Source organism: Anthonomus grandis, chromosome 24 (assembly GCF_022605725.1).
Source record: "Anthonomus grandis grandis chromosome 24, icAntGran1.3, whole genome shotgun sequence".
Classification (NCBI taxonomy): domain Eukaryota; kingdom Metazoa; phylum Arthropoda; class Insecta; order Coleoptera; family Curculionidae; genus Anthonomus; species Anthonomus grandis.
The window spans coordinates 1690607-1762695 of record NC_065569.1 but is presented as its reverse complement, the minus strand read 5'-3'; the positions used below and the strand labels follow the sequence as shown (position 1 = coordinate 1762695).

General features: G+C 34.0%; 1 protein-coding gene across 1 annotated transcript; it reads left to right on the top strand.

Moving 5' to 3' along the window:
- Nucleotides 1–33872: 33872 nt before the first annotated feature.
- LOC126749348 (uncharacterized) lies at nt 33873–70064 on the top strand (the record flags this gene model as incomplete). Its single annotated transcript, XM_050459019.1, is given in 5 exon segments — nt 33873–34182; nt 34185–34336; nt 35089–35407; nt 49979–50368; nt 69880–70064. Coding segments are annotated over 5 exon segments (1356 nt in total), but the record flags the coding sequence as incomplete, so codon positions are not given.
- Between the last annotated feature and the right edge of the window lie 2025 nt (nt 70065–72089).

The window sequence follows — 72089 nt, the reverse complement described above, 5'->3', positions numbered from 1 at the left end:
TAAGTGCAACGGGCTTTTTATTTAAAAACTTGACCCTCTTGAACACAAAATGAAGGAAACATAATGTTTGTTGGAATTATAACTTGTATTAAACTTTTTTGGTAATTTTGTAAAAATCGCTTTTTATATATATTTTTGTATTAATTTTTGTCTCAAAAACATATTTTGGTAAGTAATTATTTGTTTATAAAATTTAACTTTTAAGAAATTTCAATATGCCTCCACCCTTAAGTATATCACTTATCACTTGACCACTACATAAATGACACTGTGTTGTATGTTCAAAAAAAATAATAAAAACATAGTTGGCAGCATTATCCCATATCTTAAAAAAATATCCAACACGGCCGCGTAACCGGAGATTCCATCATCGTTGAAAACCTGACTCAAAGAAGCCAAAAGCCAGGTCCACGCAGCTAAAATAAATCGTTCCTAGATTTGACGCTTTGCGGCAGCACCACACGGTGCACGAAACTGAACGGCAATCCGATAGTCGACCGGGTACACTTTTTAACACAGGATTGCGTATCTTCCCAAATATTCAATCAACGGTAGAAGCGTAGAATTCTAGCAGATAGTTTATGACTAAACAATCAGTGCCGGGGGTGTATTGTGTTAAAATATTATTAAATAAATGGGGTTTAAAATACTGTTAAATAAATTTAAACTTTTCTTTGCTTTATTTATGCGTATGTGGATATAAGTGTTAGCTTTACATACATATATTACTTTAGATACTCAAAATAACGTTTACGATACGTGTTAAAGAAATACATTTTTTTTTTATACTCATTATGATACGAACATTATTTGATATTCATTAATGTAATCATCATTTAAGATTATGTCCTTTGAAATACTTTTGTTTAAAAATCAGTTGAAATCTTAAAATATAAAAAAAAATATTTAAAACAAAAATTAATTTTTAAAATATGTTTTAAAACATCTATTTCTTTTCTTTCTTCAGCTATTAAAGATATTAAAAATAAAACTCCACATAAGGGTATATAAATTTTACTGCTCATAAAAACACTACATAATATTATTACGGTATATAATACATATTCGTATTATTAAATTAGTCACTATCTGACAAAATGTCCACATTGCTGATAATTGATTCGTTGGAACTCGTTTCCAAATCTTCATCTGATGAGCCAGTGTTTACCGTAAATTGTAGGGAATCTAAAGTTTCATCAAAAAGATTATGATCTTTTATATATTTGTCTTCAATTTTGTCGACATGGTCACAAATGCTTCTCCAATCATCGACATATACTTCTGCAAATTTTTGCCTCGTCAAAGCTTCTACATCTGCTAACTTAAAAGTTGTGTTCCTGCTTGCTACCCAGTTTTTAACAGTGGCCCAGATTTTTTCAATGGGGTTCAATTCTGGGTGGTATGGAGGCAAACGCAAAGTTGAGTGTCCGTGACTTTCCATTAGTTCGTCGAGTTTGCACTTTATCGGATAAAATCTTTTATTTTGAAGAACTATTTCATAAAGTTCCGTTTTTGTCATTTTCTCGTCATGTTCTAAATTATGCTCCTTAAGCCAATCAATTATGAGTTGTTTCTTACTTCCTGAGGTAACATTCTTTTTTACTTGTACATTATGGTATGATGCATTGTCCAAAACTAAGACCGAATTTGGTGGCAAATTCGGAAGTAATTGGGTTTCCACCCATTTCATGAAATTTTCATGATTCATGTCGTCATGGTAATCGCCACTTTTAGAACCTGAAATGTTATAAGTAAGAAATTAATAAGCACAGAATATATATTTTTTATATCTTACCTGAGCGGAATATAAGTAGACCGTCTTTAACAAAACCATTTTTTCCTCCAGCATGAACGATGATTAATCGCTGTCCTTTTGAAATGGGTTTTCGTATACCGCTTAGGCTTTCGTCAAACCAACCTTTGTCAGAAGTATGACTACTGTGTATATAGGTTTCGTCAGTATACACTATATTTCTACCTTGATTTTTAAATTCGGTAATTTGTTGTAAGTATTTTATTCTCTTCAAACGTATGTCATATGATTCCATCAAGGCCTTTCTACAGGTCTTACAGGTAACATGCTTATGCATCCTACAGGTGTACATTTATAAATAAATAAAATTAAAAAAGGGTTTGTAACAGGTAGTCAGGAAATTGTAATAGCTATATTATGGGTAGCGCAATTTAGAATTTGAACTTAATTTAAATATTTTTTTAATTTTCTATGTTTTAAGTTTATATGAATGAAAATATCATATGCATATCTTTTCAGTGTTCTTTTTAGTATTTTTTCAATGAACGCTAAGACTAGATAAAAATTGTAATATTACAAACGAATGCAAAATATAAATATGGTTGAACCATACATACCTAAATCCAATGCTCTTTAGTAGTTTTGCTAAGGATGGTATACTCATAGGCTCATGAATAACAGATCGGTCAATGATCTTTTGTAGGATTACTGCTAATAAAAAATAGGATTAAAATTAAAAAAGCACAATAAAGGTAAATACGTACACTTGAGAGTAGGCCTTCTTTTTTCCACTATATAAAAATCATTAACTATGCTCCTAATTTCTTTAAGTTGCGTCGAAGTAATGTCAAGTATACGTGATTTCCTGGGCCTCTTTTTTCTTGGACTGCTGAATGAACAAGAGGGGTTATTTTTTATATTGGCCGACTCCTTCAATATTTTTTGGTAGGTAACTTTCGATATTTTTGTAGCAGCCAACGTACGTTCTCTGGAAATAATATAGGATGTATAAATTATATGAATATTAATATTGTGATTTTTAAACGTAATCGGAAAATCTCTAAGACGTAACATAAAATTTATTTATATACATTTGTATGTATACAGTGCTTTTCTTTGAAGTCCCCCCCCATTTATTTTTTGAACGGGTCAAAAAAAATTTTTGAAACTTGGCATAAGTAAATTAGTCTATAGATACTATTTTTCACTGTAAGCTAGGTAGTTATAAATTCCAAGATGGCGGTTGGGCGACATCTTGAGAAAAAATTTTAAATAGAAAGGGGGGTCGTGTGGTACCTCATTTTAAAGGTCTCAATGAGTACTTTATAACCCTGAAATATTAGACCCATATCTTAACCCGTTTCAAAATGGCGGCCTAATAAAAAAGTATTTTTTTTTATTTTAACGTTTTACATTTTTATGATTTTTGAATAGGTAAAAATCAGTGTACGAAAATAAATGCGTCACTATTTTATTTTGACATAAAAACGACAGTTCTAAATGTCAAAATAACACATAAGCGCCATCTTGAATAAATGCATTAAATAGAAATTTTGTGTTACCTCATTTAAAAGGTTTTATTGAGTACTTTTAATATTTATTACATGGACTCGGTGGACTCCATTTTGACCTGTCTAAAAGTAACAGCCAAAAAAATACACTGTTGCGAATATCACTGTTGAAAATCAAAGAAAAGAAAATATATTTTCGCTGATATTATGCAGTTTCTCCTACCAGAATTAAAGGATCGAAGGTAATATTATTTATTAACCATGGCTTGAATGTGTGTTTTTAAGATTGAGTTGGTCGTATTTTTATATTACAGCACCAACACTAACATTCCAAAAACATAGACACACATGATATGAATGATTCGGAAAATATTAGTAAAGAGGATGAGGCGAGTGGGGAGGTTGTAAATGTCACACCTGTCATTCAGCAGAAAATTACTACCTATACCCCAAAATCACGTCCTAAACAAACTTTTGAACAGCAACTCATAGGATTGTTGGAGCGTTATCAAGCACCAAGTACTCCACAAGAAGAAGATGAAGATTTGGCTTTTTTTTTAAATCTCTTTTACCAGCTGTTAGAAAATTTACTGACTATCAGAAAACTGAATTCCGTTTAGAAGTTCTTAACTCCATGCGAAAAATTCAATCAATAACTTTACCTGTACCCCAAAATATTCACTCATATCCCCCAACCATTGCAACACTCCCAAATATCACCCAATCCTTCAATTGCTTCTTGGGTTTCCCAATCGTTGAATCTACCACGCTACAAAAATCAAGTACCAATTCAGCCACTACAGCCCTCACCTGCTACATCCGTGTCAGCTTTATCTCCTACTGAATCACAGATGTCTCAATATAGTGACCTCCTAGATATATAACAACCTTCATGCACTTTTTTAATTACTTTTTTTTGAAATAATAAAAAATAAATGTTTCTTACCATAAAGTTATTGTGAGTCTTTCTTCTACACTAATAGGTTTACAGAACTTTGTTTTTGGTTTTTGCAATAATTGAAAAATTTTTCTGGGTACTTCCTCAGTTCTCCATATAGACAATGAAATTGCCCTAAAGTTAATCGCATCATATTTAATGGATGAACCGAGTACCTTCGCGGTTTTCTTCTTTTTTTTAATGGGTATGCAATACACATTAACTCGGCAGCAGTCAGCTTGTACGCCATTCTGAAACTGTTCTGAAACGCCATTCTGCATCCACGCCGCGCGACTTTGCCGCAAGTATGTCGCAGGCCTTATTTTCGTGTTTTTTTTACTATGGCTGTTTATACCCCTTCCGAAAGAGTTCAAATAATTAAATGGTTTTATGGAGGCAATTCGGCAGTACAATGTAGAGATTTGTGTTCAGTGACATTTGAGAACAGACCGATTCCTTGTGCAAAAACGGTTTTAAATGTGATTACAAATTTTAAGACATCTTTTTTTCAAGATTGTAAAAAATGCCACACAAAACGTTAAGAACCACCTGTTGAAGTGGTCCAGGATAAAGAACGGTGGGAAGAAATGGTTTGCAGTACCCTAGAACTTGATTCGACACGGTCCACTAGAAGTGTTGGAGAGGAACTGGGAATGAGCAATAAAACTGTTGCTCATATCTGGAAAAAATATGGGTACAAATGTTTCAAGTATTCAAAAACTCCTGAAATATTTCCTGAAGACCAGTGGCGAAGAATGGAATTTTGTGAAACCATGATGGAAAAGGCAAATGACAACGAATATTTTTTTAAAAATATTTTGTTTTCTGATGAATCTTTTCCATTACATGGCAAACACAATCCTTCCATTTTTCGTTATTGGTCTCAGGAAAACGAGCACAGAAGTTTTCAGTTTCGTACCCAGTATCCTCAGAAATTGAATGTTTGGGCAGGTATTTTGGGCGACAATGTTATAGGGCCATTTTTTATTGATGGCACTTTAAACGCCCAAAAGTACCTTGAGTTGCTGCAAAACAATTGAGTTGCTGCAAAACAAAGTTCTTCCTGCCATTCAAATCCTACCTGATGTAGACCTGGGATCGGTTTATTTTCAGCAAGATGGCTGTCCTGCTCATAATGCGGCTAGAGTAAAAGAATTTTTAAAAATACTTTTCCTAACCGCCTTATTAGTGGGACTGGCGATATTAAATGGCCACCTAGATCTCCAGATTTGTCTCCAAATGACTTTTATCTGTGGGGTTACCTTAAGCAGACCATTTACAAGCATGAATTTAGTAGGCCAACAAATTTAGAGGAGTTGCGAAATAAAATTGTCGAAGGTGCCAATTCCATTTTACCTGAAACTCTTTTGGAGGTGCGAAATAGCTTTTACGATAGGTTAAGTTCTTGTTTAGCGAAAGAAGGCGGTTTATTTGAGCCTTGAGTTGATATTTTATTTTTTTATTAGAATAACGCCTTAATTTTCATTATGCAAAACACAGCATATTAAGCATTTTAAGATTACAATTCTACGCGGGTTTTACACATTGTCATGTCTACACATTGTCACGTCGTTTGTCGCCAGACGCAGCCCCCACGAAAGTCAGATGTTTACTAATCCCGTCCTCGGGCCGGCCGGGGCGGTGCTCTATCGCAGGCACTCGTACACGCGCGACGTTGCAAAATTTCGCCTGTGTAAAACTGCAAAACTGTGTTTCTTCGGATAGTTTACCATGTCGCTTATTTCTAGTTTTTTTTTCTGTACCACCTTGTACTTCTAAATTATTCCACTTTTCTAGCCATATTAAAAAATTTTTGAGGAATGTTATTTGCTCATCATTGTCAGTATAAACTGGGGATTGAAAGGGATCTCTTAAATTATGACCTTTGAACTTAGACTTGACGTTTACAATTTTCCACCACACCAAAATTGTTTCTAAAAATAGGATGGTACCTTTAGCTGACGATGCACTAATAGTTTTTAGCGCTGCGATATTTTTTTCATCAAAAACTTTAAATCTATCATGGAGAGGAAAAATAAATGTTTGGTTGTCATCAATTTGATTAATCTAATTATTTTCTATAGATTTGAAAATATGAACTGTATCAAAGAGCAAACAAATTTTGCATTTACTGTTAAAAGGGTTGTCAATCATCACATTCATTTTTCCTCCACATAATCAATCAAACATTTTTCGGTTAACGCGATTATTATCCGATGATATAACAATAACAATGTAACCTATATTTGTTAATATTTGTAAAACAAGTTCCTTTGAATGATCTACTTTTAAATTTTTTACAGGATATAAGATTACATCTTTATTTTTTGAGGTCATAGACGATAGCATAAAAGTTTGAATGGTTGTAGCAACTTCCATTTGATTGTTATTAGTTTCAGTAAATCCTTTAATATTACCACCTTTATAAGAAACAGAAGGTTTTATATAAATTTTGTTTAACATAACGTTAAAAAATTTTTCTCTTTTGCTCATATATTTTAACTTTTCTGCGAGATATTTTTTGTGACTTTCATCAATTCCTGTATTATTAGTACCTAGCTTTATTTTAAGGTTATTTAAATATTTGTGATGTGGTAAAGTTAAACAATTTCTGCTACGTATTTTTTTATACGCTCCAGGAAATGAAAAATATATTGAGGATGACCAAATCAAAGTGTCAGGAGTATACCGCTTTTGTTTTGAAAATATTAAAATAAGTCGATCCTTTAAAAATGATATTTTGTTAATAATAGCCTCCGAATTATCAACACTGGAAAAGCATAAATATTAATTTTAAGAATACAAATTTTACTAATACTCTCAACCATAGTAAAGTTTTTAATGTTTATTAATTTAAAGCTAAATTTGTTTTTAAACATATCAAAGTTGACAATTATGTCTTCCGCAATTTTTTTTCTGCTTTGTCAGTTTCACGTTTAAGACATTCTTTCTTTCGTTCTTCCGGATCTTTTCTATTTTGCGTAATCGAGAGTTTAAATATTGCGGCTGATTTAGAAATATAGTTGGAAAAGCGTTATTTGATTGTTGATTTTATTCGAGCTCTAGGAACCGTTAAAATTGTCCGTCTGGCCTAGTCATAGAGTCCGTCCGAATTAAAAATTTATCCTCGAAGTGTTTAATGCATACCACAGAAGAATCTTTTACCTCGAACTGGTCCCGATGTATTGCACGTACCCACTGTTTTCTTTTTTGTACATCTTTGGGAAACTGAAAAACGTTTATTCGTTCGGAATTGCCGTAGTTGCTACTACATAATGGTACACAGCAGCTAGATGACATTTTTAATTGCTAAAATTAAAATTACCGTTAAATATTACTGTTGAATCGTATTGCTGCATATTTACCAAACTAAACTTCCCCTAAAATTTCAAATTTGCAGGATGTTTATTGCTTATGCTTCGGCTTCCGTGGGCGTCATTAATAAGCCTAGAGCTGCTTTTTTACATTTTTTATTTAACTCATAAATTAACAAATTAAACATAGCGTTTACAACAACACAAAATTTATCGAGAGCGAGGAGAGCAGTGAGCCATGGATGGCGGTATCGAGACGAACGAACGAACTGTCAGAAGTTCTGCTTGCGCGAAGGCTGAAAAACGTACACGTTTTGTCCATATTGTCTATCTCTTTTTAACACATGGAGAGGCGCCGATGACTCTAACTAAGAGATCGCGCTAGTCGTCCTTTGTAGTAAATGAAAACACGGGTGCCTCAAACATGCCGCCCCCGTTGAAAGGAAAGTCTTTCAAAGGTCATCTCTATCGTCTTCAGAACGAAGAAGACAAACTTTAACGATGGAGCGTTTGACGATCCCGTTGGAAGTTTTCACAGTCACCACTCTGATCTTGCCATCGCTTCCTGGATGCACCTGTTTGATTCGTCCAAGGGCCCATCGATTGGGAGGAAGGTTAGACTCTCGAAGCAGTACCATACTACCAACTTGTAGATCAGGGTTCTTGTCAAACTGCCACTTGGTTCTCTGCTGCATGTGCTGCAAATAGTCATGAGACCAACGCTTCCATAACTGCGCTAATCGCTGCACATATTGATAACGCTTAACGTAGTTTATTTTATTGCTCTGTAGATCTCGTTCGGGAACTGCAGTAAGAGGTTGGCCAATTATTAAGTGAGCGGGTGTTAATACATCGAGGTCATTTGGGTCGGAACTTAAAGGTATTAATGGACGGGAATTTAACGCCGCCTCCACCTGAGTTATGAGTGTGTAAAATTCCTCGCATGTTAATGGGTTTGTACTTATTACGCGTTTAAGATGATGCTTAACGGATTTGACAGCGGCTTCCCAAAGTCCACCGAAATGGGGGGAGCGCGCTGGTATAAAATGCCAGTTGAATGGCTTCGAAACTACTACGCGAGCTGGGGGCAAGTCGCCCATTTGTCGATAATGAAACGGCGGGTTTGACTTAAAACATGTCAAAGTCAAAGTCAAAAGTCAAAAATAGCTTTATTGTTACATAACATCATCTGTTGTTAACAAAGCATTATATAAAATCTTAAAGATAGTTGACAACATAATCTTTTACAAAAATATAAAAATTTTAACAATTCTTACATACATAGAATATAGAACACACCCAAAGAAAGGGTAGTAAGAATTCACATTACGCTGCGCAAAATTCTTCACTGTCAAAAGATTGTATTTAAAAACTCGTCTACAGAATAAAATGCTTTAGCAAGCAAGAGTTTCTTTATATTTTTCCTAAAACGTTTTTCACAATTTATTAGCCTTATATAAAGGGGTAGGTGGTTAAAAAGCCTTCTGCCCCCATACACAAAAGAGGACTTAATCTGCTCACTTTTTGGGATAGGTAGAGGTAAAGAGAAGGTTGTTCGGAGATTGTAACCCGAGGAGGGGGGGCCAAGTTGATGGCGATATTTTTTGTGGATAAGACAAACAGTCTCTAAAATAAAAAAGCATGGCAATGTCAGGACAGAGTGTTTTAAAAACAATGGCCTACAGGGGCTACGAAAGGGAGCTGCACACATATAGCGTATGGCTCTTTTTTGCAAAATAAATAGAGAACTGAACAAATACTGAGAGCACACACCCCAAAACACAATACCGTATCTCAGATAAGACTCTATAAGAGCATGGTAGGCAATTTTGGCCACATCACGTCCCAGAGAATGTGTTATTACTCTAATAGCATAACAGTTGGATGATAACTTCCCTAATAAAGAGGAGATATGATTTTCAAATTTTAATTGCTTATCAATCGTCAGGCCCAAAAATTTGCATGTTTCAGAAGGACTTATTGTTTCATTTTGCAAAGTGACAGTTCCAAGGTTACATTTAAAAGTTAAAATATTAGTTTTAGAAATATTAAAAGTTAATCTATTAGATTCACACCATGACTTTACAAGAATTAAATCTTCATCAACAATATTCCTTAATCTCATGGTGTCAGTGTCATGCCAAAGTAATGTTGTATCATCCGCAAAGATAGTAAATTTGCCCCTAATTGGAATTTGAGAGATATCATTAACATATAGCAGGAACAATATTGGTCCAAGAACAGAACCCTGGGGTACACCAGCGTCCATATTCAGACGGGATGACATATCATTGTCAAAGAATACCCTTTGTGTTCTTCCAGATAGGTAAGAACGAAACCAGTCGAGAGCAACTCCTCTGAATCCATAGGTTTCTAGCTTCTGTAGCAGTATTCTGTGACTTACACAGTCAAACGCCTTAGATAAGTCACAGAACACCGCCGCCGCACTCTCCCCAGCGTTCAACCTCATGTACAGACTCTCCAAAAAATTGAAAATAGCATCAGATGTACCCAGTTTCGTCCGGAATCCAAATTGCTGATGGTTAAGAACATTATGCCGTTTCAGAAATTCCATCATCCTAGTTTTTACCAATCTTTCTACAAGCTTGCCAAGCGTGGGAAGCAGGGCTATGGTTAGTTAAGCATCTTTTTATGCAAAAAGCAACCAATAACTTTCCCCGTATAGGCCAATAGTTCTGTCTTGGTTGTGACAAAGTACCTTGGATTCCCGCATGTAAGCTACGTTTATGCTCATGATCGATGATGAGTTTGGTAAATGTATGATTATGGGGAAGAAGTATTGGATGTTTTTGATCATATTGAAGTTGGGAATGTTTAAGTCTACCACCGACGCGAATAAGTCATTTGAATCCAAGAAGGGAGATAACGATTTTAAATTACTTTAATTGTTTACTTCTTTGTTTCGCATTAGCTGAGAAAAATCTTCGGTAAAAGAAACTTGTTGCACTAGTCTAATCAGAGAAGTTTTGGCATAATGGAATTCTATATTAGTAATGAAGTCGTATCTTCTACGAACGTTTCTACAATTATGAACAAATCTGAAGCAAAGAACTACTACTCGAATAAGTTTGTTTAGGTTAGAAAATCTGTCGAATAAATTAAAATGTTTAGTGGTAATGTTAAAAATTAATTGAGTTGTAGATTTGTATTCGGGTAATTCGTCAGGTAAATTAGAAATGGTAGATTTTCCTTTGGGTCACTTTTCATTTGCTTCTCTTAAAAATGAGGGTCCGTGCCAATATAAACTAAATTCCGGCAATAATTGAATACTTATTCCTCGCGACAATATATCTGCAGGATTTTCACCGGATGGTATATGAATCCAGGTAAAGTCCAGTTCAGAGATCTATTAGAATCTTTGATGTGTCGCAGATGCCGCACTAACTAGTCCGTGCGCCTATGTCATATTTATTGTTGCATGATATATATGTTTAAATGGCAAAATTTTATATTGTCTATCTATGAAATCATTTTAAATATACGTAAAACCCCATGTTTTATACTATTTTTTATTTTTCTTTCGAAAATGTCAATTTTTAGAAAGAAAATAATATAACAAGAAAATAATATCAAAAAATTGACCGCGGACTAAAATCCAAGCATCTTACAAAATATTTTAAACACTTCCAGCACTCACAGACTTGTCACCTCTTTTTAGCCAGTCTATTAAACAAAGATAAAACACCTGCGTTCTGACAATTCCTACTTTAGGCTGTGCAAGTGATTGTGTATCTCTCTCTATCCCACTGAATTTAAGAATTACGGGGCCGTACCCAAATAAATTTTTGGACCGTTTTTGTATTATTTTCGTCGTGTTTTTAAAGAGATCTTTACGGATGGGTCTATCGCCTTTAAAATACTTGTTGGATGGGTCTATCACCTTTAATAGTTGGGAGGGGGGCCATGTGAGGCTATTATTTGATGTGTTTTGCCGGTTATGCTTTTTACACGTTTATGAAAGTAAAGAATTTAGAATTTGGCCTGTATTCCTGTAAATTTTTTGCAGTTTTTACTCTGAGGAACAGTGTTTTTTTATTTGTGTTTGTGGATTTGTTTTGGTATTATACCTAAAGACCTTAAAATGTTTCGACCCTGGAAAAATAGGCAGGAAAATTTGGCAAATGAAGAGGAAAGTGTTTGTGCGGGCTTATGGAGACCGTGGGTGTACAAGAAAGACAATAACATTTGTGATAAAAACAATAAGAGTGATCTGGGCAGTGATTTAGACTTACATAGTTTTGATAGTTCATTTTCTAGTATCGAGGAAGCAAAAAGAAGCAAGGGAAGTAGAAGCTACAGAGGAAATCAAGCAGTTTTAAAAGAACAAATTTATCTAAATATCTATAACAATCTAAGGAATGATACTCAGTTCACAAATGATTGTAGTGCTTTGCAAAAAATAGCGTTTTTAACAGGGGTTCCCTATAGTACAATATGCCTGTAAAAAAAAAGGATTAAAGACAGAATAAAAAGGAAAGATGCAGGACAATCAAAGGGACTTGACATGGATATTGGCCAAATTGCTAAGGAAAGGTGTGTATTCTAAATACAAAAACAATGAGGTTTTGACCATAGATACACCTTATCGGCAAGGGACAAACATTTCTCACTCTCAACCTTGCGGAGATACCTGATAAAACTTGGATTTAAGCTTAAGATGGTTAACAAAAGAGCTGCTGTAATGGAATTGTCAGGTGGTGTATAGAATATTTGAGGAAAATTTAAAAAATTTGGGAGGAAGAAAGATCCATATATTATTTAGCCGAAACATGATATGATACATTTATGATTGATGTATGATTTCCATTCTCTGGGAAAAAAGTCCCTTTTTTGCCATAGTAAGAAAACCATATTTTTATTAATAAAACAAGTTTAAAATTTTGTTTTTTACAGCTTACTGCCCCTGTTGTCCTTCAGTGATACAATGAAGACTGCTTCTTCCACCATTCTCTGGGAAAAACCCTTTTTTGCTATGGTAAGAAAAACACTGTTTTTAATAAGAAAACAAATCTAAAATTTTGTTTTTTACAGCTTACTACCCTGTTGTCCTTCAGCAACACAATGAAGACTGCTTCTTCCTCCATTCTCTGGAAAAAAGTCCCTTTTTTGCCATAGTAAGAAAATCCTATTTTTATTAATTAAACAAGTTTAAAGTTTTGTTTTTTTCAGCTTACTGCCCCTGTTTGTCCTTCAACGACACAATAAAGTATATATAATGTAATGCTTTAGAATCCATATGCTGATGTGCGAGATGAAGTTGGAATCCATGGCGGCAACAGAGAAACTGTTTCCTTCCTTAATGGAAGAAACTGCTAAAGAACAATGGCAAAAAAACAGAATTTACAAAATTTGTATTAACTTTTTGGGCCAGATTCAAAAGAGTGGTTAAATTTATAAAAGTATTTAGTATCCTCACTGTAGTTTTAGGATCCAATATACTTAAAATGTAGTGTTTTGTATAAGATTTTTAGTTTTTAGTATAAGCATTTATTTTTGTTAATTTTTATCTAATCTCTCCTAATATGCATAATAACTAAATACGAGGCAAACAAATTAATAAATACGTTCAGGATGTAAAGTGTGTTTTTTTTTATAAGTAAAACTTGTGTCTTTTAAAGGCATAAAGTATAGACAGCCAGATGATTTTTAATGTAAAAGTTTATTTTAAAAAATATACTTCCAATTTTCTGACTACATAATTACTTTTTATCAAAAGAAGTTGGTACTAAATATAGAGATGGGGGTTTTCATGAGTATATTATTATAATAATATATCATAATATGTATTAATTAAAAAAAAACTATAATAAAGGACATTGAATATGGCAGCCACAATCCCCATTAATAATCACCACCATGTAAAAATAAATCTCAATTCCCAAAAAAAGGAAATATATAAAATTTGAAGACAAACCAAAACATTTTACACTTTTGTGTCAAAAAGTAACTATTTAATGCCTTAATCCACAGAATAAATGGGCCTAAGTAATTTGTCACCTACTCTCTCATTAAACTCAAAAATGCTTTATTGTCAATATAAACATAGAAGTTGTAGACAAAGCCAATAGACTACATTAAAGGAATAAAAACAAGAAACTAATTTAAAATAAAATAAAATTATATAAAACTTTGAAAAATACTTAAATGCTAATCATTAAAAATTCATCATAGTTTAGGTGCTACATAGTTTAGTACGCTTTACTAGCAAGAAATATTTTCTTCCTTGTACGTAGGCTTTTTTCAGTCTTAAGTTGTCTTATTTCTAGTGGAAGTTTATTAAACAGCTTTCTACCTCCATATATGATAGAGCTACGGACAAGTTCAAAATGAGGAATGGGTAGCCTCAATAAATAGTTTTGTCGCGTATTATAGTGGCTTCCTAAGTGGAGTTCCTGTTTATATTTTCTAAAAACTAAGCAAACTGTTTCCAAAATAAAAAAAACAACACAGGGTTAAAATAATATGAGTTACAAAAAGCGGGCGACATGAGTCACGAGGCTTGGCCCCACATAGATATCTAATGGCCCTTTTCTGGAGTACAAACACTGAACTAAAAAGTGAATTTGAACATGAACCCCAAAAGCAAATTCCATATCGAAGGTGCGACTCGATAATCGCGAATTATGCAGATCTGGCGATGTAGAAATTAAGAGTGGTGGCAATTAACCCTTAGGGCGTAGCAGCCTGATGAGACTTTTCTACATACATTCACAATATGGTCTTCAAATTGAAGGAACTTGTCTATGGAAAGACCCAAAAACTTACTGAACGGTGGCATGTTGATAGCTTCATTATTTAAACATATATCATTTGTATTACATTTAAGAATATTTGTTTTGGAAACATTAAATGTCAAAAAATTTGCATCACACCAGTCTTTTATTTTTAACAAATCTGCACGTATATTGGCCTCCATTTGAGAAACATCAGAGTCGTGCCAGAGGATGGTGGTATCATCGGCACACCAGTTACCTGCAGTTGTGGCAGATCGTTCACATAAATGAGAAAAATTAAAAGACCAAGTACTGATCCTTGCGGAACACCCACATTTATATTAAGTTCCTTAGACATACCACCATTAAATTTGACAGCCTGGACACGATTTGATAAGTAGGAACGAAACCACTCAAGGGCAGTTCCCCTGAAACCATAGAGCTTCAGTTTCATCAGCCGCACTCTGTGACTCATGCAGTCAAATGTTCTGTTGGACGAATTATTTATCCTCCTTTGAAAGTAGGTCCACTTAGCCATTCTGATTGAGTTTCTGTAAATCTTGCGGTATCTGTTATAATAATTTAAAAATGTTGCATTGTTCATAGCGTATTTCCTAATGTAAAAAAGGAAGCGCATATTTTTCCCAGATACTCGTAAACCCTTAGTATATCAAGGTTTTCTATTTCGTTTCTTAATATTGAAAACAGGAAAAGCAGTGTTAAAATTGTTTAATACTATTTGATGAAAGCTATGCAGTGGGTTAACAGTAGTCAATACATTATTCCAACTTGACATATTGCAAAGCAAAGAGACTTGACTTGTTATAAGGGACTGATGGCGCTAAAAACTAAACTTATGAAATTAAAATTTTTGGTTAAACTCATTTAACGTACTTAAATCTTATATTTAAATTAAATATTATCTTGCTATCAACTATCCTGAATTTCTAACTTCTTCTTCTTCTTCTAAAAACTAGACCTAAAAATCCCGAATAATAAAGTTTTAAATACAAATAAATTTTAAGGCCGGACCTGTGCAACTTTTCACGCTTGAGTGGCTGTGACTAAGGTCAGGCATTTAACAAAATAGTACGTGGGCGCATGTAGTCACATTTTACGAATCAAATGTATAAATTCTTTAAAAATGCTTAAAACATTTATTTATTTAATGAAATGATTAAATATCGCTTAGAATATTACTTTATAACTCTTTCCACATAAAATTTTGCGATTTAAACATGCATGTCGTGTGACAATACAAGCAACACCGGCACACGGACTATTTGCGGTACATCAAAGATTCTAATAGATCTCTGAACTGAACTATAACACCGTGGTTAAGCCTTTGAATTTCAGATACGCGGTTAGAAACAAAATATATTCTCCAAGTTCCCGGTTCGCATGATAGCCATGACAGCACTACTGTTGAAGCAGTCCAAAGGAAAATATCATTTGTTGGTATTGACATCGCGGATAAGCATTTATCCAAAAGCCTAACAAGAAGAAGCGCGCCGCATAACTCTAATCGCGGAATAGAAATCACTTTAATCGGGGCTACACGAGTCTTAGTGCATAGGAGATTACATTGAATCTGAGGCCCGTCAGCATTAGTTGACCTTAAATACAAGGAACACGCGTAAGATTTTTCGCTTGCGTCTGCAAACCCGTCGATCTGTACAATATTTATTTCTTTAACTAACATGTGTCGTGGAATTTTAATACTATTAATGCTACATAACTGCTTACGAAATTCAATCCACTGAGTCCATAAATCCTGGGGCAATGCTTCATCCCAACCCAATTGCGCCTGCCAAATTTTCTGAATTAAAATTTTTTCCCTAATAACGATAGGTCCGAGTAACCCAAGAGGATCAAATATTTTTGCAATAAATGATAAGATAGTTCGTTTAGTGACACGTTCGCTTTCGTTAAATGGAGTTTGAACATTATATTCAAAACAATCAGAGGAGGCTAGCCAAGAAATTCCCAGTGTTTTGGTATTTGAATCATCGGTTATAACATAACCTTTACGAGTATCTTCAATTAAAATGGAGTCAGATAAAACCCGAGAATCATTTAACTTTAATTTCCACAGTTCGAAGCCGTAAGAGTGTAAAATATTGATTATATTATTTTTTAGCTTGACAAGATCTTCAACATTATTTTGACCGCTGAGAAGATCATCGATGTAAAAATCACACTTGATAATATTGCTTTCATTAGGAAACTGTTCGCGATTGTCCAAGGCTATTTGCTTAAGGCATCGAGTAGCAAGGAACGAAGCGGGTGCTGTTCCATAGGTTACCGTATTTAAAACGAAATGTTTTATGGGCATATCAGGATTCTCGCGCCACATAGATGTACTTTATATTTCAAAATCATATAAAAGAGCTACAAATTTTGTAAACAAAGTATAGCGGAAATAAATATAACAAAAAATATTAAATTATATCTGTATATACTTGTATATACATACCTACATACGTATTTAGGTAATATTAATTTATTGACAAGGTCATAAAACAAAAACTTATATTCTTAAAATATAACACTGGCTTGGTTTAGACTGCTTTGTTTTTTTTATACATATTTGAGATAAAAGTAAGATGGCGCTTGAGTAACACAGGCTCGTGGTTGCTCTGTAAAGTTTTGATTATAACTAAGGTTTAAAAAGTTACCTACTAAGTGATAGCAGTTTAAGTGATTCTTTGGTGCTCTGGTCTGCTGTTTTTTGTATTTTCACCAGGATTAACGTTGCATAAACCCCATAAATTGAGATTGCATCTTTTGTGTGTTTGCTGCCAAAATGGGTCTGTCATCAGTAGACATCCGAGAAATAAAAACAATAATAAGTAGTGTTTTAAATGAAAAATTCTTGTCAGATTTGGCCGAAAAGTTGCTTCTATTGTATCTAAAAAGTTTGAGGAGCAACTGAGGCTACAGAGAGAGGAAATAACGGCCCTGAAAGAAGATCTAACTGTCCTAAAGGAGGAAAACACCAATCTGCATGTTAAATTAGATATGCTGGAATAGTCTAATCGTAACAAAAATATACGAATTTTTGGGATTAAAAGTGAACCCGGCGAAAATATACGTCAAAAAACGCTCCGTATCTTTAAGGATCACCTTAAAGTAAATATCTCGGACTCCGACATAAAAAAGTGTCACCGTATCGCCGTTAAAGTCCCTAACAATAAGCCGCCGCCAGTATTAGTTCGGTTTGCATCTTACGATGCACGTTTGTCGATATTAAAATTCCGCAAATCATTAAAAAACTCCGGAATACACATATGTGAAGATTTAACAAAATTACGGCTCTCATTGTTCAATCGGGCTAAGCTAACTTTTGGTGAAAAAAATACCTGGGTATGGAGTGGAAATGTGTTAGTGAGGTGCGCAGATAACTCTGTGACTAGAATTATGTCTGAGGCAGATTTAGCAAGGCTCCAACGCTCAGGAAGCAGCTAGAATTCATGAGGTATATTATTCTATTAATTATTTTTCCAAATGGTGACAATACATTTTAAAGTTAAAATTTACCGTAGCCTTTGTGGGTGTGTGATGGGGCTAATTTAAGTATAATTTTTAGGGTAATTAAACTGAAACTGGTAAAACTTTTTTTATTGTTAATACTAAATAAGTAAGTTTACAAAATCCCAGTAAAGAGAGTAATAAGCTAGTTATCTCCAATATTATTTTGTTGATGAATATTTAAACATATGTATATTTTGTTCTACTAAATGTTTTTTTTAAGATAATTCTATTGTAGGTAGATTAACTACAGAGCGGCTATAGTATAATGCCTTGTTTTACAGATTTTTTCATATTCTAGTTTTTCTTTTTGCTTGTTATTTGGTTATAGACTTAAGTAGTAATAATAAAATTTTTATAATATGTTAAAGGTTGGACACTTAAATGTTAGATCGTTGCTGAACTCATTCGATGATATAAAAAACCACATATCTAATTACAGTTATGATATGTTTGCCATTACTGAGACCTGGTTGTCTAAAAATATTGCTAATAATTCCATAAATATTGATGGTTATCTGCTAATCAGAGAAGGAAGACAGTTTCCTAAAATATAAATTATGTATAAATCAAACATTAAATTTTCTGGAGCATATCTGGATTAAGGTTCTTGTTAATGGCTCGAGTCTTTTGATAGGGGTAATATACAGGCCACCCAATACCAATTGTAATGAGTTCTTTGCTTGCTTTGAGGATACTCTTTGACAGTTTTTTACGACTACCGATAAAATATTGTGCTTGGGTGATTTTAATATTGATTTCTTGGATGACAGTTCTGCAAACACCAGTACCTTAAATAATATTTTACACACTTTTAATCTAAGTCAATATGTTTCTGAGCCAACTAGATTGACTAAAAATACCCAAAGTATTATAGATTTAATCTGTTTTGACAGTGATTTTAAAATTAATACTGAGGTAGAAGATCTTAATATTTCGGATCATCTTCTCACAAGATGTAACATTCCTTTTCAAAATGAGGCTCCACCGAGCTCGACAGTGGTTTATAGAAATTTAAAAAAAATTAATTTGGCTGAATTTCAAATGGATTTAGAAATGATCGCTTGGAATGAAATTTATAACTTAGATACAGTTGTTAAAAAAGTTAATTTTATTACGTCAAAATTAACAACCCTACTTAATGCACATGCTCCTCTTAAAACTAGAAAAACAAACAATAAAAAACCATACTGCCCGTGGTTCACGGATAATTTGAAATTATTAAAAAAGTTAAGGACTGATGCACTTAATCGCTTTCGTCATTTACGTTTGCCAGAGCATTGGGAATACTATAAACAGCTTCGGAATACATTTACATCAGCATTTCGAGCTGAAAAAAAAACATATCTAAATATTAAGCTTTCAAACTGTAATGCAAAAGAAAAATGGGCGGAATTAAAAAAAGTTGGCATCATAAATAAAAAAATAAATACAATACCAGATCAGCTAAGAAATCTTAATGAAATCAACACGCAATTTGTCAATGTAGCTAACTCTACTATTTCTCCAAAACCTGAACTCTTGGATTTTTATAAAAAAAACAAAAAAACAAATAAGGAATTTAATTTTACTCAGGTTACTGAGGAAACTATTTCTAATATTATACTTAACATGAAGTCAACTGCATCTGGAAGTGACAATATTAATAGCAATTTTTTAATATTATGCTGCCCCTTTGTTATACCTTACCTGACCCACTTAATAAATTGTTGTTTACGAGATTCAGTTTTTCCAAGTGATTGGAAATCTGCTATAGTGCACTGTTAAAAAGAAAATGTAAATTTACACACTAAACCATTGGTTATTTTGATGCCATGATCAGTAATGGTAAAAATACATTAATATGTAACATTACATTTTTAATGTATTTTTACATTTTTTACGTAAATATTCGCAATGTAAAGATACATACTAAAACGTAAAATTTCAAATTTAATTGTAATTGTACACTGTAAAACTTCAATGACAATTAAAGTATTTCTTCAACAAAAAATATCCTAACGTTTGGTATTATTACTATAACTGAATATGTAATGCCACCAAGTTTTTATTTAAATGTACGATGTAAATGTACCATGATTTTAAATAAATTTTTACTACTGATGTCGAATTTTTAACATGGAATTTTACATAAAAAGTCCAAAAATACATTGCATATTAACCAATAATATGTACATTTACATTACTCGGGACAGCGGTGGCAGTGCGGCCCGGCGGGTTGGTTAATCAATGCCGGGTCAGGGTTTGGGTTTATATACCCAAACCTAATCCGGAATTGATAAACCTGCCTCGCCGTTCTAAGTAATGTAAATGTACATATTAGTATTTGCAATGTATCTTAAAGCTTTTTATAAAAAATTTCATGTTAAAAAATCCTCTGATAAGGAAGAACCATGCAGCCGGGCTCCGCCCAACCACCTTCATCGCCTATATACCCGGTGACTCCTTCAGAATGGACTATATAGGAACCCTCCCCCTCCCTATTAGGAAGCAGTGAAATAACTATCCTTTACTCCAAGGCCCACCGATGTATAGGCCCACAACTCCGCGGTAGTCATAGGCTTAGTTTATTTAGGTTTATAAGTATAGTCCGCCTTAGATATTAAGATTTATACGCTTAAGTTAGAATAAGATATAATACATGTTAAGTAAAAGTTAGTGTGATGTGTCCTACATTTTTTTATGATCAATAAAGACAGTTTCAAAGTAAGTAAGTTTGGTAAACCACACCTTTTAAAAATTTTAAATGCTTGTTACATATAGTTTGATGAGCTTTAAACTAGTCTTACAAGCTATCTTTAGCATTTTTATGAAATTTTATAGCATACCATTATAAACAATTTTTGCAGAACTGAATGTGACTATACCAAGCTTATAATAAACATTTTGAACTTTAGGAATAGTAAAAATTCATTTTATTTTAAAAACGTTTATTAAATTGTAAATGAAATAAATATACAAATAAATCAGTCTCCAGTCAGTCTTAATTATATGCAAAACCAACAAAACAGAAACAGTTAAACAAGATATCGAACATTTCGAAAATACACAAAACCAAATATCTAACTCTTAAACACTAAATTAAAAAAAAAACAGTTTATGAACACGTTTTCTTTGCGTATTCTATAAATATAACAAAAAAATGCAAATATTAACCAAAAAAATATAACGCCAGGATCTTTGATTCAATAGTTGGCAAAATGGAAAAATAATCAAAGATATATACTTTTTTTTCTAAATAAAACATTTATATTTTACAGATTTCGGTACATACTCTCGAGAACTGTACTTACCGGAATCTGTATGTATAAACATGTTTTTCATATATTTCAATTTATTCAAAGGCCTTACTACAAAACTTACATTCCTACATTGTTAATTGCTTATCTGTTATCTTTTTTTCTACACAAAAACCATTAATTTTTACTTTTTCCGCACAAAATACACCGGACGATGCTTAACCATCACCTAATAGAGTAAACAACCAAATGCAAATGGCGCATCAGTTCGTTGCCGCATGGTGAGGAAAATGCACCACGCGTGCGCGGCTGACGCGTCTGTTAAGTTATTACATACACTATTTATGTAATTTTACATTTTATTGGTATTTTTACATGGTAAAATGTATGTTTACACAGTTAAATGAAATAATACATAGTAATAAAACATTTTAATGTGATAATACATAGTATTAATAATTTTTTACAATGTAATATGAATTAATACGTTAATTTATAGACAAATTACATTTTACTATGGAATATTACCATAAGATATGGAAAAATTCTCATTTAAATGCAAATCTACGTTACCAAATATGTTTTTATGTCAAGTATGCATATGAATTGTAAAAACACTGTACCAAGTATTTAAAAATAATGCGCAAAATTCCATTCATTTTAATCAGTGTATGCCTACAGTCCTTAATAATAAATGCAGGAATAAGATCCGGTCCTGTTGTAAATTTAGGTTTTAATTTGTTTAAAGCATTGAGTACTTCGCGTTCTGAAAAACAAGAAATATTTATATTAAGAGAGTTATTTGGGGTATGATGAGAATTAGGGTGTAAATTATTATTTAAAAAAGATCGTTTAAAGTAGTCAGCGAAGGAATTAACTATTTCAAGGGTGCCCTTTATAGGAGTGTCCTTGTAAAACATATCTTTAGGAATATCTCTTGTATTTTTTTTATTCTTTATAAAACTCCAAAATTTGTTAGGATTATTTATGATACTGCTTTCCACATTTGAAACGTATTGATAGTAAGATTTAGATATATCTCTTTTAGATTTATTGCGTAACAATTTAAACGTGTTTATATCATCGATTCTTCCATATTTTTTAAATTTGTTGTAATGAAAACTCTTAAGCTTTAAATCCCTTATAATACTATTTGTGAACCAAGGTGGAAAATTTCTCCTAGGCATATTAGGATATTTTGGTACAAAACTGTCCAATTCCTTTAATATTAAATCATAAAAGACCTTAAACTGATGCTCCACAGAAACCGTAGCTTCCATAAATGACCAATCAGTCTTTGAAAAGGCATCATATAAATTAGGAAAATTAGCTTTTTTAAAGTTATATGCATTTTGTAGGTTAAAAAGTGTCTTACGCTTAAAATTCATAGAGTGGCAATATTTTAACGAAATATCAAGAGCAGGATGGTGAGTATCTTCGGTTAACAACGGATCCAAAGATTTTTCCACTATGCAATTTTCATTATTGTTTATAACCAAATCAAGAATTCTGTTATTTGAATTTTGTATAGAGTTGCTTTGATTGCAATTAAGAAAAGTTATAAAGTTTTGCAGTATTAAAATATGCTTATCTTGAGAATTGTTACAGTTTACGTAATTAGGTAGATTAAAATCACCCAATATGCAAATATTATTACTAAAAATGCAGTCAAGGGATGTTAGACACTCAAACAGATTTTCCAAAGTTTCAGGATATACTGGCGGAGGAAGATATACAGCAAAAACTAAAATTGACGAGAAATCTAATACAATCTTAACACCAACAATATCTATACCGGGCTCAAGATCAACACTTTGATTTACATCTATTTTAAAAGCATTAAACTTTTTATTAACGGCTATCAGACAGCCCCCACCTCGTGATTTTCCCGTATTTAGAAAATCTCTATCGGCTCGAAAGACATTGTACACAGCCGCAACCACCTCACCATCAGATATTGACGAATCGAGCCATGTCTCAGTAAGCGCCATTAAATCATACCAACACGCAGAGGTGCTATTTAATAAATCTGCAGTCTTTGTTCTCAAGCCACGTACGTTCTGATAATAGACCAAAAAGCGCTTACTAAGTCCGGTACTCGGTGCAGTATAATAATTTTGGTTGCTCACAGTAGGCGCCATCAATACGGGCGGGGTCAATGCAGGAGCATAGTTCAAAATCGGGCAGGTACAGAAGCAGCACCTTGACCTATGAAATTATCGATTAATTGCTATTGGCCGAGAATATTTACCCGTAGTTTTGCACACGCATTCTTGAAAACCGAACAGACCGATATATCCCAAGCAGCATGATCCGATTTGACAGTGTTGCCACGATTATGAGAATTATGATTAACACAATTAGAACATTTTAATGTGGAAGATTTGCATTCTTTCACTGAGTGATTTTCACTACATCTGGGACAAATTTGAGTTTTAATGCAATTTTTTGAAGAATGGTTAAATTCATTACAGTTAAAGCAGCGATTTACTTCAACACCATCAAATACAGAGCACGCATCATATCATATCATATAAAAACAGTGCCCACCTTTATGATCCTATCATATGTCGCTCTATCTAATTGAACAACAGCCTGAAATACCTTGTCGCTTTTTTTTGTCGTATATATTTTAAAAACATTACATATGGATTCAGAAAAAAATACATCTTTATTTATTTGTTTAATTAAATTAAGAAATTCGTCATTATTATAATTTTCCCTAAAACCTACTATACGAACCCTAGGACTAATTCCGTAAAGCTCCTTAATTTCATAGCAATCAGCTAACTTTTCTTGAGCCATCTCTCTAAACTTTTTGTTTTCTTCCTGACTTTTACAGCCTACGACAATGGAACCATTTTTAACCGCTTTTACTTTGGTTAACTGTAAATTCAATTCCAATGGGTTAATTCGATAGGTTATATCTTCCTTGGTCTTTTCAGTGGTCTGGGCTTGGTTCTTTGGCACTACCAAGACAGCAGGTTGAGTGTTATTTTTTGCTATACTTGAATAGCTCACCGGTGCAGTAGTCGCCGACTTGACACTTAAGATCTTCTCAGAGATTACAATAACTAAATCAGATTTTAGGGATTCAAAAGCAGCAGTAATAGAAGCCAGTGATCATTGTACATGCTCATTTACGAGAAGTTTTAAACGTGATTGGTCAATGGAAATACATTTTGAAACACATTCATCACACTTCCAGGATAAACCTCTTACTTCAGAAATCAAATTGGCAACATCGACGGACTTGTGAACGCAGTTGATATGCGAAGCGTTTTTACATTCACTAGTTATGTTTTCTGTCACATTAATAACGTTTTAAAAAACTTTTATTTTGACAAGCCGCGATACAGTGTACTCTAAGCAAGAACGAAGATTACCTTAACTTAATATTACAAGTGATTATATAGACTAAATAATGCAAATAAAGCATGAAATACAATATAACTGAGTAAGCGTATACATAAGCAAATATTATATATAGGGTGGCATAATTGTGTACATAACTCACTACATGGCAGTTTTTTTCGTGATGGTATGGATTCCTCACAAAAAACACATATAGACATATTTGGTCTATTGTTTGCACTTAAATCACTCTTTTAACACATTTATTGTTCACTAATTAAGTAACAACATATGGCGTTGGATTGGCAGTCTTACAAAGCACTACTAGTGAAAATTTCTTATTTCTGCTATTAATCTTAACACACTAAAACTGTGAGCAAGTACGGAGCGAAACGACAATGCTCAATTTAGCTGATATAATCTACGATATGAATATCTAATAAATTGATCCATGTGTCACACAGTTTAGTAAAAAACATGTTACAAATTACCTAAATGATTCCGTTTGAAAAGAAGCGCTTATTTTTTTTTTATTGTTAGTAAATATGATAAAGGGTTCGATGAAATTACTATTTTCTTTTCATTCTGTCACATCAGTTAGTAAGGAATATGTATGTAATAAATTATTTGTTTGAAAAGAAACTCAGATATGTTTTTTATTTTAAATTTATTGTTTACAAAATACTGGACAAAAAAATACCATTATATTATGGTTTCTAATATTTTAATTAATTCTAATGTAGTAATAACAAAAACGAATATAGTACAAAACAAAATGAAAAAATACTTCAACTATGTCCAAAAAAAAAGTATTTACAAGTCCAGATATGTCAAGGAACCTACAGCTGTAATTTTTTCAGTATTTCCACTTTTTTCCATTATTTCTTGAAGTTTCACATTGTAGTATTCCCTCTGCACCCTGGTGGTTTTCAGTTGTTCTAATAATACCAAGCGTTGCAGCTCTGAAGTGGTCAAACTTCTTGTTTTGTCTGTTTCGTATGTCGCTAATGCATTTATTTTTGAGGATTGTGTGGCAGAAACGCTGGAATATGCATAGTTTTGCTTGCCAGGATTGTTACTTTCTGTTCCTCTGTTGAAAATCGGAGGTCGGAGTTTTAGGTGAAAACCCCTCTAAAGACGTCGAAATGGCACAAAAGAAAAAAGTCAAGCACAGAAGATTAAATTGAGAAGTATTGTTGCCTTGAAAACTAGTGGCTAGAAATCAAATTACAATTGACTTTTGACATGGCATGACACTCAGTTTTAATAATCCGTCATCGATTACGCAAACACAGTAGTTTTTCACATTTAAGAAAAAAAAATCAACAAAATTAAAACTCTTACCTGCAATTCTACTAACTGTCGGATTTGTATCACCTTCCATTGCTTTGAACAACAATTTTTCCCAGTCCAATAACTTTATTTTTCGATTTCCGGTCTTATTAATATCTGTTTTTTTCTTTAGTCTTGTTTTCATGTTATTAACTTTCTTCATTAACTTGGTGATTTCGATTTTCTTTCCAAAAAAAGCTTCATATTTAGCTGTAATTCTTTCGACAGCTAGCTAGGTCTTTCTTTTTCTTTGCGCTTGGAATTTGTGATTTCATCAAAATTTCAGGGTATGATCTCCATTGCAAAAATTCAATTCACTAATATTACTCTGTGGTTCAACTTCCTCTTCACTAGAAGTCATTTTGCTTTTTTTTACTACTTGAGTAACAAGAAATATAGATGAAACCACAGACACAAAGGAACCAGCTTATTAGTCTGAGCCAAACGTAATCACATGAAATTAAACAAGTCTCGACCTGAGGTTTTCGCCACCTTTTGCTCATTATTATGAAGCATTTGCTCGTGAGTAAAAGGTTATCGTTATTCATATGTAAAGAAGTAAATCCTTATGCTTCTACCTTTTGCTCAGAGCATTACCTTTTGCTTCTACCTTTTGCTTATAAGCAAAATCTTCACTTTTATTTATACGGGCCATAGACTCAATTCCGTCCTGGACTAACTGTGCCAAATTTTTCATTGCCAAATCACCTGTTGTATTGTGAGATCGAATATAATTTTTTAGTTGCGCCCAAACCAATTCGATCGGATTTAATTCGCACATGTATGGAGGTGTGCGAAGAGCAACATGCCCATGGGTCCGAATTATTCGATCCACAACATAGTTTTTTTCATCACTGGGGGGCTTGTTTCGTTGAATTATTTCAAATAATTCCAATTTTCGTGCAGCTGGGTCGTGTTGAATTCCTTAAAATAAAATTCCTTAAATGAATAATAATTAATTTACAAAAAAAGTCGTATATAATTTCAGCACTTATAAAAAAATATAATATTTATGGAATTTAAAAATTACCATTCTTGGTGAGCCATTCTGTCATGTTCTTTTTAATAGATGATTTGGTTGGTACTTTGTTTTTTTGAACTGAGTGGTAGGGTGCATTGTCCACTATAATTACCGAATTTTGAGGAATATTCGACAACAATTCTTCTTCTAACCACTTAGTAAAATTGGCTTTATTCATTTGGCCATGATAGTCGCCACTAGCTTGACCTGCTTTAAAAACAAGACCATGCGTTGGGTACAAAGACACTTTGAGATCCGGCGTGAACAATTACTAATCGACCTGAATATAGAAGTAAGAAGGAGAAAAACATCTAACTTTTAAATAAAATAAAATAATAAATTTTAAATAAAATTATTTGGCGCTGATTCATATTTATTCAAATTTAACTTTATATCGTAAGTTGTGATAAGAAGCAGTAAATAAGGAGAATAAAAAATATTCTTTTTAAAAATTTTATATTACTTTGAAAATTATGGAGAAATAAAAAAAAATTAACAGTATTCTGAATACGTTTCAGTACAATTTTTAAAATGAGCACACAAATATGCTTACCATTTGCTCTAATGTTGCTAACAACCCCAAAAACTTCATTGCTTTGCCAACATTTTCCGAAAGTTAAGTCATTATCAACCCATGTTTCGTCAAGGTACACAATATTTCTTCCTTCTTCCCTATATTTTCTAATTGCTCTTATATATATGCTCTTATATTATAGCGCCAATGAAGAATAGCAGGTCGCTCCACCAAGATTTTTCTTTTATTTTACACTTTCTAAAGTAAAATCCGTTGGCCTTCAAAAGGTTTCTCTGCTATACGGGAAATTCATAAATTCTCGTAACTTAATAAGTAATTCATTAACAGTGGGAACTATCTTAAGCTCTAAATAAAAATTGTTGATTGTGCGTCTTATAATTGGAAAGTCGCAAAATCCCTTAAGACACAGATTCGAGATTTTTTATTAGGTGGGGAAGAAAGCATCTGATCTGGGTGTTCTGCCTGTCGTTTCATATCTTCTTTATGAATTTGACTTACTCTATCTTTAGAGACTCCATTATACAGAGCAACTCGATCAATCTTTCTTTTAAGAGGCAATTTAAATGCGTTGGCTAGAGCTTCTTCATCGCAAACCCTATAAACATTTGCTATTAGCTCCCTAGATTGAACGCTTAATGCCTGTCTATGTAAGAATTGGTTTCTTTCCATAATGAATAATTGAAAGTAAAATAAAAATTACTTTAAAACTCTAGAAATAAATATACCATTTTACTTATAAAAATCGTATTTGGTAGCTTAATCTATACTTACTTTATTTTCCGCTAAAAGCGTAATCAAGGAAAATAAAATATCTAATGTCTTTAACAAAAAAAAAAAAAAAACAACCCACAATAACCAATAATAGAAAAAAAATCGTAAATAACAAGAACAATAACAAGAGCAACAACAACAAATAACAGTTAAATAAAATCGCAAATTAATAAACGCCGAAATCGCAACATCGTCCAAAATCTCTACGCGCGCCTATGGCAAGATGACCAGACAAGGAGTCTTTAAACCTAAAATATAGAAATGTATTGGGTGCCAAACAACCATTGTAGCTCACGTGTATGGCAGGACGAATCAGGAGACAGATACGAAACGTCGCCGCTCGGGTCCCGCCTCCACTGAGCACCTGCAAGATCATCTGTGCGGTCTGTTGCCAGCTGAGACACTTTTTCGGGTAATGAAAGAATTATGATGCTGGCGATTTTCGCCTTCGCTGCATAAATCTTTTTTTTCCAAAAATAATTTTAAGTTTGTAGGGCATTTTGGGTAAATCTCTCAGACAATTAAAACAAATAATTTTCGTCAAATAAATGGTTTATTTAAAATTAAATGAGAGATATATATATAAAGCGGATGACAAATTAAAGTAGGTATAACAACTTGCGGACCGAATAGACGGTTTTAAAATTATTTCAACTACCAACTATAGTGAAATACAAAGAACAACTAAACTCAATCTTTCCAATTAAAACGGTCGAGACGGTCTTCTCTCAAAGCTCAGCCGGGATGTTGACGCCTTGGCATTTTCCGCGAACACTGATGAGCACATAACCATAACAACTCTAAGAAAAACATTCGGACTTCATAATTTAAATCGTTGTTGCCAAATTGCCTACAAATCGGCCAAACTGACAAAAAGCCGTCCCGGCTAACTCAAAATTAGAAAAAACTAAATCTACTCAAAAAAATATATAAATATATAACTAAAATAACTTTATTAGAATCTAAGAATGTAAGCTTCTCAATTATTGTGGAATAATTAACAGATATATGGTTTCATGTTATCGGGTGCGACCACCCCGTTATAAGGAAGTTGAGTAACTTGAAAGCCTTCAACATCTTCAATCACATATCTGTCACAATCCAATATTTTCTTAACTCTATAAGACCCTTTAAATTTTGGAATAAATTTTTTATTGACCCCCGCAGTAGTATCAACATTCTTAATCATTACGTAATCCCCCACATCATATACTGAAACTTATTTACGCTTTTTGCTATAACTAGTCTCGTTACACTTTTGCACTTTCACTATGTTTTGATATGCTTCTTCCCGAATTTGCTCTAAATTCCGCACTTTCTCACAGTTATCGTCTAAAATTAATTTAATACAATCATTTGTTTTACCTAATTGATCGATTCCAAATAACAATCGACTTGGTGTATTATTTGTCGCTCGAGATACCGTGTTGTTACAGGCAAACTCAACCTTGTCCAAGACACGGTCCCAATTTTCTGGCAATTCACATAATTTCGCGATCATTGGGGTTATGGTTTTATTGAACCTCTCAACCTGGCCGTTCGCGCGCGGCGTACCTACAGCTATCAAAACATGATCAACTTTTTCTGAGTTTAAAAAGTCTGTAAACAGAACAGAGGTAAAAGCTGTACCACGGTCAGATATAATACGGCGAGGTTTACTATAAACCCTAAAATAATCCGTCAAATGCTTCACACATTCTTCTGATTTAGTCGATTTGCATGGATATAGTTTTAAGAATGTTGTAAACGCGTCAACTATAACAAATAAATGCTTATAACCCTTTGATGTTTTTTCTAACGGACCAAGATGATCGATATGCAAAGTCTGAAAAGGTAACTTTTCCTTATCGATACTATGCAAAAGTCCTTCGGGCTTTTCGCTAACAGGAGAAAATTCAATACAACGTAAACAATTGGCAATATACTCTTTTATTTTCTCGCGCAGTTTCGGAAACCAATATACTTTTAAAATACTATCTACCACCTTTTTATATCCAACATGCCCTAGATCGTCATGACAGGTTCTAATTACATTGTTTTCCATGGACTGAGGAACATAGAAAAGCAATTCTTTATTTTTTCTATATACAAGACCATCTCTTAACTCAAAGAATTTAGACTCCGCGTTCTCTAATTCATTACGGATTTTCCCTATCTCTAAATCACGATTCTGACAAATTGAAGAGTTTGCTCAAAAGTGTTAGCTTCAATAACTAAAACGCTATGACATCGACTCAACGCATCAACATGACTCATGCGTTTTCCCGGACGATGACATATTTCATAATCGTAATCTTGCAAAAACATAGCCCAACGTGATATTCGCGGATTGACTTGTTGTTTACTAAGAGTTAATCGAAAACTATCGCAATCGGTAATAATTTTAAATTTTATTCCCCCTAAATAGATATGGAATCGTTTTATTGCATTTACAACGGCAAGACATTCAAGTTCAAAACTGTGATACTTTGCCTCTGCTGGAGTGGTGCGTTGGCTAAAATAGAAAATTGGCTTAAAAAGACCATCCTCTTGTCTTTGCAATAAAATTGCCCCAAATCCAGAGGCACTAGCATCACAATGCAATTCTGTTTCAGCAGTGGGAGAATAAATTGACAAAAGAGGTTTACTCGCGAGATGTTTTTTCAAAATTTTAAAAACCTCATGCTGTTTACTACCAAACTCAAATTTAGCATTTTTCTTAACAAGGTCATATAAGGGTTTCGCCACCGTAGAAAATGATGGAATAAAACGGCGAAAATAACTTGCTAAAGAGACAAACCGTAATACTTCCTTGGCGTTTCGGGGAACCGGATAATTGCGGCAGTATTAAACTGCCTAATTTTCGTCAGTAGGTCGAATACCTGCGTAACTAACACGGTACCCCAAGTAATCAATTTCAGTCTGAATAAAGAAACATTTATCTAATCTAAATGTTAACTTTGCTTGGTCTGCCAATCGAAATACCTTTTCCAATATTTCAAAGTGATTTTCCAAGGTCGTTGTTGCTATCAAAAAATCATCAAAAAATTGCATCATTTCACCACTCTGTAAAAGTTCAAAAAAAACTTTTTTAATAAATCTCCCAAACACTTTAGGCGCATTTGTTAAACCAAAAGGGCAGAAAAGAAATTCATATTGACCCATGGGAGTCACAAAGGATGTAAATTTGACAGATTCTTCGGCTATTCTCACATTATAATAACCGTCTTTCAAATCAAGAGAGGTGAAATATCTTTTATTCCTTAATAAATCAATATTATCGTCAATCAACGGGCTTGGAAAATCATCTTTAATTGTGATTTTATTCAATTCGCGATAATCAATACATAATCTAGTTTCGCCATTCTTTTTCCCTACTAAAACTATAGGGCTGGCATACGGTGATTCACTCGGTCTTATGATACCGCGATTTAAAAGGTCATTCAAAATTAACTGTAATTTTTCTTTATCAGAATACGATAAACGTCTAGGTCTAAAACTTATGGGCTGATCGTGTTTCAATACAATTTTCATTTCAAAATCAACTTTACTCGGCCCACCATCTTTAATCTTTAAATAGTCAAATTACATACACCTAAGCTCTTCAACAAACTTTCTATCAATGCTGGAATTAATTTGTAATTCCTCCGACACTTTCAGTGAATCCGGATCAACTTCAATATTCATAATCTGATGAATTGCCGAATTTAAATCATTGGTTGAATAGCTTTCAGTGTTTTCTTTAGTTATTATTATACGATCTCCCAGTGTGACTGTGATGAAGGGTAATGTAGAAAAATCACGCCCAAGTAAAGCCATAAAAGCCATTGTATGATCGGGTACCACATAAAATTTTAATTCAACATCAACATTTTCAACTTTTACTTTAGTGTAAAAAATATTTATAATTTCTAGTGGTGACCCATTTATACCACAAAACCCTTTATCATCCGAACAAATCGGAGATCTCGCCTCTAACGGTACAAAACTTTCCTTAATTAAACTAATCGGTGATCCGGAATCTAATATAGCACTTAACGAGTACTTACAGTGTTGTCCAGTCTTACAAAATACCTCATAACTTACGGAAACCATATACGGCCTGGTATGAGCCGTCTGAAGCAAATTGGCTGACGTTGAGGCACTTGGCTCCTCCTGTGAGCCTCTAACTGGTTGATGAGAAATACGGCGAGGACACTCGTTCAACTTATGTGATGTTGACCCGCACTCGAAACACGCACCAAAAGATCTCTTAGGCTTTACACATTTTGTCGAAATATGTCCCGTTTCTCGGCAATTAAAACACCTTACTTGTTTAACGCCCGGATTTGAATATTGGACAGTTTTATTGCCAACCGCACTATTCACTTTACGTTCCCGTTCATTTGGTTTCTTGTAATCCAATGTGATTTTTTGAAAAGCTTCTAACAAATCTGCTCCTGTACGAAAACGTTGAATACGAGCCTGATCTCGTAATTGTCGATCCGAAATCCCATCAATTATATAGTCTATCAATTCTTCCTCTTCAATCGGCACCTGATTTCCCAAAATTACCTTGTCATGGTAATAATCCGTAAATTGTTCATCTGTTCTCCAATGTCTATTTTCAAAATCTTTCCTCATTAACAATTTACTGGGACGGTGCATAAACATGTGTTGCATGTTATCTAACAAAGTGGTGATGTCCATTGTTAGGTGAGCTGGCTTTGAATGGAACCAAGACAAAGCCCGACCTTTTAGTTTAGAGCTAATAAAAACTCTTACAGCGTTATCATCCAATTGATAAGATGCCCGCAGAAGTTGTACCAGCTGCTCCCATTTTCCAAAATCATTGGAGCCATCAAAATCACTCAATAAATCGCCCATTGCTCGAATACTGATTGTACTGCTAACTGTTTCTGCTATCAGACCTCTCTGGCGTCGTACGAGAATTTAACAACTCTTGTTCTCGTCGTAGAAGTTCAATTTCCCTTCTCGCCAATTTTTGCTCACGTTTCAACATTTCTAGTTCATGTTGAGCCAATCTAGACGCAGCAACATCGACCTGTCTTTGATGTCTTTCGCTGACCAAATCTTCCCAAATGCTTTCGGACACTTTGTCCAGCCTGTCTATAAGTTCAGCCTTACTGCCGGTTACTGGTAAATTACGGAGCTTCAAAAACTCCTTCAACTCATTTACCGTAAAATCTTGCGCCGACATTTTTCTTCAACTCCACTTGAGGTGACGACTTAGGAAAAACAAACGCAACCAATACGCACAATGCTTGTTTTGTTTATTTTCCCAACACAACTGACGTCACTACTTCACCGAATGAAAAAAAAATGCCAATCGCCAATACAAACAAAACTTGTCACATAACCGCCGCGAACCGCGTACACTACTAAAATTGCCACCTTTCTTTTTTTTTACATCTCACTTCTGAAGTTTGTAGGGCATTTTGGGTAAATCTCTCAGACAATTAAAACAATAAATTTTCGTCAGAATGGTTTATTTAAAATTAAATGAGAGATATATATATAAAGCGGATGACAAATTAAAGTAGGTATAAAAAACTTGCGGACCGAATAGACGGTTTTAAAATTATTTCAACTACCAACTATAGTGAAATACAAAGAACAACTAAACTCAATCTTTCCAATTAAAACGGTCGAGACGGTCTTCTCTCAAAGCTCAGCCGGGATGTTGGCGCCTTGGCATTTTCCGTGAACACCGATAAGCACATAACCATAACAACTCTAAAGGTGGGTCCAGACTACTCGTGCTCGCGCTCGCAATCCGGCTTTTACTTGTACTTTTTGAACTTGATCTACTTGTGCCACCATTTACTTGGACCGTCCACATAGACTTATTTATTTGCTAAATTGCTTGTACTCCGGCTGTTCCAATGAGCGACGACGAGCTTGTGGCGGCTAGTGCGGCTTTTAGTGTAATTTATTGTTTATTAAATAAACAAAAAACAAAAATGAGAAAGAAGAGACGGTGGTGGGTTACGTCGTTATTTAAAAGTCGAAGCAAATGCAGTGGAAGCAATTTACTTAGCGACCTTAATATTGAAAACCTCCACTTTCATACATTCGGTAGAATGTCGCCTACTAATTTTGAGGAAATCATAATTTTAATCGGCCCAAAAATTATGAAGAAAAACACAACATTTCGAAAAGCAATTCCTGTAAAGAACGATTAGCTATAACACTAAGATATTTAGCATCGGGTGATTCGTACACTAGCTTAAGCTTTTTGTTTAAGTTTTCCAAGCAGTCAATTTCGCTGATTGTGCCAGAGGTATGCAGTGCTTTATGTGAAGTTTTTCAAGATTTTATAAAGGTAGGTAAACAATAATTCGTTCAAAACTTTATTAATAATAATTCACAAATTTTAATATTGATTAGTGTTGAGAGTGTTAATCCATGGCGTTAATGAATAGTTGTTATCGTTGGTTTGTTCAGGCTGAGAGGTTGAAGGTGTAGGATGTAGGTGTTAGTTGTGACGTTTGTAATAGTGGTTGATGTTCCGTGTTTATTGCATGAGGCGAGGGAAAAGGACTTTGAACCGTAGAAGCTGATTCAGTGGTTGAAGGGGAAGCCGTACTCCAGTACGCCTGTAGTGTTTGGGCCCTATAATTTCCTAGATTGGGTCTTTGCATAGGGTATTCCCCTAACTCTGCCTTAAACAGGATGTCATTAAAACCTTTCTGGACGTAAACAGCTGTTCGTTTATCCAATGATCTTAACTTACGAGCGATGAATTGACCATATCCGTCATACTCATCTCTCTCTTTATTGTTTATTTTCTTTAATATTTCAAACTATTCTTTTATTCGTGGATCTTCATTACTACGTATTCTTTTGCGTCCAGTGATTTGCCTAGTTTGGGCCAGACTATTTTCTTGTGGTACAGTCTCTTCAATAGTGTTGTTATTAGGTGCTTCTTGTGTATGTCCTTCTTCACTTTCTACTTCTTCCTCTTCTAGGTTTTGTGTTGAAGTTTCCTAAAAAATTGACTTATTAAATTAATAAAATCTGTCCAAGAAAATCTACAATATTTAAATATTATTAATAAATGTTTCTTTTTTTCAGATGCCTCAAACAGAGAATGAGTGGCTTCAAGTAGCAGCTCAATATGAAAGACTATGGAACTTCCCACATTGCATGGGGGCAATGGATGGCAAACACGTTGTTCTTCAGTGTCCAGTAAATACAGGCAGTGACTATTTTAATTACAAAGGAACTTTTAGTATTGTTCTTTTTGCTGTTGTTGATGCCGATTATTGTTTTCTCTACGCTGACGTGGGCTGTCAAGGTCGAATATCAGACGGCGGTGTTTTTCGCAATACAACCTTTTACAAAAAACTGGAGGATGGCTCTTTAAATCTTCCAAGTAGTAGAAAACTTCCTAGTAGGGAAATGTTGGTCCCGTATGTTTTTGTTGCGGATGATGCATTTCCGTTGCATAATAATATAATGAAACCATACTTAGGACAGCAAGAAAAGGGATCAAGCAAAAGGGTTTTTAATTACAGGATGAGTAGAGCCAGACGAATAGTAGAGAATGTTTTTGGTATAGTCTCAGCAGTATTTCGGGTTCTTAGGAAACCCTTACTTTTGGAGCCCCAAAAAGCTCAAGTAATTGTTATGGCTTGTGTTTATTTACACAATTATTTAAGACATAATGCAAGGAATACATATACACCAACCTTAACATTTGACTGTGAGCAAAATGGAGAAATTGTTCCAGGAAATTGGAGAAATGAACCAGAGCCGAACTCTACATTCCGGGCTTTAAGAAACATACCTCGTAAATCTTCTCAGAATTCCCAAAGCATAAGAAATGAATTTGCAGATTATTTCGTCAATCAAGGAAAAGTACCATGGCAAGATAATTATCAATAAATTAAAAATAATTTTGTCAGAATTTTTTTAAAGTGTAATTACAATTTTTTCTTAAAAGATTTTTAATTTTTTTAATCGGTGTTTAAATGAGGATAATATTTTGAAGAGCAGTTTATTTAAATGGCACTTATAATTAGATAAAAAATATAGGTACGTACCTCTGTATTTATTGTTTCCTTGGGTTGATATTTCGTGTGCAAGAAATGAAAATGTTTAAAGGCAAACCAAGGAGAATATAATTCATCTGTGCCCATTCCAGATCTGTTATTTTGTGCAACTTTTTGCCTAGCTTTTCTGTATGTTGCCAGTAGTGACGTAATTTTGCGTTTTATCTCCTGTACATCTAAATTTAATTCTTGTCATATTTCTTTCCAAGCATCGTTCTTTTTATTATTAATTTTGTAAAATTTATTTGTACTGTCCCACAAAACTACATGCTTTTCGTATAATTTAATTAAATCAATAACGCGATCGTTGTCCACTCCATTTTGATAAAAATTAAACGTTTAAAATACGTTTGACCTTAAACAACACAACACAAGTCACAAGTATACGAAATTCGAAAAATTTCCGTCCAATAAACTTACAAGTCCGTGCGAGCTTCCTTTGATGTACCGACACCGGTCGGAACCTCACGAGTAACGTACTTGCCTGGCTTGCGCTGCTCCCACTCCGACTTGTCGCCACGTCCACATATAGGCAAGTCGCAAGTAAAAGCCGGAGTACGAGTACGAGCACGAGTAGTCTGGACCCACCTTAAGAAAAACATTCGCACTTCATAATTTAAATCGTTGTTGCCAAATTGCCTACAAAATGTAGAAATAATTTTGCTAAATTGTCTATTACTCCCGAATTGGCTACTTTTTCAGGACTTATTATAGGCCCACACACACTTTTTTCTCACTGCTTTTTGCAGTTTCTATCTTTAGTTCACTAGACACCTTATTCTTTAAAATATATTTTAAAGAGAGTATCTTAAAAATTTTTGGTCTGGTTTAGAGTTAAGCCAATTATTAAATACACATTTAAGTCAGTATACTGTGTCAGATAGGTAAAATAATGGTCTCTGATTATCTATGGGAAGAGGATAAACAATGCTAAGTTGGTCTGCAGTTGACTCATGGCTTTCCCATTAATGGCATTATTATCACTTATAACACAAAAAACTATGTACCCAATCTCCTCTAAATTTTCAATAATTGTCTTAATAAAATTATGAAGTATGTCTGATGTAATTTTGGAGATGGGAGCTATGTGAACTACTTCCTTAAAGCTGGAACACACACTTGTAATCATAAAAGTAAATGCCGAGGAAGCTAGAGACTTATTATTGACTGATGTTGCAGTGATATTACCGCCTTTATAGTCCATGTAAGGGTCAATATAAATTTCATCAAAAAGTAGTGTCACAATTCTCTCATGATCCTTTAGTAAACTAAACACATTTCGGGCATAAGTTAAAAACATTTTTTTTTCATCTATGTGGGGATCGGTCATGTGTTTGTTACAAATACCCATTATAGTTTGAGGATGTGGTATTAGGGATCCATAATCTCTTAAATACTTGTAAGCATGAGGACTAATAGTATAGATTATAGAAGTCAAAATTATTGTACTACTTGAATATCTGTACCTTTCCTTTCCAGTTGTAAGCAAAGCTAATTGTTCACAAATAAAATCTAAAGCATGCACTATTTTGTTGTCTTCAATGTTTTTAAAACTTTTTAGTATGTTTCACACAAAATCGAAAACACATTTCATTTTATTTATGTCATTTGATGGTTTGACATCTCACATGGTTGATGGTTGATCGAGAATAGTATTGCCAAGGGTATTGGTAGCAGTCTCGGTAGCAGTATTTGGATTTAAGTCACAGTCGGGGTTGTCATTATTGGTAACATTTTCCTCCAAAGACAGGGTAATAATAGTAAGGTCTATTGCTTCAAGTATTGCATATAAATCATCTAAACTATGGGAAGTATATGGAGTTTTAAATTTTGATGTTAAAACACAAACTGGCTCGCTATATAAAAAAGTTTCAATATTTAAATTAAAATTAAAAACAATTGCCCAATTAATGCATGGACCAGGTGTGTATTCAATTTTAAAAATTGTTAGCTTTTTGCTGTCTTGAGACTCACTGTGAGCAGTAAACCAATCTTTCGGTAGTTTAAAAGCAGAAAATTTTTCAAAAAACTCTTCAAAACTGTCAAATTTATTTTGTTTCTCATGCTCGCCAAAGTCAATTTTGCTTCAAGGGCTTTTGTTAAATTCAACTTGTCAATATTTTTAAACCTTTCATCTTTACTTGGCCGTATTTTTATGGTTTTTGACAAATAACTAGGGCAATTAAAAAAAATAGATGGTGTACAGTCTTCTTTTAGCCGTGGTTTTAGTAATTCTATTGTAAAAATTTTACCTGTGTTGGAATCTTGAACTTGAGTACTCTTTATTATACTACCTTCAGGAAAATGAGCTTCACATAGTTTGGTGTTGTTGGTGGGCTCAAAGTCATCTCTGTGTATGGCTTTTACCCATTTTCGCCTTAGATTTATATCCGGAGGAAAACCGAAGACATGCACTTTAGGTCCGTTACAACCAGGAACACAACACTTTTGAAGCATATTCACACTCTGGTATTAACTAAAGACCGAACTAAGAGAAAAACATTAAATTAAACACGAACTAAAGTTTTAAAGTCTGATATAAACAAATAAAACCGTGGCGCCGCCGGAGAACCGGTTTTTCCGAGGATTTTTCTAGTCCGAAAATACGATTTTGCGATTTAAAAGTACGCGAAGAGTTTACATAAATATAACATACACGTTTCGCGGAAATAAACAGTTCCGATTTTAGAAAAAAACACAAAAATGAGCTAATGTTTACTGCGGATCTCGTCAGAAATACCGGCAACCACAGAACATAAATATAAACAACCTAACCTCTCGTTTCATCAGGTGCCACAACTAGTGTATGCGCCGTTGTCAGATTTATATAGAAAGAACTCCTATTGGCAAGTAACAAGGCTATAAATGATAAAAATGCAAGTTTAAATTATAAAAAGAGAAATAAAAATGCACTCTTTTTTTTAACTAAATTGTAAACTAAGAGCAGTTAAAGATATAGATTTAATTATTTTAAGATAGTAATAGAGCATTCTAACGTTTACGGCAATCTACAAAGTCTGGCAGCGTTGCAGGCAGCCTTCCGTGGACGAACAACGGCACCGTCAACAGCTGAATTCACCCGAAAATCAACCCGAAGTGCCCAAACGCGTGAGGTCACGAGCAAAATTTTTTGGAGCGCTTTGTCCTTTTGTAGAGGTGTTATTGGTCAGGGCCCTTGAGAATGAAGAATTAAAGAAGTTTTTATTAAAATGGAGGGAAAATCGACCCTGGCGAGGCGTCTTTTCCTAAAAAACGCGCAAAAACAAAACAGCCCACTCTCTCTCTATTCTACGTTAAACACATCCCAACAATAAACACCTAAAATCAAACCATTTACAAATATAAACGCATTGTTCACCCAAACCGATCAAAAACCAACCGATCTACTCTCGCTTTTGGGGGCGTGTCATCTACGCCGCCAATTGACCAATCGCAAAAATACCTAAACCTATAAATATAACCACCGAACATAAACTAGAATAGAAGGATCACTCTAAGCGCCGCCCAAAATATTGCCTTTCTCACTCGCTTTCTGATGCTACTCTTTTTTGCTGCCCGGTGGCGACTGCGTTATACGGGGGCGTCTTCAATATTAGAACTATAATAGCGTTGTGCGGAAATTTTGTACAATAAAAATGCCGGCGATATGTTGCGTAGATGGCTGCAGGAGTAAAAGGGGATATACATTTTTTTTTAAATAAAAATGGATTAGTTTACAGAAAAAAATACACGCTTTTCTTCGGTATTTCTTAAATATCTCGGAAAATTGAGATCCTACAAAAAAATCTAATAAACAAAAGTTGGTTTAAAAACAAAAGATTGGCTTTTGCTTGATTTGTCTAGGTGCTATAGGCGCTAAGATACAACTGTGTGAACATAACCCCTTCTTTTAGATAACAAAATATAATGACGTAAAATAATAACGTGAAATAATTTAAAAAAAAACGTTTTTTAGACAAATATCTAGCACATTTTTTCAAGTATGTACTATCAAAAACTCTAAAAATAAACTTGATTGTAAGTCATTAGCATAAAAATTAAAAAAGTTAGGAATAAAATAGAAATAATTGCAGTTTTAAAAAAAATTATCATAAAAAATTATGTATTTATTTCAAAAATTAAAGCGTAGCCTTCTACAATGGACTATATATAGGTACCAATAATATGTTCAAAAAGTGTCAGCGATTTAGAGTACATATTTTTTTTAAATCGTGATTTTAATCTAAAAAAATGCAAAGTTTTTGGTAATATTCTGTTATTAGTGGTGGTTTTTAATAGTGAAAGCTATCCGATTTATTATTAGTTGCATTGCAATCATTTGAATGATATAAATTTTAGACACTTATACCGTCTAACCATACTTAAAACTGCATTTTTTTCGTCATTAAGGGTGAATTTTAAGGGTTTAAGTTTCAAAATATTGATGTGTACTATAATCCCCAATGTAAAACTATATTTATTTTGCATATTTATATGAATTCTAGGTTGTAAAACACCTATTTTCGTTTTATTTGAATTTTAGTGGTTTGTTCTTTCATCCTCTATTTAAAAAGCAAATAATTAGGCATTTAATAAGTTTTTTTTTATTTAACTGCCTTTTTATATTTCACTGTTACCGAGTTCCATATGCTGAGTGTTGTTATCACATTATTAAGTAAATTTTATTAAATATTTAAAAAATGGGTATATTAACGAAGTTATTATTAATTAAGTGTATGTAATATTAGGTAGGTAGTTTCTTGGTCAGTTAAGAAAAGAGCATGAAAGGAACGTAAAGCTAAGATTTAATTGTGTACATTCTAATAAACTTAATTTTAAAGCTATCTACCAAGTGTTTTTCTTACAGTTATTTGTTCAAAAGAGATACTTAATAATATTCTTTCAATTTCATTTTAACAATAATACAAAGTGCCTTTAATTTCAAAAAATTCCATATTATTACACGCCGCGATGTACGAAAATATTCCTTATTAAAAATGTTTCAAACACCCCCCGTATAGTAAAGGATTGCCGTCGAAACTAAATAATGATTTACGACCGCGTAAAAAAAGTCGGCACTGTTTAGAAGTCCCTACTTCAAACGGCCGCAAGAGAGTGAACCTACTGTCTTGTTCTTTATACTGTGATATAACCCACCTTTCCACGTCCCGGCCAGTCGATTCCATGCTCCGAGCCACGTCAGCCAAAGCGCTCCGATGCGATCAAAAGAAAAAAAGATAGGCGCCTAAATCCAACAAGCGAACAAGTCAGAAACCCGGCAAGAGCCATCGTCGCTAGCCCGGAAGAAATCAGTGCTAGACTTGGGAATTTTAGTTCATTTTTGTGATTTCCATCTCGCTCAGGAAAGTGAATAGTACAAAAGTTTAGTTCATTTAGATCACTGATCGCCGGTGCCAGTGGTAGTAACTACTATCAAGTAGTAGTTCACATTCATAAATTATTTCTTAATGCAAAATAAAAAAATACCTACTTTTGTCGATATTCCGCAATAAAGATAAAGTTGAATTTCAGGCGAAGCGGCAAAAGACAGTATCAATCGGATATAAATTTTTAAAAATATGTATTATGTAAATAAGATGAGAACAATTTATTCTTTGTATTGTAATAGCAAACTAACAAAGGCAATTATAATATTTCAAAATACATATAGGTATACACACACACACACACACAGTACACACTCACACACCCTAACAAGGTCACTTTTCAGTTTTCAATACACTAAGTTCGGAAGGACGGAAGGTCGCGATTAGCGGTTACGGGTTACGGTCACTTAATCAGTTTAATCTAAATCGCTCAATATGAGTTATGAGTAAATATTATTTTAAGTATTTTACAGTCTGTCGAACGTTGTTTTGTTTTGTTGCATTCCTTCCCCCTCTCTCTCTCTCTCTCTGTTTGCATTGTTTGGTGTTGATTTACAGTACAATAACAATAAACAATTTACATTTTACAATAGTACAACAGTCCCAGCACAGTCTAACAATTGAAATCTATATACTTTGGTCCCAGATTACAAGTGAAGTGGGAAGTGGGTTAGTAGTCTTCGAGTTTGTAAAATTAGGAGTGATAACCATGCTTTTTAATGTTGTTATGTTGTTAGTCATTTTTAATCTTGACGATGTGTATGTGGTTGAGGCGATAGACTACCGTGCACAGAGAATGTTGGTGTTCAAGATCTGAATTTGGCGCGTACAATTTTGGAAAATCACATACCTCAAGGATATCGCTTACAGGATTTATATCCAGTTACGCAGACGGGAAGAAACCCTCATCGCTGGATAGGGGTTTATCAACGAATCGATAATGTGTACAGATAGGATTGTGCTTATCTTACCGACGTGCGAGCTTGTTTCAAACAAACGTGCCCACCTGGTTGTGAAATATCACAGGTACTTGTCTGTCTCTCAAACCCCAAATAGGCAATTTATTGAAGTGCAAATGTTGGTCAACTGCCGCTGCACAAAAATTGTCCATCGTCGTCGACGAAGATTTTTCACATCGGGGTTCCAGAATGGCTGCATAGAAACGAACAAAACTAAACACTTTCAGCATGAAAAACAATGCTCTATCTTAAAGCGGGAAATCTTATGCTGATAATTGCAACTATGTAGTATGTACCTATATGTAATTTAGATTTTAAGTTCTTTAAAAAAAAACAAAAATATTTCTCATATTATTATTTATAAATATTATTACATAGATTATTATTATTAAATAGCTTTAGTCAACAGAAGGTCGATCCTTATGAAATTGGATATGTGTAATAGACCCGAATGTTGGTGCGGTGTCATAAATAGGTATTATCTTAATGGTTTGTTTAGGTTAAGAAATATGGCCTGGTATTGAGCTTTGGAATGTGTGTAGTTTGGATTTTTAGAGTTAGTTAAAGATAAGATTGTCTGAAAAACTGTATACAAATATATCATATATTATGGTTATAGAATTAAATGGAATATGAGGAGACAGAATAATTAAATAACTATTGGAGTATGGAATTTAATAAACTATTGTAAACGATGTTATTTTAGCGATCGAAATAAAAAACCAACGACATCAACTGTGAAAACGTTTATTTCTATTATTTCGCCTTCGACATTTACTTACACTATATCGAAAGATATATGAACATGTATAAATATGTTCATATATCTTAAAATCCGAAAAGCAAAAGATACAAAAACTTAAAATAACAGTATAAACAAAGTAAAATGATCCTAAAGTAAAATAAACTAAGCAAATTCTAGCAAATGCCTACTAAGAAAGTTAGACATAAATTAATTATTTCTTTCTTTCTTCTGAATAAATATATATGTTAAAACAGTAATATCAAAATAAAAGAATTATAAATTAGCATTTAGAAACAATATTTTGCTCACATTTTGGCTTTTCAAAAGAGTACGTTTCTCACTTAATACTAATCCTGCCTTAGAAAATGTTCGTTCGCACGGAACCGATGTTGCTTGTATGCATAGCCTTTTTTTCATATAATAAAACAATTTAGGATAGACATATTTACGCGATTGCCACCAAGAAAAAGGATCTTCATTCCTACTGACAAGTGGCTCGCTTAAATATCTGTCGAGTTCTATAATACCTGATGCAGTAGTGTTTGTTTCTTGCAAAACCCTGCCTGCATTTTCATCAAAATGGGACCATAAAGTTGATTTAACAGATGTACATTCTGGTTCTGTCTTGATACCCTTTGTTGTAACTTGTTCGTCATGGTGTGCTGGAGCGAGCCTTTTTCGCAAATTTGCAACTGCTGTAGTATACTTGTTTTGATCTTTAAATCCGAATTTTTTAAATCGTGGATCTAAAATAGTTGATTCAGTGAGAATCTCAACAGATTCAACGTCTCTGAACCGGCGGTAAAACTCATTTAACATTTCTTTTATTACTGACTTTACTTCATTTTCTAAATGTTCTTTATTTTCATATAATATTAAGTGTTGATATATTGCACGCACAAAAATTAAGATTTTCGATATCGTAACATTTTTTCCGCACTGATTTCTGTGGTTATATCTTTATATATTTGCAAAATTTCTACCAAATTGTTTAGTATTGACCATTCTGTAGCAGATATAACATTCAAACTTGGACATTCTAATGCTAAAGTCGATATGACTGCCTCTTTTATTTTACAAATTCGTTCAATCATATCTAAAGTAGAGTTCCACCTTGTTTGCACATCTTGTTTTAATTTTAATTCCGGTAATCCCATCTGAGCTTGTGTTTTTTTAAGTTTTACTAAGGCTGACGAACTTCTTCTAAAATATGCTACGATAGCTTTTACTTTGTCTAAAAGTGTAGTTACCCCCTTAAGGCTGTTTTGGACTAACAAATTAATCGTATAAGCGAAACACCCTCGCGATTTCCATCCACCGATGCGCACAGCAGAAAGAATATTTGCGGCATTGTCACTGACAATACAAACAACTTTCTTTTCTATGTTCCAGGCTTCAAATTTTTGTCTCAAAAGCACTGCAAGGTTTGTACCTGTATGTTTTTCTTCATAAGGAAAACAATCCAGGAGATAAGAATTAATCTTTAGTTCACTGTGTTCCTCACTTACGAGGTGTATCGTGAGTGCAACAAAACTTTCGTGATTGATGGATGTCCAACTGTCAGTTGTTATACAAACAAAATCTGCCTGGTCTATTTTTTTTAAATTTTTTTCCATTACAAGCTGGTAGGATTGATCTAACAAACTCTCACTTACGGTTTTTCGGCAGGGCAATTTATAACTAGGACACAATTTTTCACATAATTTTTGAAAATGTGGCTCTTCTACAACTCTAAATGAATGATACCCTTGTACAATCCATTGCAGAACCTGCTGGTCAATCTCTTTATTTTTAGCGACAGAAAGACGTTTGAGATTGCGAAATTTGTAATGTCACTCTGGATTATTTTTTTTCTCTTTGACGAAGGTACAAAATTATCTATGTTATCTTTATCAGAACTTTGGCCAGTACTAGATGTACTTGGCCTAGGTAATTCCGAACAATCACCTTTTTCATCAGCTGATAGTAATAAATTTCCGGTTCTTTTTATAGGAGTAAGAGGATGTTTCAATTTCATGTGTCTATTTAAATTTCTTATAGATCCGTTCTTTGTAGATAATATTTGCTCACAGTATAAACATTTTGCACTATCCTTCCCACTTATTTCTACAAAATGGAACCAAATATCGCTCCTTCTCGGCGCCATCCTCAGTTTATTAATATTAGCATAAATTTTATTTAAAAAATAATGTTTTTGCACTGAACTTTTTGTTACTGTTACGACAATAATAAATAATTACATGAACTTAAAAAATTTAATCAATGATTGACAAGTCGTACAGAATGAAAACAGTACCAGACCGACTAAAACACCGACTAAAACAAAATCAAATCGCCATTCGCCAGACGTAAGTATATTTTCATGTTTATATTTCAAACGTTCGATCACCGCTTTCAGCTCTGCGGCTCATATTTCGCTTCTCTTTCATTACATTAGATATCAGAATCGATCTCCGTCAGGCGATCCCGCAAACGGCGCAAACGATCGGGTTCACTGAAATAAAGTTTAGTTCGCATGTGAACTAATCTTTTTGCGTATACTGTTTCGATCATTTAGTTCACTGAAGTGATTCGATCATTTGAACTAGTTCGCTCATGAACTACACAACCCAGATGATCTCTGAAAAGAGTCGGACAGGACGACTTAAACGGAACCTGTGTAAAACAGTTAGTAATGTGGTAAATCTGGTCAGATTGATGAATAAATGTTTTGTTATTAGGTTGATATGACATAAAATAGAAAATGACCTAATTGTTGGGAATTTAAAAGTAGTTTAACAAATTATTTGGTAAATATCTATGAAATATGATTTATCAAATAGCTATGTTTGATTGTGACTGGTTATTTTTTGAGGGCGAAAAAAAAAATAGGATGGCCAAATATTACGTGCTTTTAATCTAAGGACAAAAATATATATTTATATAATCAAAGAGTCAGTTATTTCTTTGACAAGTAATAATTAATAATATGCAGCGCTGAAGGATATAGCGATAGCCGAGAACTCTTAGTTACTCTAGTTGTAGCTCGATCTCGAAAGATGATACATGCTTCTAAAAAACAAAAACAGTTCTGCATGAACTCGTGGCGGATAAAGATAGCGATTTAACGGTTAAGCTTCTTTGAACGTACATCGCGATGTTGAAGTCGATTTTAAAAGTTTTGAGAGTACTATTCGGTACCATGACGAATCAAAAGAGCTAGGCGACGTTGTGTAATATTTTCGTTTAACTGCGTCGTATAAGCAGATATAATTTTCGGAAAGATTACAAAAAATATAAAAAAGAAAACTACAATCATTGATATCAACGACTACTTTGATATATGAGGACCCTTTTTTTTAACTCGATAAGTTCTTTTTTACCGAAAATGAGGTGTATCGATTCCCGATGGAAATTTAATGCACGATTAATTGCTGGCGCCAGATACACCAAAGCTAGATAAATGCAAAAATTATAGTATAGACAATACCTTGCGTTTTTTTGAAATTCGATAACTGCATGCTCTCCTTGAAAACTCGATAAGTAACTAACCAAATTTTATTAAAAAATCCTGTTTGTTATTTTGGTTGAGTTTTAAATAAAATATAGATCGGCGTTTGTCTTTGCCATGTGCTTTTGTTTTTTTGCATTTCTAAGAAAAATCATGATCAAGCTCGACAAAAAATTACGCGCTATAATAAAGTGAGGTTAAGTTATGCTGACAATGCCTGTAATCAATTCGAGAACAAGGCGAAAGGTGTAGTTTCTAAGGCGTGAGAACTATTAAGAAATGAAATACTTGGTAAGTACAACATAATAATACCTGAAATTGGCTGCAGTAAGTATTATTCATCCTTTTTTACTTTGTGATTCTAGGACTTCACGTAAAAATAGGCTGTCTGGCATTTCAAAAAAAAATTCTTAAAGGTAAATCGTTGGTGGTGTCAAATCAAAACCAAATTGATCAAGATATTACCAAAACCATAGAGGACAACATAGGCAGCTACAAATGTAGCGAGAGAGTCACTACTTACGTGCAAAATGTCGAAGAGGCTACCTAACACCAGAATTAAATGTACGAAAATGTAATCTAGATTTTGTAGTTCTATGACTTTTAAATGTTCACTAGCTAAGTACAAGAAAATTTTCTATACACATTTTAACCTTGGTTTTGGTAATCCCCACTCAGAAACAAGTTTAATATGTAAGTTTTTGGTAAAAATTAAAAAAAAAAATTTGGAGAAAATAAGTGAATTTATTACCAGCATTTTTCAAACAATTGAATTCTCTTAAGGAAAACACATTTAAAATTATTTTTGATTGCCAACAAAACCAGCCTTTGCCAAAAATGTTTGTTAGCGAAATTTTTTATTCGAAACAAGTTTGGCTTTATATTATGGGCATTGTGCATCATCAGGGTAAAAAGCAAAAAAAACGGAACATCAGTTTCTACGTTTGGTTGGAGACACAGGCAGGTTGGGGATATAACAAAATAGCTTCGGGTTGTTACATTATATTAGCAAGATAGATGTTAAATAGACCGGACTATAATATTTAAGATTTGGCCTATTTTTAAACCGAAAACGTTTACGTTGCGTCTCGCCGCTTCCTGGTAATGTTTTTGTTCGGTATCTTTATTTTCTTGCATGTTAGTTCTTTTAAGTCGGTCCAACTGTAAACTTGCCGCTAATAAATATTTTCTTTTACTGATCATCGGGTTTTTATTGAACAGGTTATGGGCCCAGGCACGTTTTAATTTTTGAGTTCAAGGGCAACCTATTGCTCGGTAGGTTTTCGGGTCGCGTTTGAGTCGTGGCTTATGTTACAGATTTTATTGTTTTTACGTTCTAGTCGTATATAAACAAACAATAAAAATACAGTGATGGCGGTAAAATTAGATTGTGGAAATATTCCGAAATTTGCTGGGTCAAATTTCCAACTGTGGAAGTTTAGCATTCGGATTGTGTTGAAAGCTGAGAATATACTCTCCATTGTCGATGGTTCGACACCTGAGCCATCTGAGACGACGACTGTAGAGTGGAAAACCTGGGATAAAGGTAATTCGAAGGCCCAAGTTATTTTATTGTCCACAATAGCACAAGATCAGATCCAGCATTTGATAAACTGCGAAAATGCAGCACAAATGTGGACAAGGTTAATGTCCATTCATGAGCAGAAAACCGAAATTTCAAGAGAACTCCTATGGCAGAAGTTTTATGAATATAGGATGTCTGACAATGCAAAAATTGCCGATCACATTTCTTCGATTGAATTGCTTGTACGACAGCTTAAGGATGTAAAAGAAGAAATTAGTTCCAGTGCAATATGCTCCAAGGTAATCAATAGTTTACCCTCGAAGTATAATGCATTCCGTACTGCATGGGATTCAGTTAGCAGTGATCAGCAAACTTTTGAAAATCTAGCTGCCAGGTTGCTGAAAGAAGAGACCAGAATGTCGAGTGAGGATTCAGAAGTGTCCCGCCTTGCTTGTCAGGTAGAGGCTCTACAAGCTAAACTAGAAGCTAACAAAAATAAGGTCAAGCCGAGTATTCGAGAGCTAAAGAAGAATACTAGCTGCAAGTATTGTAAACGCAAAGGTCACTGGGTTAGAGAATGTAGAAAGAGAATACAGGACTTGAAAAATGAGCAAGGTAAGGTCTCAGGATCAGAAAGTGCTTCTACATCCAGTTCGGCCTATATATGTGATATAACATCTATGTATCTGTCAAGCAATGTCAAGAAAACTGAATGGATATGTGACTCTGGTGCGAGTCTACACATGACTGGAGAGAAAGGTTGGTTTGCAAAGTTAGAAGCATTGAACGAACCTATGTTTGTTCGAATAGCAAACAATAAGTTAATTTCTGCAGAAGGTAAAGGTGTTATACAAGTTCAGGCATGTGTTCAAGGTCAGTGGTATGATCGCACAATAAATAATGTCCTCTACATTCCAGAACTCCAAGTGTAATTTGGCTCACAAGACTTCGCTGAAGTTATGGCATGACCGCTTAGGACATATCAACCCTACTACTATAAAGAAAACAGCACCTTTGGTAAGCAGTCCAAAAAGTCTCATAGAAGTTTGGAGAAACGGAGATCAAAGAAACCGGGAGAGATGATTCACAATGATGTTTGTGGTCCTATAAACATTATGTCTCCGAGTGGATCAAAATTTCGTCTTGTTTAAGGATGATTTTAGTGGATATTCTATTGTTTATTTTCTTAAACATAAATCCGATGTTTTAAGCAAATTTAAAGAATTTAAATTGCTTGTAGAAAACCAGACTTGTAACAAGATTAAAATCTTAAGAAGTGACCAAGGTAAAGGTGAATATGTTAACAGTGGTTTTCAAGAATTTCTCAAAAATAATGGAATAATACACGAGTGCTCAGCCCCATACACCCCTCAACAAAATGGCCGAAGTGAGAGGCAGCTAAGGACCATTGTGGAAAGTGCCAGAAGTATGCTTATTAGCAAGAATGTGCCACAGGAATTATGGAGTGAGGCAGTGAATACAGCTGTGTATGTACTTAACAGAACAGCTTCAACTCAGGTACAAAACATGACTCCATATGAACAATGGTCTAGACGAAAGCCGGATTTAAAGCATATCAAAGTTTTTGGCAGTGTAGCTTACATGTTAATACCATCACAGTTTCGTAAAAAGTTTGACCCGAAATCGAGAAAGTTATTATTTGTGGGTTATGATGGATTTTCTTCGAACTACAGGCTTTGGGATGCGGAGAAGAGACGAATTGAGGTAAGCTGCAATGTTAATTTTAATGAAATGGAGGGGATAGAGAAGAAAGAGGAAACTTTTTCATTAAAATTTGATACACTAGAAAATGAGGAATATGTAGGCCTAGAAGATCTTCAAGAAAGTGACAGTGATGAAAGCTTAGACATATCACAAACCAGCACTTACCAAACATTGGATTCTGATGATGAAGTTTTTGAGTTGAATATTCCAGAGTCAGCAGATGATGAAAATGCTGATAGAAGGCAGCTACGTGACAGGAATACACTATCTAAGCCGGACTATTATGGTGTAGCAAATTATTGTGAGATTTTAGAACCTACAAACTATGAGAATGCCACTAAGTGTCAAGATTCAAGTAAGTGGCAGCGAGCCATGGAGGAGGAGATGGATGCACTTAAGGACAATAACACATGGGACTTGGTAAAGTTACCTGATGGTGCAAAAGTGATAGACAATAAGTGGGTTTATCGTGTTAACTTTGACTCTGATGGTAATCCATTTCGTTATAAGGCTCGTCTTGTCGCGCGCGGATTTATGCAAATTAAAGGCATAGACTATAAAGACACTTTCGCGCCGGTTGTGCGGTATGACTGTGCGAATTTTGCTAGCCTTAGCAGCCGAAAAAGACTTGAAAATTGCAAACTTCGATGTACAGACTGCCTTTTTGTACGGTGAGTTGCCAGATTGTGTTTATATGAAACAGCCTATTGGCTTTGAAAATAGAAAGGCGCCGGACTTGGTTTGCAAACTTAATAAGAGTTTGTATGGATTGAAGCAATCACCAAGATGTTGGAACCGTAAGTTTGTTGATTTTCTTAATAAATTTGACTTTAGACAATTGAAAAGTGATCAATGTGTTTTTCTTGGTTCTATTGCAAACGCAGAAATATATTTAGCAATTTATGTTGACGACGGATTGCTAATGTCAAAATCTGAAAGTGCCATTAATCAACTTATAGAGACTTTGCAGCAAATGTTTAAAATTACTGTACATTTAAACAATAATAAATTAAATTTTGTTGGTCTTGAAATCGAACAAGATCTTGCTGCGGGTACTATTGCTATTCATCAAAAGCTTTACCTTAATAAATTGCTAACAAAATTTAATATGACTAATGCCAAGCCTCTAAGGATTCCTGCAGAACCTAGTGCGCCTTTGTCCAAGGGCAATAATTTAAATTGTAATACGTCATTGCCGTATCGTGAGGCTGTTGGATCATTAATTTTCTTAGCCACAACCAGTCGCCCAGATATAACCTATGCGGTAAATCAGGTGAGCAGATTCTTTAATCACTGGAGTGATGAACATTGGCAGGCAGTGAAACGAATTTTTAGATATTTGAACCTCACTGTTCACTATAAAATCGTTTACAATAAGACGTCGCAAATTGAGGCTATAGGTTACACTGATGCCGATTACGCTGGATGTTTGGACACAAGAAAATCGACCAGTGGTTATGTCTTTATTCTTGGTAATGCTCCAATCACTTGGAAAAGCCAGAAGCAGAATGTGGTAGCTCAATCAACCACCGAAGCAGAGTATTTGGCTTTGTCTCTTGGAGTTAGAGAAGCTTTATGGCTGAAACATTTTCTAAAAGAACTTGGCATTAACGTCTCGACTATAAAACTTCATGTTGATAACCAATCAGCTATTAAACTTACACAAGCTCAGCAACTTCATAGTAGAACGAAACATATAGACATTAAGGTACATTTTGTTCGAGATGAGTGCGAAAAGAAAAATATATCGGTCAGTTATGTGAACTCAAGTAACCAATTGGCAGATCTATTTACAAAAGCTCTTTCTAAAACTGTTTTTAACAATTTACTGGAAAAGTTGAATTTGTCAATGTGAATTATGATTAGCTTAGAAACAGTCGGTATTAGTTGTATTTTTAATGCTTTGTTTATGTTTATTTTGATTAGGTGTAAGTTGTTTTTTTTTTAAATCACTCTGATGTTGTTAAATCTTAAATAAGTGGGAGTGTTAAATAGACCGGACTATAATATTTAAGATTTGGCCTATTTTTAAACCGAAAACGTTTACGTTGCATCTCGCCGCTTCCTGGTAATGTTTTTGTTCGGTATCTTTATTTTCTTGCATGTTAGTTCTTTTAAGTCGGTCCAACTGTAAACTTGCCGCTAATAAATATTTTCTTTTACTGATCATCGGGTTTTTATTGAACAATAGATAGTAGATTATCTGATGAAGGCAAAAATCAGATAATCTTGGAGTAATTTTCAGACCGTTGCAACTCCCAGATCAAGAACAGCATAATGATGGTTGATTTTTAACTTTTTGGAAAAGTCTAAGGTGATAAACTAAAGTTGATCTCAGTTATTTAACGTGTGAAACTCATAAAGATTTTATATCTACGATTATTGTTAAATCAATTACCAAAATCCAATTGTTATTGGATGCAACTTATTTCCTACAACAACGTATAAAGATTTTTAGTATTGTACCTAGCACTGCACAATATTTATGTATGCCACAAAAAATGGACAAATTCAAAAAAAGCAACTGTTGCTGTTGGAAAATAAATAAGAGCATTAGAGTTATTTCGAAATATAAAAAAATACATGGTTTCATGCTCAAAGGTTTCTAAACAAATAAATCTGACTTTGCATGGTTAATATGTGCAGATCAAGATCTTATATCAAACCCTACCTTCAAGGCTGCCTGAAAAAATGGTATCTCTTGCTGATGCAAAAGTTAAAAGCTGAGAAAAAAGGACTAATTCAAGAAAACTAACTAAATGTTTAAACAGTTAATTAATTAAGTAAATTTTATAAGTAGGTATTTGTGTTAATTAATATTCATGTATATTATAATATTATTATTAATATTATAAATCACTTAAAATGTATGCTTAGTAAAAAGAGGAAAATAGGCCATTTTCCACTGTACTAATTCAAAAACAATTGAACCGTAAGAGTCCAAAAATCAAATAGTACATGGGAAGTCCCATTAAAAAAAAAAACTAGTTATAGGAACATAGTAACACACTGTCACACAGAAATATAGGTCCTCAAAAGAAGCAGAATTACAGACTTACTATACTGTAAAAAAAAGTATATGAAAAATGTTTTAAAGAAGTCACATACTTAATTTATAGATATTTTCTTTAGATTTACAGATGTGCCATCTTTTTAATTTTCTTTTTAAATTGTCTTTTGTCCTTCTTTAATTTTTGAAAATATTGGTTTTTTCTTTTACACCACCAAGGAATTCCCTTTTTTGGTAACTGATTTAACAATAATCGTAGATATAAAATCTTTATGAGTTTCACACGTTAAATAACTGAGATCAACTTTAGTTTTTAAAACATTTTGAGCAAGCAGATATATTTGAGGGAGAAAGGCAAATTCATCTAAAAATGATTCTAGTGCTCTTACAGCATGTCCCACAACAACAGTTGTATTTATGGAAGGATAGGTAAGATTTTTCTTATTTGCCCATTCTCTATTCGAAACATAAATATTATGCAAATCAAAACTATCAGAAATCAATTCTGATTTACATAAAATGCAATCAAGATTTTTTTAAATCCCTTTAATAATAAACCCGGTTACATAACTAACCGAAAAAACATTAATATTTCCAGTAACAACATCTACTGAAATATTAGAGGAGATCCGTTCAATATTTTGTTGTTGAGGGTTTACCAATACTGGATCACTGTCTTTCTTACTTATCTCCTCCTCCTCTACATGCAAAAAGCTTTTTAACTGCGAAAGCACGATGTTGTCATCTTCTTCACAATTGGTCTTTGATGATTTGTGGTTTACTAGACCATTTATTATTTGGGTTTTGAGGCTAGCAACAAACTGTATGCATGTGGGATTGTCACTACACCCACAACCAGATCGGATTCCTCCAAACAAATTTTCAAGGGGATCTTGGTTCTGGGATCTTGGCCGTAAACTAGCAAATCCCTTATTTTTTAATTCATCCCATATCCCCCTAATACTATTAATAGATAGAAGCCATCCTATTTTTGATGGTGGTTTTGTCAGTATTATTTTCTTAGTTTTTTTTGATAATCTTTAATATCTCCAATTTTTCACACTCTCAAATGCCTTTGGCCAATAAGTCAAGTGCGGAGCATTATCTTCCTGTATCATGCACCGTAATTCCTTACCATCAGGAGAGGCAACAGAACTACCATTGAAACTATCGAAAAGAGTGTCCACTTCTTTCACAAAACTGGCTGTAGCTATTGCTCTTGATTCCAGAGTACCTGAAAATTAAATTTAAGTTAGCTCTATAATAATATTATTTTACTTATAAAATATTACCTCTTTATTACCTGCTTTTTTATATTACTTATCAAGGAATATAAAAAAGCAGCAACAGTGTGACTCATTGTTTGAGCAGCTATACTCACTTTTATTGAGTACTGCATGATGGGCTGCAAATGACTATCCTTTAATTTATGTAAACTTCGGAACACATGGATTTTTCTTATCACTATCATATGCGAAGCGGATATCTCTAAACCTTGCTTCCAACTGCTCCTTAGTATCACCTATTAATGAATTAATAAGAACATTATGTTTTCTAAAAAGGGAATATGTGCATTTCAGGAGGTGAGGTGGATCATACATTGCATAGATTTTCTCTCCTTCATAAAAAAAATAAGGTTTTTCTATGAAAACTCCTAATTCCTTGGAGCATTTTACATTATGGACTCCCATGTCACAAATGGTAGCTACAACATCAACTTTGGCAATATTTTTAGCTGCACTCAGAACTTCAAATATATATTTTTTTAACATATCTGATTTGCAGCCACTGTTGTTAAAGTAGAATGCAACGGGTTGCTTCCACTTTTTGGAAGGTAAAAGTCCTACCAACATAAATACTAACGCCTTATTAGCTGGTAAATCACTATGCCCATCTTGGGAGTGGACAAATCCAATTATTTGGTCATGTCCAGCATCATATTTAATATTTTCCTTTACGTCTATTTCGTCAAAAATTAAAGTACAACATCTCTCCAAACCAGGAGGAAGATTATTGTCAATGTGCTTAAAAATGTGTTTATTAATACCAGCTTCAAAAGGGACTTTTCTTAATAATGTTAAGAGCGTTCTTTTGCTGGAAAGAGCTACAAAACAACGTAATAACTTGTAACATTTAGAACTTCTTTTAAATATTGAGAGTGCAAGGACTTTTTCATCTAATGTGTAACGCCTTCCTTTTGATTTTTCTTAAAAACATCTTATCTGAGAAATCATAAAATCTGCTGTTACAGAAGGCATATCCTTAAATAAATTTCTAACTACTGTCGAATCAGCAAGATTTGATAATGATCTTATATCATGTCCTCTTTTCTTGCAGATCTTTTTGATTTTTCTTATGTGATTTTCTTTTTGATAAATTATTTTCATCAATCTAAGTTTTCTAGGTGTTGAATTTTTTAAACTTAATGAGTCTATTTTCCTAAAAATTATTTTTTTTGCAAGGAGTTCCAGGAGTTAACTTGGCTACTGGCTTTGTTGCAGGTGTTTCAGGTCTTTCAGATTGACGAATAAGACTTGAGGTGGAAGGTTGAAGGTGGGTTATTTCTTGCATGGAACTTGTTTCCTCTCCTTCTGCACAAAAAAGGAAATTTTATATTAGTTAAAATATTGCCACAATAGAGGAATAATTCATATAATGAAGAGCAATTACAAGCAATAAATATTAATCCCAACATAAATTTTTTGTTTTTTCATTTATTTTAAAATTTTATATTACATCATTTTATTAACTTTTTTTAATGGTCAAAATTCACTTTTTTTATTGCGACAATCAAAAAAAAGTAAGCTTAGTTGGAACATCCATTAAATTCATTACTTTAAAGGAATTTGGTGCAAAGGAAGAACTTGCCTCAGATGAAGAAAGTACTAATGTTTTGAAGAGAGGGAGCGAAACGGATTCTGACAGTTAGTTGCTGAAACATTTTGCTACAGATAAAGGAATTGATGAAAAATTAGGATTGCATCAGTTAATGCATAAATTTGTTTTACAAGGTGGAAAGAGAGAATGTTCAGAGTTCTTCACCTATTGTTCAAATGTAATGAACATTCAACTTTGTAATGAGGCAGCTATAAAAACTACAGAGCAATCAAACTGCAGCCTATGGTATAATCTTCGATATGCCAGAATCACAGCATCAAAGTTGTATGATGCTGTACATTGTAAAAAGTGTGACGGAGTTTTCGTCAATCAAATTTTAGGTGTTTCAAAGATTAAACCTAATTCTGCAATGCTAAAAGGAAAAACTTTGGAAAAAGAAGTTGTAAAATGTTTAAAAAAAAGAACTTAAAACTAATTTTAAAAGATATTGGATTGCAATTAAACTCAAAATATCCAATTTTTGGTGCCTCTTCAAGTGTTCAAATTCAGAAAAATCTCTTTCAACATTTTAACGAAGGACAAAAAAATTACTGCTAAGTACAATGCCCAAGTGCAATTGCAAATGTTTTTATTCAATAAAAAAAAAATTATTTTGTATTGCAGATCCAGATTTTGAAAATAATTCTAAATTTCAATATGTATGGGTAGAATATGATAGCGAACACTTACAATTTTTATTAACAACTGCAGAACATTTTTGGAGGGATAATATTTTTAAACACCTTTATGATAGTGCAACAAAATAAAAAAACAATGTAAGATTGATATAATAATAGAATTTACCTTTTTAATTGTTGAATTTACTGAGGTGGATGTTACAACAATGAAATTAAAACAATTCTTAATATATTTAAAATATGTATTTTTGGCATTTTCTAAACATATTATTATACAAGCACTTACTAATATCTGAGTTTCATTCAATTCAGCATCACTTTTCCCTTAATTCTAATACAAAAATAACCAACTCAAAAAATTATATTTTAATAATGGTACACAGTTCTATAGAATGTTTAGAAACATAATATGTACCTATAACTTTAATTTATGATATTCACTTTTCCTAACCCTGTATATGATTTTGAAGAACCTGTCATTCACAAAACAAAAAGTTGCATTATATTAATTTTTCATGGAAAAGTAAGTAATAAACAAAAATTTAAATAATGAGCATGTTATTGTTTTCCTGAAATAATCCCTGACTGTAAATTTATAAGTCCACATACTATTTTAATGATTAGATCTGTATGTGGTAGTAATTTAATATCAATGCAAGCATGTGGAGCCAGAAATGAAAATTCCCTTATTCTTCGAATAACTCTCTCCACATGTATTCTTAAACTAGCTATACGTTTAGTCTCAAAAACCTCATCTTTTGAAGATTTAACAGTTCCTGGAACACTAGGGGGTCTAACTAAAATACAATTTTTGGAAACAAGTAAATGTTCAATATGTTTAAATCCTCGATCTGCCATTATGACCACATTTTCTGGTAATATATTTAAAAAGCCAATAAAAAATGTGTTTGTTTTAACAATTCCTCAAAAAATAAAATGTATAATATGTCACAAAGTGGGTGTGGGAGTTAAACTACCTCCAACACAAACGTTGCGCACTACTTACGACAAAGTAGTGACCCTCTCTATTTTGCAAGGGGTTTTAATCACTGCATTTCCTAGCTTGCTTTTCAGGAAAATAAATTTTAGTGCCCGGTTTCTAAATATATTTATTTTATAAAAAACACTGAAATGGTTACAATGGGATAAATACTTTTCTACATAAATACAAAAAATAGACTTGAGAAATTATAACGGGGAGAGATTTACTTTCAATACAAGAGAAATAGCGAAATTTTACACAAAAAGGGTAAGACTTTTTTGGCTTTATTGATTAAATTATTATTAACAATTCATAGCAACAACCTTCTATTTCTTCCTTCTATTTTTTATTGTTTTTTACCTCGTTTGACAAATTTATAAAAACTAAAAGTTCGTTCAGATGCGTAAAATAAGTTTCAAGTGTGTATACATTATTGTTGTGCTGAGTCGCAACAGTTGGTTTAAATTACACAAGACATTTAACAATTCTAACGGTTATAATATCAATTTTTCAAAAAAAATGGCGTATTATACAGTTTACCTTTCCAGCGTCAATATTTTTATTGAAAGTGGGTTTGAATTATTCTTCTTTGCAATATTCTTGCAGCATGCAGATCTGGATTTACCCTGCCAGCATAACCGCCTTCATTTTCCTGTAACTGCCCTAGAGGCATATACATCCCAAAATCAGCAACAAGCAGTTCTTCGTCGTTTTCTGGTTCTGGGATGTTATAATGTAAACACATGTTGTGTAAGACTACACATGTATTTATAATATTTGCTGCTACAGTAGGTGTGTAATGAAGAGTTTGGTGTTTTAATAAACACCGCCACCTATTCTTGAGAACCCCATTGCACCTCTCAATTGAACACCTAGCAGTCATAACCGCACGATGAAAACGGTCCGCCGGTGTATCTGGAATGGGCGGATCTTCCAATGGAGTCATTAACCAGGGGCGTAATGCATAAACTAAAAAGAAAAAAGGCTATGTACCTATATCCTATATATAATGTTAGCTCATATAATATAGTATAATGTGTATAACTTAAAAAAGCATTCATGGACCCTTAGATTAATTAATATCAGTAATTTATCTGAGCATTGACCCAATTTAATTAAAAAACTTATCTAAATTCTAGTGTTCTAGAATGCCTGGGGTAGAACTCCGTACAATTATCTCTCTGTACGTCCGACTTTCTATTTATTAACCTAAAAACGCGATCGGACAACTTCGTTCCTATCCTGCATTAAGAGCGAAGTCAGCCCAACTGAAACCGACAAAATTTTTAAGGTTATAAAAGAGATAATCGCATATATAGAGATTATTTATATATATATTGATATATAGAGAGTCCTACCACTGGTATAGTATATAAAAGTTATAAAATTATATGTTTTTATTAAAATACTAAAATCAAATATAACTCTAAAGTCTGGATCAACATACAGCTAGCTTGAATAATATTCTTTTTGATTGCTAGTTAAAATGAAGCCTATCCAGACAACTATTATTAATCTAAAGAATTATTATACTTACCGGAATCTCCCAATAAAAAAAACTGATTTTCTTCGTCCTGTCTATACAAATTCTCCATTATATGAGAAATGTTAGATTCGCGCCAGATGTGAGAGTCATGAGTACTTCCTGGAAAACGTGCATTGACATTGATAATGCGCAAGTCTTCATCACATATCTAAACAAAACAATTAGATTCGGCAAATAACTACTTAAAGAATACATACTAGTTGAACGTTAATTGAATGGTAATTTTTTCTGTTTACATATATGTTTTCTGGGTGGAGAGGATCATTGTTTGGTGGTCTTACGATCCCCACATGGGTACAATCAATAACTCCAACCACACCAGGCACTCAAAACAAATTTTTCATAAAAGCTATAAAGATAAAACAAATATTTTATACAAACATAATTTTAAGCCAATCTAACTAATTACTTACCGGTTTCTTAAATGCTGCATTTCTTCCATGTTTCTCGGAAAGTGCACCCATTGCCCAAATATTTCATCTCTCATCATTGCATAACAAAATTCAGTTAATGCCCGACTTACAGGAGACTGGCTTACAGCAACATAAGCATTGCCACCAGTAATCTCCTGGTACCAGCCATAGCCTAAAAATCTCAGGGCAATAAGAACCTAAAATAGATACCATATCTAATTATTGTATTGTTCTTCCATAGTCAAATCTACATAGTTTTTCTTACTTTACGCTCTATGGTAATTCCTGAACGTCGTATAGGAGCTTGCATGTATGGAGTTACCACTTCAATTATATCACGGGCAAGTTCTTTGTTTACCCTGAATCTTTTTATAAAAGCTTGGTCAGTTAATGATGCAAAGGGATCAATCCTTTGGAAAACTTGCCTTTCTCCTTCCAAATCTTCTTCAGCATCACGGAGGTTCCCCAATACCTTAAATTTAGTTACAGAAAAGTTCCATAAGAATAGTCAGAATAGTGATTTTCTGCAAATTAATAAAGAATAATGTTACCTCTTAATAATACCTACCTCATTAGCGATTAGCAGCTCAGCAAAATCCAGATTATGGTTATTATTATACACAATAATAATAATCGGAGCGATTTTTTTATAGTCAGAACCAACAAACCAACCAACAAACCAAACAACGTTATTTTTTTTGGATTTTCATCGCCCACGCGTCTTTCTGTCACCTCTCTCGGAAGTTAGCTTAGGATACCCTTCTCCCTCACAATTTAGCAGTAGAAGTGTGATCACGCATTTTTCGCATGATGTGAGCGCTCCCCTGTTTACAGAATAAACTTTTAGTAATTTTCGAGTGAGCTCCGCCCACTTCTCGTGTGAATGTTGTTTCACGCGTTTACAGAATAGCCGTCCAGAGCGACAACAAATCCGCGCTCCCCCTTTGTGTTCAATTTACGTAATTTATAAACTTTAATTAAGCATTTCAAACCTGTTAAATTCCTATGGAATAAAGTCAATATTTAAAATATACAGTCCGTTTATAACATGGCACTTCGAGCCGAATAGGGGATTAAAAAGTTGGTAAATTGAATAAATTCGCCGTCGAAAAGCAAGTAAAGTGCAATCGGGGCGGTCTCAGTCCACGCGGGAAGCGCAAGTGACAGCCGCGGACGTGAGTCAAAGGGCCTAGAAGCTAGAGCATCGAGGTGAGTCGTTCCTTATACCAAGTTTTTCCAGTTAATATCCCTAGGTTTGAGTTTAATGATTACGTGCGTAATTGTTTGAGTCAACTCTGCTAGTATTCGCTTAGTGGTTTAGCTGGTCTGCAAGTTTAAACTAGTTTCATCAAGTCTTAGCAAGTTTTGTCAAATAATTTTTATTTCAAACTTTGTTGTTAGCTAGCGAGATTTAAATAAAAACAAGATAATTATTTAGCAAGGTTTATCTCTAGTTAGTAGTTTAGTAAGAGTAATATAAAAATGGCTGACAATTTAATTAAAAAACGCGCAAGCTTAAAAACCTCACTAACCTTTTTTTCTAAATTTGTTAACAAATGCAAGGAGAGTAATAACGGTTTAAGCGAGGTTGACAGGATAAATTTAAAAGCAAGATTGACGAAGATACTTATATTCAGTTCAATGAAGTTCAGAGTGAGATAGAGAGTACGGTTGAGGAAGAACAATTGGAAGAGGAATTTAACCAACGGGAAAGTTTTGAAAACAGCTATTTCCAGCATATAGCCATTGCAAAAAGCCTTCTTCCAAGTGAGTCTGACGATCAACGGTCCTCTCAACACTCACATATTAGTAAAGGTAGTAGTCACAAGTCGGTTCAAAATACGCGCTCTGAGAAAATGTTAGTCAAATTACCTGATATACCCTTGCCCAGCTTCTCCGGTTCCTTCGAGAAATGGCTCGAATTTCGTGATACCTTTGAGTCCCTAATCAACCAAAATCCAGAACTTTCCGGCATTCAAACGGTTTCATTACTTGAGAGCTTCGTTGGAAGGTAAAGCAGCCGAAGTTATAAAATCGATAGAGTTCTCCGAGGGAGGATATACGGTGGCATGGAGTGCGCTGTTGGAACGTTATAACAATCACAAGTTACTAATCCATAATCATTTAAAGGCCATTTTTTCTCTGGAAAGCGTTTACAGAAAATCCTCTACTAAAATTCGAGGATTAGTCGATGATCTATGTAAGCATTTAAATTCAATAAAACAGTTAGGGCAAGATGTAACCAACTGGGACACCATCCTACTGTTTATGTTAACATCTAAATTAGATCAAAGGGCAATTATGGATTGGGAAAGATTTTCAGCCAATACCATTTCTCCCACTATAGATCAGTTTACTAATTTTTTAAAGAACCGTGCAGACGTGCTAGAGACGATTGAATTCAAGGGTAACATAAATCGCGGCGTTGCCAGCGGTTCTAGTTTTATTAAATCGGATCGAGAAAAAAAGGACAAGACATTTCGCGATACAAGAGCTTTAATAGTAAGCAAATATGCATGTTATTATTGTGGGGAAAACCATTCTATATATTCCTGTGATACATTCATTAGTTTGCCTACGGCCGAAAGAGTAACGTTTATTAAAAACAAAAGGCTGTGCACCAATTGTTTACGAGATGGTCATTCCGGGAAAAGGTGCAGAGCAGGTCCATGCAAGAAATGTAAAGCCTGGCATAATTCCCTTTTACATATCGATTCGGTCGCCGACGATCAAAATACTAGCGCGAGTTCAAACGGAGCAAATCAAAGTACAGCCGCTTTAAATAAACGCGGATTTCCAGGTGAGGGTTACGTGTTGTTATCGACGGCTAAAATTCGGATTTTTGATGCACAAGGAAAAATTCATTTTGCGCGAGCGCTTTTAGATTGCGGCTCACAGTCCTCTTTTATTTCTGAGGAAATGTACAATCGCCTTGGTCTAGAAAGGTATGAAGCCAATCTTTTAGTGCTAGGAATTGCAAAGAATCCGTCAAACATTAAAAGTAAATGTCTAGTTGAAATTCATTCAATACATAATGATTTTAAGGCTATTTTAACTTGTTTCATTCTTCCGCAAGTAAGTAGTATTTCGCCCGCAAGTAATAATATCAATTTCAACAATTTAAGCATTCCGTGTGATGACCCTCTGGCCGATCCAGAGTTTTTAGGTCAGGGTCAATTGACATTCTCATAGGGTGCGGACTTTGGACTTTGTTAGGCAAAAATAAAATTTCGTGTGGAAAAAATCACCCCTTCTTGCAAGAAACTGAGCTAGGCTGGATTTTGGCGGGTATGATAGGTAATTCGGTCCCTTCTACTCTTCGTATTAACTCATGCAATTTAGGTACTAGTTCTGATCTTCAGAAAACCTTAACAAAATTCTGGAAAGTAGAAGAAGTTAGTGTCTCTAAAGCTCTATCGAAAGAAGAAATAGACTGTGAGAATTTATTCGTTCGAACTACTCGTAGAAATTCGGAAGGCCGATATGTAGTCACCTTACCTTTAAAACAAGATCCAAGCACTCTAGGGAAATCAAGGGAACAAGCTGAAAAACGATTTTATTCCACTGAAAGAAGGCTAAGCAAAAACAATAAGTTACGCGATGACTACGTTAATTTTATGCGAGAATACGAAGAATTAAATCACATGAGCGAAACTGAAAGTTTTGATAATTCGCATATCGAATATTTTATGCCGCATCACGGCGTTCAAACACAAGATAACCCGGCGGATTTGGCGTCACGCGGTTTGCTGCCTAGTCAGCTAATACAAGCTAGTAAGTGGTGGTTCGGTCCGTCTTGGTTATCTAAAAATAGGACGGAGTGGCCATCCTTAAACCCTCACGTAGAGGATTTACCAGGATTAAAACCCTTAAAAACATTATCGTTCTTAGTAAATATTAGTAACGATTTTCCATTCGAACGGTTTTCATCCTTTCAGCGACTACAGAGAGTTACCGCTTTAATTTTAAGATTTAAAACCTGCACGAAAGGTTCAAGTGAAAAAACTATCAGTCTAATCTCTCTAAGAGAATTGCGCATCGCTTTAGCTGGTCTTATAAAAGCTGCGCAATCACAAAGTTTTCAAGAAGAGCGCTTGCAATTATCTAAAGGACGCAATTTGCGTCATAGCAATCGTTTAAGCAGTTTAAATCCCTTTTGATGACGGTATTATTCGCGTAGGTGGTCGTTTAAAGAATGCAGATTTACCAGCTCAGAAAAAACACTCCATAATTTTGCATTCTAAACATCATCTTACTAAGTTGATTTTTGAAAATAAGCATAAAACCTTGCTGCATCCAGGACCTCAACTATTACTATCCGTCATTCGGGAAGAGTATTGGCCGATTTCAGGTCGTAATTTGGCTAGGTCTGTGTCCAAAAGATGTCTTAAATGTTTTAGATATAAAGTTAGTACCGTTAAGCCTATCATGAGAAACTTGCCCCGCAAGCGTATCGTTCCCGTCAGCCCATTTCATGTCACCGGTGTGGATTATGCCGGTCCCTTTTTAGTGCGAAATAGCCGCTCGAGTCGTACTTACGAGAAATGCTGCATATTGAATTAATCGCTAGCCTTTCATCAAACTCATTCATACTAGCCTTGCGACGTTTCATATCTAGACGCGGAAAACCCGCTAAAATATTTTCTGATAACGGGACAACGTTCGTGGGAGCCAATCGAGAACTGGGCGAGTATTTGAAGCAAAATCAGAATATGTTAATAGAGCAAGGAGTGAATGATCGTTTATTGGATTGAATGGTCGTTTATTCCGCCTTACTCGCCTCATTTTGGCGGCCTCTGGGAAGCAGGGGTAAAAAGTGTCAAACACCATATCAAGCGAGTACTGGCAGATGCGCGCCTAACTTACGAGGAATTCTCCACTATTTTATGTCAAATCGAAAGTATCTTAAACTCAAGACCTTTATGTCCCTTAAGCTCCGATCCAAACGATATCCTTCCCTTGACACCGGCTCGCTTCCTCATCGGAAGATCGCTAGTTGCTGTACCAGACCAGTTCCTAGAAGATGTTAAGACCAACCGATTAACGAGGTTCCAGATGCTTCAACAAATTTGTCAGCATTTTTGGCGCCGTTGGGAGCGTGATTATCTGTGCGAATTACAACAACGCCACAAGTGGAAGGTTAATCAGAACGAAGACCAGCTATCAGAAGGACGATTGGTCCTCCTAAAGGAAGACAACACTTTGCCGACGCACTGGAAGCTTGGACGTGTTGTTAGTCTTCATCCAGGTTCCGACAAAGTTAACAGAGTGGCTTCCATTAAGACTGCCCAGGGAATAGTCAAAAGAAGCTTCTCCAAAATATGTCCTTTGCCACTTATCTATTGAAAGAGTGGGCTCTTTCAAGGCAGGGGGCATGTACGCGCCGTAAGTCCATTATGCGCCTCAACTTGGCAACATCTAAAACCACGATGTCGAAATACAACCAAGCCGCTGCCGGCGGCGCTCTCTCCCTCTTCTAAGCCAGACACCAGAGCGACAACAACTCCGCGCTCCCCCTTTGTCTTCAATTTACGTAATTTATAAACTTTAATTAAGCATTTCAAACCTGTTAAATTCCTATACAATAAAGTCAATATTTAAAATATACAGTCCGTTTATAACACTCGTGCTCACAAAACATTTATAAAGGACAATTGCCAAAGTCTTGGTCTGGCAATCACAATATGGTTCACCGTATTCCAGCTGAGTTAAAAGACAACTATTCTTGAAGAAAGAATGGTATCAGCCAGGTTACCTTTCATGCAAATTCGACACGTAGGATATGCACGACACTATAAATATAGATACTTCGACCAAATGATTGCCTAGAAATGTAGAGGAGACACAAACTATTCAGGTTAAGCTCAAGAGAAAAATGAACTATAAAAATGATTATCTCCTGGAAACCATAAGGCCCGCAGTTCTAAAAGCAGCAAAATATTTGTGTCAACAACCTCTTTACATACAAGAAGGTATAAAGCAATCAGATGATTGGGAAAAAAATATTAATGACTACATACGATCTCAAGTAGAATCCTTGACACAGATCTTAAATGAAGGCTCAAAAGTGGTGGACGTGGATTCTAAAACAGTGTGTAGTGAAAATTTTGTAGAATTGTTCGATAATGCGTTTTTCGAAACAATGGAAGTGCCCCTAGAATCTAAGAATGATGATAAAAATATTCAAGCAGAATCTTCAATTGAAAAAAACAACATATACAATTTGGATGAATTCTTAGATGAAGAAGAAGAGCCCTTAAATCCTGGGGGCCAAGAAACTTTGCTTGACCAATGTAACCTAGAAAATATCTGTTTTGCCCCAGGAGAAGGTAAAACGCCAATACATTTGATGCTGGACCAGTTTAGCGATGAACTCTCATTTCCTACACTTTTCTGTGGACATGCTAAGCAATTTTTTACAAAATGCTCCTATTCCGACCAGACGAAAATACAACTCCAGCACAAAGACAGGCGATTTGCAAGTACAGACTATTTGTTGTATACATTTAAAAAACGTCAACTAATCCAATTATTCAGTGCAATTGCAACATGTCCCAGAAAAAAGAGGAATGAGGATGGAAAATATACAGCTGGACAAGTAAGGCAAGCAAATTTTCTAGACCGGCTTATTCGAAGTGACATGGGATTCCATTTTCTCAGTAAAATTGCGGGTTCACCTGCTTATTGGAAGCACGAAAAGACAAAATTACTATGTATGATTCGTCAATTTGGCATCCCTACGCTATTCTTTACAGTTTCAGCAGCAGAAACAGCATGGCCCGAATTAATCAAGGTATTAGCACAAGTTGTTGATCAAAACGATATTACTCTAGAGGAGGCCGCGGGTATGCCCTACTTAGAAAAAACTCGCTTAATTAGAACAGATCCGATATCTTGTGCCAGATACTTTGATTATCGGTTCAAACTGCTATTCAAGCATATGAAAAGTCAAAATGGACCCTTTAAACAAAATCCCATAGAGCATCATTATTACCGCATAGAGTTTCAACATCGTGGGTCTCCTCATGTTCACGGGTTATTGTGGTTATCCAATGCTCCAAAATTCCAAGAAACACCAGAAAGTTTCAAAGAGTGTGCCGAATTCGCGAACAGGTATATTACCTGTAATAGTTATTTAGAAAGTGTCCGTGATATAATTCAGTTTAATACGCATCATCATTCTAAATCGTGTCAAAAAGAAGTGCGGGGACACAAAGTTTGCAGGTATGGTATCCTATACCTTCCAATGGATAAATCAGTAATTCTAACGCCAATAAAAATTGACAAAACTAAGGAAGCGGATTTACGTAAGGCCATGACTGAAAAGTTTTTGGTGATAATGCGTAGGCTTAAAGATAAACCAGATTTGTCATTCGAAAACTTTTTGGCTGACGTCGTGTTACATTAAATAAATAAGACAATGCAAGTTCGACAAAATGTTTTCACTCTAAATGATATTATGCTCACGAAAATTAATTCCACATTAAAAGTTCGACAATTGGTGTCTGGTCGAAATGGTGAAAATTTTGCTGTAAATCAACAAATGGACGCTCAATCGTTTTGTCAATCTTTAATGAGAAAATTAGATGCAGATGATTTCGGCATTTTTATAAAAGCTAATGTTCATGAACTTTTAAATTGTCACAATTGTAATATTAATATCAATGAAGATGGACAAGTAATATACACTCACTTTCTTTATTTTCCTGAAAACTGGCAATTTAATTGACTTTAATTCAATGTTAATGCTAAAAGACTTTGATAGATTATGCCCACACTGTAACAATAATCTAAAAACACGCTCAGTGGTTACTTGCCAGAAATATTTGGTAGTATGTCTACAGAGAATTGGCCCTCAAGGGAATAAGATAAATGCTAAATTTTATAATTTTGCTTCTGAAAGTGTTATTTTAGATGATCAAATATTCCGAGTAAAAAGTGTTGTTGACATCATGGAAACACCATTGGATCTGGTCATTATACATCTACAGTTAATTATAACGATCAGTGGTGGAAGTGTGATAATAATCGCATAAGTAGAATATCTAGTTTTGATAACAGTTTAGAAGATGTATATTTAATACTATTAGAAAAATGTTAAATTTTGTTAAAATACTAGGACCAACCTATTAAACGTAAAGAAAATTACAAATGGGCAAAACAAAATTAAAAAAATTTTTGCATTACTAAAAATAAGCGATAAGATATTAATCATTCGCTTTCACAATGAAAATCCCTTTTCTAATTTTTTATATATTCTGCTAAATTGTTATTTTGGACAATCAAATAGTTAGACTTTAAACAGAACTACATAAAAAAAATACATTTTTAAATATGAATAACTTTATCTTTTAAATCCCAATAATGTTAACCCTAAAAGATTAAAATACTAATCGGAAAATGAGTTAAAAAATGTAAATAAAATTATTGGAATGTATAGACAATTAATTGCCATATTTTTATATAATCATTTTATGTGATGTAAAATAACTCGATTATTTCAAAATCTATGCCTGTTTCAAGGGTATATTAAAATAAAATAGCAGTTTGGTATTTGTTACAATGATTTATTGAAAACGAGAAATTTATTTCGATAATAAACTATGATTGTCTTATAGCTTTAGCTACAGTACCACTTGACATTAATAGCAACTTAAGTTAACAAAAAAGCTTAAACAAAAGTACTAAAACAGCTAAAAATGCTAAAGTACCAAAAGCTCAAAAACACTAAGCTGCTAAGAAATGTCCAAGTTATGTTGTGCTAAAACATTAATCCAATCAGTTACATTAAATACTAATTTATTTTTATACTGTTTTGGTGGATCAATTACCAAAATAACTGCTCAAAAATATAATATAATAACTAAGAATTTATTTATTTATTAATGGTAACGTAAATAAAAATAAACATAATTTAATTTCAGACCTTGGTATGTCTAAGGATGAGTATCTTAATGTTATACAGCCCAACATATTTAAAATCACTTTATTTTTAGAAAGGCTGCCAAAAGATGGATTTATTAACAACTTTCATGCTGAAATGTTCTCCATGATGAAGAGCAACATGGACATTCAATTAGTTTTTGAGCCATATTGTTGTTGCACCTACATAGTTAATTATATCAATAAGTCTCAAAGAGGTGTGTCTGATATTTTAATGAAGACTATGGAAGAAATTAAAAAAAGTAATTTAGATGTTAAAGGCAAACTTAAATCTCTTGCAGCAGCTTTCTTAAATGCGAGCGAAGTAAGTGCCCAGGAAGCCACCTACAGCGTGTTTCAACTACCGATGCATGACACCTGTACCTCCTATGTATACATCCATACAAATCCAATCAAGGAAAGGACAACATGAGCAAAGAGAACATTATGAGCAAAGGCCCAATGAGATGGAAAACATATGTTTGGCAGAATTTGTAGCTTACTATGACTTCTTTAAGAAACGAGCAGAAACAAAGACTAATGGTTTACCTCTAAAAGATGGAAGTAGCGTTTTAATTAAAAGAGGTCATGCTAAAATTTTAGCTTACCGTAGTTATGGACTTCAACAAGGCCCTCTTAACTATTACAGAGAACAAATAATGTTATACATCCCATGGAGAAATGAAGTTGAAAATGAGAACATTGATCAACAGACCATATACAAAGATCGATACCAAGAAATTGTTACAAATCGACAAAAGTTCAATGTCTTAGATGAACAGGTAATCGATGAAACACTGAAACTTGCCGAAGACTGATCCAATCAATTAGACGATGGTGGATTCGGTGGAGAAATCGATGACGAGTTTATGCCTTATGGCATCAACTCGTCATGGTCTAGTCGACCATTTATGATCCATTTAATCACATCGTCGATAAAAAAGACGACGAAGCGCCAGTAAAACATATCGCTTTTCCATCACCTCATCAGATAAGCGATTCAGAGTATGAAGACCTCATAAGCAAACTGAACCATAAGCAATATCAGTTCCTTAATGTTATCCAAGATAGTATAATTGAAGGGGAAGTTTTCTACTGCACACTTAGTGGTCCAGCCGGTACCGGAAAAAGTCTCTTAATTACAGCAATAACTCAGTCGTTATTACGCCATTTCAATTCAATACCAGGTAATAATCCCGAAAGTTTAAAAGTGTTACTTTGTGCGCCTACAGGTAAAGCGGCATTTAATATTGGAGGTATAACCTTACATTCGGCATTATCGTTGCCCGTCAGTCAGTATGGTGAACAACTAATTCCGTTACACCATGACACTTTAAATACTATTTATTGTAACTTATGTGACCTAAAATTAATTATTATAGATGAATATTCCATGGTTGGCGCCAGATTGTTTGACCAGATTAATAGTAGATTGCAGCAAATCTTTAAATCTGACGCCATCTTTGGAAATATTTTAATAATTTTATGCGGCGATAATCGTCAATTGCCCCCAGTAAGGGATATGTATATTTTTTGCCCAGTAAAAATTAATCCATATAATGAATTATGTGGAACGTATTTGTGGGATCATTTTAATTATTTTCAACTTACAGAAATAATGAGGCAAAGCGAAGTTAAGTCTTTTGCAGTTGCCCTAAACAATATGGCGTTTGGTAAAATGACCGACGAAGATGTGCAATTAATCAAGTCTAGGGAAGTCGACAATATTGACCAAATTCCCGAAGACACCATGCATTTATTTGCCACCAATGCAGAAGTAGATAGATGCATTCAATGAAATGAAACTTTCTACATTTCAGACCGAGCGAGCTATAAGTCAAGCCAGACACGTCATCAAAGGAAGTTGCTCAGAACGACTAAAACATTTATTTCTGGAACATGCAAAAAAATTAAAAATAGCGGAGAGTTTTGGCCTAATGTTAAATTTAATATTGCAGGTAGATGCCAAATATATGATTTCATTGAATGTGGACACCAGTGATGGAATAGTTAATGGTGCAACAAGCATCCTACGTCAAATAGACTATGTCCGAAATAAAATTCCATACAGAGTCTGGATGGAATTCTTCGATTCTAAGTCAGGCAAGGAATGCCGCAAGAGAAACGAATCCCTTAGAAAGTCTATGGGTGTGTTATACACTTGGACGCCCATACAAAGAGCTGCAAGAGCTGTTAAAATTCAAAAAGGCAGCAACGTTCATGTTGAGCGACTTCAATTTCCTCTTTTAATCAGTGAAGGAATTACAATCCACCAAAGTCAAGGTGCCACCTACGAACAAGTAGCTGTTCACATCGGAAATCGAATGATGAGAACCAATACCTATGTGGCATGCAGTAGGGCTACAAAGCTTAGTGGCCTCTACATCATTGGTAAGTTTAAGCAGCAACCGAAAAGGATCCTGCTTATAAAGAACTGGTAAATATGCAAGAAAACAAGCTTTTAACATCCAAGTATAACACTCAGTACCTTAATGATTCCAATGTCAAATACATTATTGCTTACCAAAATGTGCAAAGTCTACCAAAAATATCAATCTTATAAAAAATAATCCCATTTTTAAAGATGCACATTTCCTAATTTTTGTTGAAACCTGGTTATATAAAAACAAAAAAAATATAAAATTAAATGATTTTCAAGTTTTTGCCAACCTATGTAACGATCAAACTGTAAGTAAACCGTTTGGCATAATTTGTTTTGTTTCAAGAAAAAAAATAAATCAGCAAAAATTAAGTCAGTGAAAAAATACACCAAAGATTTCTCTGGTATAGTTTTTCAAGCAATTACATTTTACTTAAATGACATTTACGTCATAGCAGTTTATATTCCTCCAAAATTGAGCATTGAACAAGCTAAACTATGTTTTGAAGACATTATTGATCAACAAAGTGATATACTAATCATTGGTGATTTTAATCAAGATATTATTAATCAAAATGAAAATGGTTTAAAAAATTATTTAATATCTAAAGGTTTAAGTTGCAAATTGAGTATTGGCGAATCAACTACAAAATCAAATTGATTGGCTTTTTAGTAATTTTAATAATTTAAGTTACAATATTTATAATACTGTTTATACAGTCATAATGACATGGTAATAGATATTAGTTCAGATCATGAAAACAATCTCAACTTATTTAATAAACCACTTGCTTTATTAAACAACGATATGGTGGCATGTTATGCAAATAGCATTATACAGTCATTTTTATGTTTGCCTGAATTTCGCGTTTCTATTTCAAAGCGAAATACAGCGCTAAACAGTACTCTAAATGATCTGTTTTTGAAGGTGGTAGAAAATGGTACAGTGAAAACATCTTGTCGAACTTGCATTGTCTTATTTATTTAATGTAACACGACGTTTCGGTTGGTAAGTATCTCCAACCGTTATCAAGTGTAAACTGACAGCATCATCATCTTGGCACTGGTGTTTTCCGGTCTAGCCACGTGGCTCCTGCCGGTCTTCTGAATATTTATTTTCCGAGATTTAGGCGCCTATCTTTTGTTTATGTGGTCGTATCAGAGTGCTTTGGTTTGTAAGGGGCGGAGCATGGGAATCGACTGTCATCATCATCATCTGGGCACTGATTTCTTCCGGGCTAGCGACGATGGCTCTTGCCGGGTTTCTGACTTATTCTCTTGTTGGATTTAGGCGCCTATCTTTTTTTCTTTTGGTCGCATCGGAGTGCTTTGACTGATGAGGCTCGGAGCATGGAATCGACTGCCGGGACGTGGAAAGGTGGGTTAAGGGCCCTACACACACACAGTTTGACTCGAAGGCCGGCCTGCGCAGGTTTGCACACG